This window comes from Equus caballus, chromosome 19 (genome assembly GCF_041296265.1).
Source record: "Equus caballus isolate H_3958 breed thoroughbred chromosome 19, TB-T2T, whole genome shotgun sequence".
Taxonomy (NCBI): domain Eukaryota; kingdom Metazoa; phylum Chordata; class Mammalia; order Perissodactyla; family Equidae; genus Equus; species Equus caballus.
In genome coordinates this window covers 5,560,675-5,621,622 of record NC_091702.1, presented here as the reverse complement: position 1 = coordinate 5,621,622, position 60,948 = coordinate 5,560,675, and the positions used below count along the sequence as shown (strand labels likewise).

The 60,948-nt window shown below is 44.8% G+C and overlaps 1 protein-coding gene and 1 long non-coding RNA gene across 6 annotated transcripts in view; both read left to right on the top strand.

Moving 5' to 3' along the window:
- Nucleotides 1-7,650: 7,650 nt before the first annotated feature.
- Nucleotides 7,651-23,089, top strand: LOC138918946 (uncharacterized). The gene is made up of 3 exons (XR_011428721.1): nucleotides 7,651-7,974; nucleotides 17,981-18,204; nucleotides 22,723-23,089. It is a non-coding gene; the product is annotated as an uncharacterized lncRNA (long non-coding RNA).
- Nucleotides 23,090-49,644: 26,555 nt separating this feature from the next.
- Nucleotides 49,645-60,948, top strand: part of MFSD1 (major facilitator superfamily domain containing 1) — a 22,950-nt gene continuing 11,646 nt past the window's right edge. Inside the window, exons 1-7 of one of the 5 annotated variants that reach the window (XM_023623228.2) lie at nucleotides 49,645-49,982; nucleotides 51,776-51,828; nucleotides 52,748-52,860; nucleotides 54,598-54,640; nucleotides 54,979-55,046; nucleotides 56,613-56,721; nucleotides 60,718-60,820. In XM_023623228.2, the coding sequence (XP_023478996.1) occupies nucleotides 49,844-49,982; nucleotides 51,776-51,828; nucleotides 52,748-52,860; nucleotides 54,598-54,640; nucleotides 54,979-55,046; nucleotides 56,613-56,721; nucleotides 60,718-60,820 (628 nt within the window). In that variant the 5' untranslated portion in view covers nucleotides 49,645-49,843. The remainder of the gene's footprint in view (nucleotides 49,983-51,775; nucleotides 51,829-52,747; nucleotides 52,861-54,597; nucleotides 54,641-54,978; nucleotides 55,047-56,612; nucleotides 56,722-60,717; nucleotides 60,821-60,948) is intronic. The other 4 variants (XM_023623229.2, XM_023623231.2, XM_023623232.2 and 1 more) reach the window with 4 other exon arrangements.

Genomic DNA, 60,948 nt, shown 5'->3' with positions numbered 1-60,948 from the left:
AGAAGCAGGGCCCCAACTTGACTGCCACCTTGTGAGACCCTGACCAGAAAACGAAATTCTGACGTACAGAACTGTGAGATAATAAATATATGCTGTTTGAAGCTGCTATATCAGTGGTGATTTTTCACCCAGCAATAGAATACAAACGCATCCGTAAACAATTATATTGTTTGCAATTAATGGCAAGATTGTTTCCTCCTTTCTAACACGTACACATTTTATATTCATCTCTGGTCTTCTTGTGCTGGCTAAAACCTTAGGTCAAACAGAACAGATAATATTGAAAATCCTTGAATTTTTCTTGATTGTGAGGAAACTTCTAATGTTTCATCATTAAGTATAATGTTTGCTGTAATTTTTTGGAGGACATTTTTTATGAGGCCAAGAGTTTTCCCTTCTATTCCTACTTTGCTAAGAGTTTATTTTCTAAATATGAATGGGCTTTAAAATGGTTAAATGAGTTTTCTAGATCTATTGAAATAATTATGTATTTTTTCTTTTTTAACATGTTAAGCTGGCTCCTACATTGATAGACTTTCTGAAGTTACACCATGATTCATTCTGGCAATAAACCTCACATGTTTATTATTTTTTCTAAGTTTCAATACATTGCTGGATTTAGATTGCTAATGTTTTACTTAAGACTTTTGTTGATTTTCTTCAAATGTTTGTTAAAACATTTGTAAAACCATCAGGGATTGTCACTTTTTTTTCCCTTTTAAATAGACTTTTGCTTTTTAAGAGCAGTTTTAGGTTCATAGCAAAATTGAGCAGAAAACACAGAGAGTTCTTACGTACCCCTGTCTCTCTCCACCCCCACGCCTCCAGGCGCCTCCATGATCAACAGCCTCCTTAGAGAGGCATATTTGTTACAACTGATGAAGCTACAATTACCACGAAAAATTCATAGTTTACACTAGGTCTCACTCTGGTGTTGTACATTCTGTGGGTTTTGACAAATGTATAAAGCTGTGCATCCACCGGTGTAGTATCATACAGAATAGTCTCACTGCTCTAAAGATCCTCTGCGGTCTGCCAGTTCATGCCTCCCTCCCTCCAGCCCTGGCACTCACTGATCTTTTCACTGTCTCCATGGTTTTGCCTTTTCTGGAATGTCACAGAGTTGGAATCATACAGTATGTACCGTTTCAGACTGGTTTCTTTCACTTAGTAATATGTTTCTAAGTGTCCTCCATGTCTTTTCTTGGCTTGATAGCTCATTTCTTTTTAGCACTGAATACTATTCCATTGTCTGGATGGACCGCAGTTCGTTTATCCGTTCACTTACTGGAGGACAGCTTGGTTGCTTTCAGGTTTTGGTAATTATGACTAAAACTGCTGTAAACATCCATGTACAGGTTTTTGTGGACATAATTTTTAACTCCCTTGGGTAAATACCAAAGAGCATAATTGCTGGACTGTATGGTAAAAATATGTTTAGTTTTGTGAGAAACTGCCAAACTGTCTCCCAAAGCTACTGTACCATTTTGAAGGGTTGTTCCCTCTTTCAGTGGCTGAATTTTTTTTATTATTATTATTGATACAACTTGTTTTTAAATGCTTGTAGTTCTTTTTAGGTTTCTTTATTCTTCTTGAGTCAAGTTTGGTTTTTTATATTTTTCTAGAAACTTGTCTACTGCATCTAATTATTTATTGTCCTATTATTCATAGTATTCTTTCACGAAATTAAAAAAAATTTCCTATACCGGTGTGTATATTTAATTTTCATATTTAGTATCATTGATCTGTGCCTTTTCTCATTCATTTGACCAGTTTTGGGAGAGTTTTATCCATTTTACAAGTACGTAAAGAGTCAGCTTTTGATTTTATTAAACCTAGTTTATCTTTTCATTTCATTCATTTCTGTTCTTACATTTATTAGTTCCTTCCTTCTACTTTATTTTGTTTATTACTATTTTTATAACTTCTTGAAGTGAATGCTTAGTTCATTAGTTTTTAATTTCTCTTCTTTTCTCCTATATTTTTTTTCTCTAAGTCCTGAGTTGGTTGCATTCTACATACAAGATTTCCTTTGGCATCCATTTCTAAGTATTTTGTAATTTTTAAAATGACATTCTTTAACTCATGAAATATTTAGAAAACCATTTCTTATTGTCTAAGTACATTGATTCATATTTAACATTTGTTTTTATTTTTGATTGTTTCTTGATGGTGGAGAACTTCATCTTCACGGCACTGAGTTTTTCTAGTACTGAGATTCCTTCTGCTGTCGGTCAGTGGTCAACTTTTATAAATGTTTCAAATGTGACAGAAAAAAACATATTCCTAATGTTGGGGACAGGGTTCGATTATCTCAGATTGTTGAAACTCTAATTCCTTTTTGTATCCTTACAGGGTGGTTTGTCTTTTCTTGGGTCACAGGGCTTTTTGGGTCCCAGACTAGCTCTTAGCTTTGATTTTCGGATCAGGATTCCTGTGCTCTGAGGATAAGGTAAATGTGCTACACCACCCCTGCAGAGGAAAGGCCGTGGAAGACTTTAGGAGACCCCAATTTGGGAACATAATCACTCTGAATGAAGAAACTAAAGGAAATAAAGTGTGGTATATTTGGAGGAAGTAGGATTGGGATGAGGTAAAGTCTTTTATGTGCTAAAAACAAGATTGCCCTTTGACTTCTTGATGAAGGCAAGTCATCATAAATGCTTAAACCATTTGACTTAATATTTTTGTGTGTGTGTGTGAGGAAGATTGGCCGTGAGCTAACATCTGTTGCCAATCCTCTTTTTGCTGAGGAAGACTGGCCCTGAGCTAACATCTGTGCCCATCTTTCTCTGTTGTGTATGTGAGGCATGATCACAGCATGGCTTGACGAGCGGCGACTCCATCCACGCCTGGGATCTGAACCTGTGAACCCTGGGCTGCTAAAGCGGAGTGCATGAGCTTAACCACTACACCACTGGGCTGGCCCTGACTTAATATTTGATAAGGATGTACCTTTAACTTATATCAATCCACCCTAGTTCTGAGCTCAATTTCTTTTCGACTCATTTATTTTTCTCACGTCCTGAAAGAGGAAGGGTGGAAGCTCTCTATGAAAGCAGGCCAAGTGTATCCTTGATATTCGTACTTCCAAAGGCAGGCGGGAACCTCTCTAGAACAACTCCTACGTCCTTTCAGCACAGCTCCAGAGTCCTGGAAATCATTCTTGTTTTACTCCAGATCAACCCTGAGGTTCTCTCCACCCAAGACATGGAGTCAGCTACTCTCCCAGGAGTCCTGTTTCATTATAGAGACCAATTTTGGGTGGAGGGGGTGCACCAGAGAGTGAGTGTTGGAGCAGTGCTCCCCTACTGTTCTCCATCTTCAGCAGTGCTAGAGTGAAGCATCTATAAGGACTTACATCCACAGTAATGCTCCAATTTAACATAGCACATTATTGTAACCTATTTTTCTTGTAGTATGAGATTTCATTCACACCAAAACTTTTTTGTTTGCTACTCTTTCTTTCCTCAAGGCACCTGAGAGAGCTTATGTAACGTGTCCAAGACGACGTCACCTGTAAGCAGCAGATGCTATTTCAGTCCTGGTCTAATCCCAAAGCTCACAGTCTCTCCGTTACACAGCAGTTTGTGAAACAAAAGCTGCAGTTCTGGTCATTTGTTCATTTATTCCGCGAATCAGTCTTCCCTTATAGCTTAGGACTTGTCTTCTCTCTCCATCCTCTGTCACACAGCTTTAAGGTGATCTAAGTATGTCTTGCACATTCTGGACACACTACCAATGATGAAGAGGAAGAAAGTTCCTGTGATTGCCTCAAAATGAGAAAGAGTTCTTTTTAAAATTATTCTTATACCTGCAAGAATGGTTCTTTCAGGGCAATCAAATTACCTTACATTTCAAGGTCAAGGTCAGGATAAAAAGTGGAGTATAAGTGAATAATAAAAGAAATAATCTGGATGTACAAGCCAGCAGAGCAACAGTTAATGAGGATTCAAATCTTGCCAAGCTCTAAATTTCAGAATAAATGACCTGCTCCCTCCTCATAGAATTGGCCTGATAATCAAATAAGAACCCATTTAAAGCTCTTATCCCAGCACCTGGCACAGAGCGAATGCTCAAAAGATGTTGGCGATCATTAGGAGTATTACTTCTTTCTGAACCAGCCAATTTGTGGAGCACCTACGGTACCTACAGTGTTATGATTCAAGCTGGGGGTTAGTAGAAACAAAAAAATCCTACCTGTCAATAATAAAAATAATGATTTCAAAGATTAATTAAAAAAAAATTTTTTTTATTGCTTTTCTCCCCAAATCCCCCCAGTACATAGTTGTATATTTTAGTTGTGGGTTCTTCTAGTTGTGGCATGTGGGACGCTGCCTCAACGTGGCCTGGCGAGCAGTGCCACGTCTGAGTCCAGGATCCGAACCAGTGAAACCCTGGGCCGTGGCAGTGGAGCACCGGAACTTAACCACTCGGCCACAAGGCCAGCCCCTCAAAGATTAATTTTGTTGATAGAAATGTTTATAAAAGTCACGATGCTTCCTTGAGTTAGGGGAAGAAGGTGGGCTGGGGGAAGACGGAGGGGAGCCCGCTCAGAGGAACAGGATACACAAGGAAAATGGTAATTACAGTTGGAAGAGGTGAATTTGTAAAAAGCTAGTAATATTTAAACGAGAAAAGTTAATATAAAATGAACAGAAAGGAAGTTACAGTAGAAGAACGGGTGTGACGATGCGTGTTAATTTGGTGCTGGTTCTACTGAGTTCGGGGACGGTGACACATGCACTTCTCGTTTCTTCTCTTGGGCCACGTTTACTTACAAGCACTGATATGGATGTGCACACGTTTCTGTCTGTGTGGTGAGAGGAGGTGAAGAGCGCTGACGGGGTGGCTTCTGTGGGTCTGTGGGAGGGGACTTCGGGCTTCCTGCAAGGTAGAGGTGGCAGCGGGGCACTCAGGAGCCTTGGACTCACAGTGGTTGTCCATTCTGGTGACACCACCTTCCCCTTTGCTGTCCAGGCTGGAGGGCAGTGGTGTCTTCCTGCGGCTGCCAATCTCTGGTAAACTCACTTCCCCCTTTTTGTTCCTCCAGCGTCTTAGTAACCGAGTCTCTGTTAACTGCCTGTGTCTGAAATGCCCCACGTGGGTTTGGGTTTCTGGACTGACGCTGGGTGACACTGCCTGCCTTTTCTTTTGGCCTGGGATATCTGTATAATCCTTGGAAGGTATTGAAATAGGTGCTACTGCATTTCATATGACTTAGAGAGGGCATAAGAAGTATAGAAAAAATTAGGAAACGAATTGGATTGATACTTTAGAGTAGTTTTAAGGGTTTTATAGTCTTTGTGTTATAGTGTTTGTGTTTGAAGTGTTCAAATATTAGCTATGCTAAATTTTTAATTGTAGCTTAAATAATTTAAGGTAATTTAAGTATATGATCATTGCTTAAATGTATAAGAAAATTTGATTTTCAAAGTTTTGTTTATTAACTTTCTAAATTTAATAAACTGAGCATTAAACAAAATACAAATAACGATGAGCGTTCTTTACATGGGGAGTTCCTTAAATATAAAGAATGTAATCACCTTTTTTTGTGCATGTGTTGGAGCTATGTGTAGTACTAAATGAATCATGGTCTGAAAAGCAGGATTCAAACTTTCTCCTTAAACAAATACTCACTCAGCTTTTATAGTCTTGTTCTTTCTGGATGGTGAGGAGCTGTTTGGTCCATTCTGGGTGTGAGGGCAACTTTCTCCAGGGCCGAGAGGCAACATCTCTCTTTTTCCTTGGAGTGAAGATTAGACCTTGGGGTTTGATGGAGAATGAGCACTACTTGCCCTTGAGGGCTGACGTGGTGATGTCAGTGGCTAACGATTGGGGCTCACCGCTGCAAGGGTACCACAGATAGCTGAGAAAAGAGAAAAAACCAAGGGTTTGGTTTAGAGGATAAAAGGGGTAGCAGCCAGAAGAGGAGAGAGGCCAGGAAAGCCAGGAGAAGCCAAGCACGCTGGAGCTGGGAGAGTGATTCTTGAAGGGGGCCTTTGGCCTGGAGGCAGCCTCAAGCAGGCCAAGTGGAAGACTCCTTCCCAGGAGCTGGTGGGCTCAGACCTGGCCAGGCGCCGTCCGGGATTTGCATTATGGAGATCTCACTTTCTTCCTTCAGTTACTCTGGAGCCCCAGGGACCATGGCTACCGAAACGGCTGTCGTGGCACTAGAGGATCAGTTACCATAGCCTTCAAATGCATTTAATATTTGGCAGAGCAAGTTTATTCTTACTATCCTTATCAAACAAACTTGTCTTTTCCATGACAGCTGCACAGAAGTTGAGAGGAAAACCCACCTTGCATAAAGGAATTAAGCCAGAAAAGGGGTCGTTTGTTTCAGAGACAGGGGCAGAGCGCGCACCAGCTACTCGCAGAGCTCTGCGAGCCAGGGAAGCCCCGCAGCCACGCCCGGTCATCTTCATCCCCCAGACGATCAGTCGGAGGACCGGACAGGGGAAGCGGGGAGTGGATTTAAATGGAACTTGACTGCATTTCTGGGGCAGGGAAGGACCTCTAGTGGTAGAAGCGTTGCGGGAGCTCGGTCATCTTGACGGGATTGCTGAGCGCTCACCGACGTTTAAACTGTGCAGTCGAGATAACCTGGGTCCCTTCGGCACTATGAATCTACGACGGTTTTCTTTCTTTTTTTCTGAAGGATGGAGATACATGAATTGAGGCAATCAAAATACTGTTAAATTCTAGAGAATAAAAATAACCTTTTACTGTATTTGGGATAGAAATGTGCATGCTGATTACACCCTGTGCTGGAGTGGTGGGGAGAGACCTAAATATTACATTTATTAAGGATGGGACAGCGCTCCACTGTTATTCATGCATCAAGCATTTCTTGAGAGCCTAGGATGTACCTGTGCCAGACGTTAGGAAATAACACGGGGAGCAAAACAGACATGGGCCTTGCCCTTATGGAGGTCACAGCTGAAGCAGAGGAGGAAGACTGATCAAATCATCATGCACATAACTGCATATTGTGATAGATTCTTGAGGAAAAGATACTTGGTGCTGGGAGAGGTAAACTAGTCTGGGGCAGGAGGTTTATCACGGGACAGACTTCGAAGCCGGGCGCGGGGCGAGGCGAAGGGGCGGGGGAGGAGCGCGCGGGCGCGGGGGAGCGGCCCGTCGGTCTCCGGGGCGGGGGAGGAGCGCGCCGGTGCGGGGGAGCGGCCCGTCGGTCTCCGGGGCGGGGGAGGAGCGCGCGGGTGCGGGGGAGCGGCCCGTCGGTCTCCGGGCGGGGGAGGAGCGCGGGGGAGCGGCCCGTCGGTCTCCGGGCGGGGGAGGAGCGCGCCGGTGCGGGGGAGCGGCCCGTCGGTCTCCGGGCGGGGGAGGAGCGCGCCGGTGCCGGGGAGAGGCCCGTGGGTGTCCGGGGCGGGGGAAGAGCGCGCGGGCGCGGGGGAGCGGCCCGTCGGTCTCCGGGCGGGGGAGGAGCGCGGGGGAGCGGCCCGTCGGTCTCCGGGCGGGGGAGGAGCGCGCCGGTGCGGGGGAGCGGCCCGTCGGTCTCCGGGCGGGGGAGGAGCGCGGGGGAGCGGCCCGTCGGTCTCCGGGGCGGGGGAGGAGCGCGCGGGCGCGGGGGAGCGGCCCGTCGGTCTCCGGGCGGGGGAGGAGCGCGCCGGTGCGGGGGAGCGGCCCGTGCTGTTCCGGGACGAGGGTGCCCTCCCGGAGCGCTGGCGGAGCCGGCAGAGGACGCGCGGGCGGGGCACGGCGGCGGAGCAGGGGGCAGGGGCGCGCACCGCGTCCTGAAGACGCGGTCAGGGCTGGTCTTTGTTCTAAGATGGAGGCGAGGCCTGACCAGACCGCGTCTGGAAGGGCTCCCTCTGTGCCCTGCTGCGAACGGACGGGAACAGGACAGGCGGCCGCTGGAGCTCAGGGAGGAGGGCGCGTGTCCCGGAGCCCCGCGCGTCGGGATCGGTTCCTCCCTGCCCCGGGGCTGTCCGCCAGCACCCAGGATATCAGGTTACGTGACTTCTGTAGCAGGGACCTTGCTCAGCACCTCGGTGCCTTGGGCCCAGGGTGGGGCTTTGAAGGGCTCCTAAAGTTTCAAAAGCACCCCAGGAGTGCTAAATACTGTTATTATTACTGACTCTGGGGCCTTGAGGCCTCCTGAATCACGTCTCCCGCGTCCGCCGGGCCCCAGGCCGTGCGAGTTCTCTCCCGCTGACTCTCCTGGGCCTGCGAACGCCCTCACACGGCTCCAGGGGGTATGGCTTTGGGCCATAGGTTGAGCAATCTTAACACTTCATGGAGCTGCTTTCTACTTTCCTCTTTCCTGGTCTGCGGAACTTTTACTTGCATCATTTGGGGATTAATTCTGAATTTTGAGGCGATGTCCGTGTGAACTGATATGCTGTCTTTCAAACCTCAATATTGAGACATGACGTTATTTTTCTCTGGTGGAATGATTAGTGGAACTATTACCTTTTTTTTTTCAAGATTTTATTTTTCCTTTTTCTCCCCAAGCCCCCCCACCCCCCCGACATAGTTGTGTATTTTTAATTGTGGGTCCTTCTAGTTGTGGCATGTGGGATGCCGCCTCAGTGTGGTTTGATGAGCAGTGCCATGTCCCCACAATCCAGCAAAACCATGGGCTGCCGCAGTGGAGCTCGCGAACTTAACCACTGGGCCACCGGGCTGGCCCCAAACTGTTACTCTTTTGTAGTGTTAATTTTTCATCGCAAAATAATAAACAGTACCAACAAAATAATATGGTATCAATCTTCTGGAAATTAAAGCTGATTTTAAGGAATCTGAGTAAGATTCAGGACTACTTGTATCACTACATCTTAGACTCAGCAAACAGTTTATTTTGGGACAAATTGAATAAAAAAGTACTTTGTTCTTCTCTAATTAGAGGGAGATTCTTATGCTATCAAAAGAGATCAAATTCATTCTTTCCACCATCTTGGAGCCTGTGGAAGCCGCTGGGAATAGGACTTCCAGAACAGTAACTATGTCGGGAGGCTGTGGTCCAGGGCCATTTTTGCTGGCTATAAACCAGGTCTCTGGAACCAGAGGGAGCGCACAGCTCTTTTTAAAATTGAACGTGTTTATGCCTGACTTGAAACTGAATTCTGTTTGGGCAAGAGATGTGCTTATGAGCATAAAGCACAACACAGTGACTCCTGGTGGCAAACCGAACAAAACCAGAGGAATCTGGGGAAAGGTAACTCATGCCCATGGAAAGAGTGGCGTGGTTCCTGCCAAACTCAGAAGCAGCCTTCCTGCTGATGCCATTGCACAGAGAATGCATGCGATGCCGTCCCCCTCAAGGATTTAAACTTATTGAAAAGTAAATAAATAAAAACTGTGGGTTTGTTCTCTTGAAAGCACAAAGGATATGAAATTCTGATGTGTTGGAAGGGCCCAGCAATGGAATGTGGAGCTTCGAGGTGAGGGCAGCACGTTAGGGTCCTTCCTCATGACCTGCCCTGTGTGTCTTGTAGGCTGCCTGTCCGGAAGGTCTGTCCACTTGCCCCTTGCTCCACTTCCCCCGTGGGTTACTGATGGCCTGCTCTGCTCTCCACAAGGGGCCTTTCGTGGAAGCCCCTGGGATCCTTTCTAAGGTGATGATCCTGGCAGAGGTCAGAGCCATTCTTGGATAGAAAACTAATCAGACGAAAATGTGAAGCAGCTTGAGATCAGACAATGAGAGGAGGCGTGATTTTTAGGAAGAATCGTTAAAAGAGCTGCCATGTGCAAGCTGGAGGCCCAAGAGAGCTGGCAGTGTAGTTCCAGTCGGAGTGCCGGTGAAGGCTGGTGTCCCAGCTGGAAAAGCGGCAGGCGTGGAGAGAGCAACCTGTCCCTCATGTCCCCTTTTGTTCTGCACTGGCCTCAGTGGACCGGATGTCCTCTCACATTGAGGAGACCAACCTGCTTTACCAGTGTAGGGATTCAAATGCTAATCTCACTCAGAAACGCCCTCACAGACACACCCAGAATAACGTTTAGCCGAACATCTGAGCCCCTGTGGCCCAGGCAAGTTGGCACATAAAATTAACCCATCACACTGTGCTGTATTTTTAAGGTTAAAAAAATAAGTAAGTTAGAGAAAGTGTACAAGGCAAGCTTTTGTTTGTGTAAAATATATACATAGGCTCCTATAAGACACAGCCCACAGCTTAGGTCAGAGCCATGACCTGGTGGGTATCGTGACAGAGGAGTGCATGGTGTATACGCACACACACACACACACATATTTTAAAAGACAAAATTTATGAGATCAATAGTGTCATCCTGATCACTTATGCCGGGTGTGTGTGGAAATGAATACAAATTTCCATGAGGACAACAACAAGAAGCTGTCAACTGTGGTTCTCTCTGGGTGGCAGAATGCTGGAGGTCAGGGAGCAGCGGGAAGAGATTTTACTTTTCACTTTGTACTCGTCTATGCTGTTTGAACATTTCTGTTCTTGTTTTTGAGGAAGATGGACCCTGAGCTCACATCCGTGCCCATCTTCCTCTACTTTGTATGTGGGACGCCTGCCACAGTGTGGCTTGATGAGCAGCACATAGATCCACGCCCAGGATCCGAAGCAGCGAACCCCAGGCCGCCGAAGCGGAGGGCGTGAACTTAACCACTATACCACCAGGCTAGCCCCTTTTGAACTTTCTAACTATGATCACATTTCTTAAAAAAAACGACAGCTTTCAAGTTTGTGTGTGTGTAGTTTTGCTGGCCCCGAGGGTAATGGGCCCCTTTAGTGGGATGGGCTGCAGCAAACCCTACTGGCAGCTTGAGCTGAGGCGTCAGAGCCTGGCCAGGGGGGCTCTGCGGTCAGTTTTGGGTGGACACCTTTAACCTAGAGTACTCAAAAAAGTGCCAGTAGAACCCCCTCACACCCATTAGGAAGGCTACTATCAAAATATAGAAAACAGTAAGTGTTGGTGAGGATGTGGAGAAATTGGAACCCTTGTGCATTATCGGCGGGAATGTAAAATGGTACAACCGCTATGGAAAACAGTATGGAGGCACCTCAAAAAATTAAAAAATTACTGTATGAGCCAGCAACCCCACTTCAGGGTCTGCACCTCAAAGAATTAAAGGCAGGGTCTCAAAGAGATGTTTGTACACCCATGTTCACAGCAGCAGTATTCACAACAGCTGAAACGTGGAAGCAACCCAAGTGCCCATCACGGATGAATGGATAAGCAAAAGGTGGTATATACATACAATGGAATATTATTGAGTCTTAAAAAGGAAAGAAATTCTGCAATGTTACAACGCGGGTGAACCTTGAGGACGTTATGCTAAATTAAGTAATCCAGTCACAAAAAGGCAAACACTGTATGATCCCACTTATATGATGTACTTGGAGGAGTCAAAATCATAGAGACAGAAAACAGAGTGACGATCCCCAGGGGCTGGGGGGAGGCGAACATGGGAAGTTATTGTTTAATAGCTACAGAGTTTCAGTTTTACAAGATGAAAAGCCTTATGGGGATGGGTGGTGGTGATGGCTGCACGGCAGCATGAATGAGTTTAATACACTGAACCGTACACTTAAAAATGGTTCAGATGGGGCCGGCCCTGGTGGCTGAGTGGTTGAGTTCACGCACTCCGCTTAGGCAGCCCAGGGTTTCGGAGGTTTGGATCCTGGGCGCGGACATGACACTGCTCATCAAGCCACGCTGAGGTGGCGTCCCACATGCCACAACTAGAAGGACCTACAACTAGAATATACAACTATGTACCGGGGGATTTGGGGAGAAAAAGGAAAAATAAAATCTTTAAAAAAAAAAAAGGTTCAGATGGTAAATTTTATGTTATATATATCTTAACAATAAAAAAAGAAAAAAATACAGAGTCAGATATGGCTTTGTCTTAAAAAATGAAAAGGAACAAGTACATTGATTTTAACAACAACAACAAAATGCCAGTAGAATGGTTACAGAAAAGGAAATCATTTCATCCTTTCTGGTACCAGAGACAGTGCCTGGAAATGCCTGGGAGGCCAATCCTTGTCTAACATAAAGAGAGACTTATTCAGGAGATCCAAGTAGAATTGTCCCCTGGATGACCCTAATCTCTTTGGCTTACTAGCAATAAGCCACTGGGTACAGGGGTCCCTCCCAGAGACTTCCATGGCTCAGCTTCCCTCCTGGCCCCCGGGAGAGGGACCCCTGGTCAGCTGGCAGAAGATTCGTCTCCAGCACCAGGCTTCCATCGTACCCTGAGTCAGTTTCTCCCGCTTGCTCTCAAATCTCCAAGTCCACAGCAAAAGGGAGAGCCACAGGCTGCTCTTTCTCCCGGAGCACCAGCCAGGCTGTGTCTGCTGTGCCTGACCTAAGCACATCTTTCTCGAATGACCAGTGGCTTGGGAACCACCACATTCTCTTGCTCACCCTCCGCTATTCATTGAAGCCCCACTTCGTGAGGCTGTGGAGTTTGCATCAGCCCTTCACTTGACAACAATATAAATAAGTCCAGGGCACCATTATCTAATTGACCTTTCTGTGATGATGGAAATGTTCTGTGATATCTATGCTGCCTAACATGGTAGCCACTAGTCACGTGTTGCCATTAAGCACCTGAAATGAGTCAAGTGTGACTGAGGAACTGAATTAAAAAAAATTTTTTTTTTGAGGAAGATTAGCCCTGAGCTAACATCTGCCGCCAATCCTCCTCTTTTTGCTGAGGAAGACTGTCCCCGAGCTAACATCTGTGCCCATCTTCCTCTTTCTATGTGGGATGCCTACCAGAGCATGGTGTGCTAAGCGGTGCCATGTCTGCACCTCGCATCCGAACCGGCGAACCCTGGGCTGCCGAAGCGGAACGTGCGCACTTAACTGCTGCGCCACCACAGGCAGGCCCCTGAATTTTAAATTTTATTCAATTGTAGTTGATTTAAATGTCAATAAGTCCCGAAGCCAGTGGCTGCGGTATTGGAGAGTGCCGCTCTAGGGCCCTGAGTAGCAGGAGTGTCTTAGCTTGGTCTTGCTTAAATTCTAGCCTCGGAATGTTAAACTAGCCTTCTTGAAATGTGCTCTGATTCTTCAGTTGGAGAACTATTAACAACTAGCTCTTTCACTTTTAAACCAACTAACTAATCCAGCAACTAGTCAGTTCCCCTCCACCGACTTCACAGCCTCCTCCAGGTGCTCCAGTGTCCTCTCTTCCACTTCACAGGCAGGGTTTGGCAATCGTCTTCTCTGTCATTGAACGTTTCCTCATTGCTCACTCCTCCGTCCCCGCCACCTGGGTTCCCGTCAAGCTGCCCTCGAATTACCCCCTCGTCACAGTCCCCGTTATCGCTGTGTAGGTTTGCGAGGGCTGCCACCGCGAAGTACCACAGACCGGGGGGTGGCTGGCTAACGCGACAGAAGTTTATTTCCTCACAGTTCTGGAGGTTGGAAGGCCGAGATCAAGGTGTCTGAGGAGCGCTGGTTTCTTCTTGGCCTGCGGACCGGAGGGCTGCCTTCTCCCTGTGTCTTCACGTGGGCTTCCTTCTGTGTGTCTCTGGGTCCTAGTCTCCTCCTCTGGTGAGGACACCTGTCACGCCTGACCAGGGCCCGCCCATGTGATGTCATTTTGCCTTAACTACCTCTTTAAAGATCCTGTTTCCAACCGCGGTCACGTGCTCGGGTACTGGAGGTTAAGTCTTCGACATACGGATTTTGGGGGACACAACTCAACTCAAAGCAACTACTTTGCTTCAAAATCCAACACATGCTTTTCCGCCCTTATCTTCATCTCTCAGCATCACTGGACAATGGCGTCCACCCACCTGCAACTCTCTCCTCTCGTGCGTCTGTAACCCCCCTCCTGGGTTTCCTCCCACCTCTCTGGTTGCGTCCTCTCAGTGCTGCAGACTCTTCCGTTGTCCTGCCTTTAAACAGTGGTGCTCCTCAGGGATCTGTCCTTGTTTTCTCTTCTCCTTATGCACACGCTCAGCCACTTCCATGGCTTTCGCTACCGTCTTTGTGCTGATGCTGTCCAGATCCCTGCCTTCAGCCTGGGTTCTCTCCTGAGCTCTAGACCCAAATACATAACTACTTAATGGATATCTGTGATCTGTCCCCTGCTTCCCTCACCGTCCATCATCGGCAGCTGCTTCCCTCCGTTGCACTCTCTGTTCCAGGTTTACCCCAAAGACATCACAGTCTCTCTCACCTAGGGGCCTTGACCAAGGCTGTTCCCCTGCTGGGAACCCTCTCCTTGCCCACCTGCTTTGGCCTGACCATTCCTACTCACCTTTCAGTGTCAAGTCTTGGAGGTCACCCTCGGTGGCTGTCTGGGCCATGTGTCCCTGTATGTGCCCCTACAGGACTGTAACTTCCAGTTCCCCCAAAAGACTGCAAGCTGCTTGAAAGCAGATTGTGTCTGTCTTGTTGAGCACGGACACATACTAGGTGCCCAGCCCCCACGACAGAATCCTTGAGTGGAACATGGCTGGATTCATTAAATTCACTAACACACATTTACTCAAGGGCTTATCGGGACCTTCTTCCCAAGGTGTCTAGAGTCAGACCCCCAGCTGTCCTCTGCCCTACACTGTCATCACACAAGAGAGCCTGGAGCCCCGTCCTCCTGGTGCTGGCCTCTCAAGGACAGTGTTTGGAAAGAGGAGGGAGGGAGGCCTTCTCACTTACGCTTGAGACACAGCCCTGGATTAATCAGCATAAGTTCGTTCCCAGGGCAGCCTCGGACCAAGTACGCTGAGTCTGTGTAAGCTCACAGGAGGGAAGAGTGGATTTGAAGAGAACACAAAATAAAACTCTCCAACACTCCCTCAGATCATGAGAGGATAAGCTTATGGCCATCAGATGCAAGGTTTTTGTTTTTCATTCATGTAAAATATTTCTGGAGGGGCCACTCTGTGCCAGCCTGTGTTCTGAATGCACACAGTTAGAACTGAGCACCCCAACACACACACACAACCAGATCCCCAGAAGTGACAGCTCCACAGAGTGTAAGAGCCTTGTAAGGATTGTACTCCTCTTGTAAGTTATCTTACTTCGCAAAATCAGGGATAGTTAAATGCCAAGGGCATGCATTTTGCTAAAAAGGAATATTTGCAAAACTGTAAGAGTATTGCACCTCCGGATATTTTTACAAGAGTAAATCAAAGCGAAGTAGTCAGATCTAAAGAAATGCATTAGTGAAGATCCTATATTTTGAAGTCTGATCAAGTGCTGAATGAGACTAAGAACTCTCCTCCATTAGGATGTTCCTCCCCCTGGCATGAGGAAGGGGCTGCTCTGTCGTGAGTTTGTGGGGCCTGCACCGGACATGGTGGATTCCTGAGGACACGGGGGTGGAGACACAGAATCCCACAATTAGTAAACACCAAAAGATGGGCCCAGGGGCCGGCCCGGTGGCGCAGCGGTTAAGTTCGCACGTTCCGCTTCTCGGCGGCCCAGGGTTCGCTGGTTCGGATCCCGGGTGCGGACATGGCACTGCTTGGCAGCCATGCTGTGGTAGGCGTCCCACGTATAAACTAGAGGAAGATGGGCACGGATGTTAGCTCAGAGCCAGGCTTCCTCAGCAAAAAGAGGAGGACTGGCAGTAGTTAGCTGAGGGCTAATCTTCCTCCAAAAACAAACAAACAAACAAACAAACAAACAAACAAAAAAAACAAAAAAAAAAAGACGGGCCCAGACCAGGTTCTCTTGGCTATTCTTGGATAAAGGTTCGATCGTTGTTCCAGTGGGAAGAAATGTCCGAACGGCGGAGGTCAATTGACACCTGCAGTCCTGGAATGAGCAGAGCAGGCATCTGGCAAGTGCCCCTGCATTGCCCTCCTGGCCAGGAGGAAAGGCCGGCAGATTTGATCACCCGAGGAACGGTGATTTCTCTACCTTAGCGTGAAAGCACAAAGGTAAACAGGAGAATGCTTGTGGGAAGGCAACCAAATTCATGCTCTGTTGACTTGTGTCAACAAGGGTGTTACTCTCTCCCTCCATCTTCCCAGCCTCAGTGTGAACAAAACACTTGGAAAAGACTCTAGGGGCTTTGCAGCCAGTGTCAGGAAAGTCACTCCTCCTACGGTTATGGGTTCAAGTCCCACAGTAACTTCTTCCTGCGCACCCACACCTCGACTGTCTGTGGCCATGAGTTTGAGTTTTCCTTATTTGTATTTTGCCTTCCCAAACAGATTGTAATATCTTTGAAGGCAGGAGTAAACCTGACACGTGAGAGGTGCCCACTTCACATTTGACAAATACCTAAGAGGCATTAAGTCTCCGAGTGAATCAGAAGGAAGCGCTGGAGGCAGACAGTGTCGGTCGGTCCTGCGTGGGTGAAGCGTTTACAGTGCGTGAAAACGAATGGCTTCGTTTGTTGTTCACTCACTGATTCTTTCATTCGTTCGAACACGTACCTGGTGCCTGGCACTTGGGTACAGGGTGACTAGCGAGGCCACTCACAGCTCTTCCTGTTGGTAAGAAACAGAGATGCCAGAGGCCCGGGGAACAGCCTTCTGTACAAACGCCCCCACAGGCCCGCAGGGGCCCTGGCTTCTTCCCCGCCTGTCATGACACTTCTGGCTTAGGAAAAAAGGATGAAACTGAGTCCAATGAAGTTCACTGTGTGCGTTTGTGTGTTTCCTCAGAACTCACACTCGGCAATCCTCAAGGGACGACTTTGGCTGAACCCCGTGAGCTGGAGGGAAAGGATTACAAAAGTCTGGGTTTTTTTGACCAGAAAAATTCCCCGTGGTCTGACAGACTACCATTTCCCACACGGCCCTCCCCATCAGAAAAACAGAAGTCTCCCTTTCAACTGACTCAGAGGCTTCTTCTAGATGTTTCCCCCATGTGTGTAAATAATATGCTTCCGTATTGATTTTTCAGATTTAGATATAAACTCTTGACTTCCTCCTATGAAAGATGAAGATTTAGCACTCTTGTTCTCCCATTCTTCCAAAGTAATTATATTATAATTTTTGGTTAAATCAATATTCAAAGTTAACACTGTTGTGATTGTTGTAACTATTCTTCCCAGATAAGGCATGCGGTGTACACTGAGAATGATTTCCTTTGTTATATGCCTTTTTCCCCCCGCTGGAGTTCAAAATTATCTTATGTTTTGATCTATACCTCTCCCCACCTCCAACTCTTTCCGGACTGTTAATCTCCCCCTAATAGTCCATGCGCTCAGCTAATCTGTTGGTTTTGACTTTTACGACACCCTCCCTGGGGCCCGCTGGCTTCCTGTCTCATGTGTCACCAGCCCTCCTTTGTTGGATCCCTGTTTCTTGAATCTTCTGTCTTCTTTTTTCCTGGTTTACCCCCTCATTTTGGTGGAGTACATCCTGCAGCAGCTTCCCAATAAAGCATGCTTGGATTCTATTGAATCTTTTCTTCCTGTTTTTATATTTTTTAAAACTGAGAATGTGTTTTGGTTCTATGAATAGTCTGGTCTTTTTTCATTGGTGCAATTATCTTCTATTGCCTCTGTTAAGATATTAATTATGGTTTTCCTGAAAGTTTATTCTGCTCTTTGTGCTGTCCTGGTTTCCTCTGGATTTCTACGTTGGGTTAGGATTCCCAGTATTATTGTCTCTGTCTTTTCTTTGAGGATCTCGGTTTCCCTGGAGAAACTGAGGTGTCTAAGCTGGGCTGCCGGCATTCTCAGATGTGCTGGTGAAACGTTGCTGGTGGATCTCAGCATTTGCTCAGCACGCTGACTTGCCCTTAATCCCTTCTCCAGCATGTTTTCTGTTTGATGATGGAGATACCTGGCTGGTAGGGTGGTGAAGAAATCTAGGGGTCCCCCAGCATTTGGTGCAAACTTTTAACTCACAGCCCGCCTCCTGAGAGGTCTCCTGGGGCTTCTGGTCCTGTGTGTTCAGGGGCTCTATGGGACCAGTCTGTCAGCTTCCTGCCTCCTCTCTGCAGCCCTGGTCTCCAAGTCACTCATCACTATCTGCTTTCCAGTTTCCGACATTTTGTTCACATCTCTCTGCATTCTGCTTGCGTTTTCTTTTAGCTTTGTCTTTGAGGATTTTGTTGCTTTTAACAGAATCTTTATGTTGTCATGAGAGTTCGAGAGGAAATGAAGGCAGAAGAGGGCACTCGACTCCGCATGCTTACTCGGGCCGTTACTCCAGCTCTCTCCAGCGGGAAAGGAAGGACTTCAAATTGACTCTGTGGACATTCCACTCGGTCTGAGAATGTTGCTGAATCTCCATGTCTCCTGGCACAGTTCACACCCCTCAGTGAACTTGCGTTGGCCACGTAAAAAAGGTGAGCAATTACTGCTTGTTGACCACGTGAATCAATAAGTGAATCAGGAGTTCACCGGCGGTGCTGTTGACTCCTCTGGAAGCTAAAGGACTCAAAACCCAGAAGAGGGGAGAGCACAGTAGGTTTAGTGAACTTGGGAGCAGTGGCTCCCACGGCAGGTTGCCAATTAGGATCACCTGGGAAGCTTCAGGAATTATAGATCCCTGGAGATCATTCCAGAACTAACTGAATCCTAATCTCAGGGACTGGGTCCTGGGGAATCTGCCTTTTTACAAAGCAACTGCTCACCTCTAGCCTTCTTGTTACATGAAAAATGTAAGCCGCTGGTGTTTAAGGCACTGCTCATTATATTTTTTGTCACTTGCAGCTGAAAGCATTCCTGACAGATACCCGGGGCTCATAAGAGTCCTGAAGCACCGAGTGGGGGCGGGCATTCATTCAGGGGAGTGTGGATGGGGCTCAGCAAACATCTCTGGGGAAATGCAGCAGCTGAGGGCCTTGAGGGGAGCGGTGGGGATGGGGAAGCCTCTTAGGTGCTCCCCAGGCTTCCAATGCTGACCTGCTCCTCCCTGCTCCTGCCCTCGCCCAGCCCAGCAGACCTACTCTGGTCTCCCTGGGAGGCACTGGGGTGTGGTTGTCCAGCAATTCCTCTCTAGTCTTTCTCCTTGTTCCATGTTTATCCATGTGCTTCATGCTCCTAGCCTCACTTTTTGATTCTCAAAAGCTCTTTTGGAGTCACAAAGCTCAACCTTGACTATTTTTGGCTCTTTTCAACCCCTCTCTCTCAACCTTCCTTTTCCATGAGGCCACTTGGTTATTGTACCAGGAAGTGGGGAAAGAAAAACCCACAGATAAATATCTTAAGGTAATATCTTGCCATGTTTGTTAAAAACAACCTGGCCATTGTTGCCTCATGTCAGGGAGGCATCTGGAGAGGAGAGAGCCTGAACAGATGGTGCACATGGATGGGGGGAGGGGAGGGCATAGGTGAGCAGTTCTAAGTAGTTCTTTTCATTAAAGAAGTTACAAAGGCCAAATTTCAAAAGGAAGAGGAAAAGACTCCACTTCTTAATGGGGGAGCAGCAAGGCTCTGGATGAGCATGTGGAATCAGAAATATTTTGCAGCCGTTTCTGGAAAATACAGTCTACCACAGCAAGCATCCTCCTTTACCAGGCCAGTGCCTTGGGAACAATAGGACAACCAGAGCTTCACATGGCAGTGAGTTAGTTCCAATTCTGATGGGTAGCTAAGGGGAAAGGGTGATTTTTGCTTTGGGTTAGGAGATGCTGGATTGGGAGCACTCTGGGGGTGGGGAAGGCCAGGGTGGAGACACCCCAGTTTAAGGCTTAGGGTCTGGGGTGCAGGAAAGATTAAAGAGGAGGAGATGGTTCTGGTGCCCTGATATGAAGACTGTTCATCCCTTGTGATCAGCATTTCCCAGCTGCCCCTGGTGGTTTCTGGACAGTGAGTCTCACACCCTCTTATAAAATCTCTTCTTCAAGACTCATGCTTCTCTGCGCGTGTTCATGTCTGTCATCTGCAGCTCCTCATTCATTCTCATCCTCTACCTTCTGAAAAGGTGTTCCCTTCTGGGGTCCCACAATGTCCTTATGCACCTCTCTCATTGTGTTTCTCATTCTGTGTGATAGTATTTGGCTCCTGGGCCATCTCTAGTTCCGGACTGTGGGCTTCTTGACAGCAGGATCTGCAGTTTTGATTTCTGTATTCCAAGTGTCCAAGAAAGTCAGAGGCCTTGATAATGTGCGTTCAATGAGTGAATGAATGAATGAATTGTCCAGCATTCATTAGGCTCTGGGCCATGTCTAACTGTCTCCCGCAGCAAAGGCCAGCAGTGGCCATGCTGTTTCCACCATCACCCAGCTTCCCAGGGAAGAAACCCTTGATGTTTCTGAGGCCAAGGACACTCTCCTCTACTCTCCTCCGGCACTCAGCTTCCTTGGCCTCACCATGAATGGTGTCGACACCTGGAACTGCTCCACTTGTGATATACGTAACTTGAATAGTTAGCTGTCTTATTACAACCTCCCAGTCCTCTGCCTTTTCTTCCACCATATCCTTGCTCTTCAACCTCAGCTTGACAATGTCTCTCAGCCAGAAAGCAGGAAGACCAAGGTTTGCACCCAGATCCCAGAGCCCTGTGTCCCTGCTTGTTCCTCGACAATTCAGCCTAGGGGCAGACTCTCCCCAGCCTGCCTTCTAGACACGGATCCCCACCCACATCACTTCTTTCCCTTCCTAGAACTTTTTCTCTGTTGGCTCCTTCCCCTGAGAATATAATTATACGCAAACAGCTCTCATTTTAACTCACTTCCATTCATTGTTCCTTTCTAAACAATGCTCTGCTTTCCTTTCATACTAAAGTTTCTTAAAAGGCATCCCCAGTATCTATCTCTTGGACGTTGTTCTCAATTGTCTGCCCTCTACTTTTCTATGTTTCTGTGGCTGGCCAACTAGTCCTCTGGTTGACACATTCTTTCTAGAGATTTTAATGCGTCTGTGGGGGTCTGGAATTGGCCACCCCAAGATATGTCTCTTTGGCATGATGATTATTTGAGGCTGGTTACTTTGCAGACAGGAAAGCAACTGAAAAGTAGAATTTACTTACCCTTTGTTAGGAGACATTTACATTGTAAAGGAACTCTCCATCTGTAAAGACATCTCCCTCTCTGTACCAGGAAGAAGAAAGGGGATGACCTTATCTCTAGAAACTCTTAATCAATGCTAAAGGCAAGGACTTAAATCTGTGTAATAATCTTATTCCTGTTTCTGGTAACCTCCTGTAACTGACCCCTTCCACCCCCAACATCCTCCTTTGTCGTTAGCTGGATATGATATTTAAGGTGGGGGCTTCAGCCATTTTGGCGAGTTGCTCAGCTTGCCTGAGCCTCTCCCATGTATATATGTTATAAAGCGTTGTTTAATTTTCTCCTGCTGTTCTGTCTCATGTGAATTTAATTCGTTCTCTGGCCAGATGAACCCAGAGAGGGTAGAGGAAATGTCTTCCTCCCCTACATGTTAAATCAGATTCCAGTCAAGTTTACTTGGCTTGAGAGCCTTTGGTCTTTTCAGGGTGATTTTGTAGCATTCTGTCCTGATCTGGTAGGTGTTGCTTTCATGGACTGGGGGTGGAGGAGATTTTATTCACATAGATGCAGATTTTTGGCCTCTCATACTCATACACTCTGATACTCATATACTACCTAAACAGAGTCGACCCACCCAAAGTAAGAATGTAAAGCTGAGTTACCCGGGAGCTCGAAAACGGGGCATTTGGAAAGAATGCTTGCTTTCCACTTTGCCAGTAATATCTTTTCTCTTTTCCACTTCCCTGAGCAGCAGTGCTGTAGGCTTGAACACTGCATCATGCTCTTTGCATTGATGTTTGGTGAAGTTGATGCGGGATCGGTGAGCCGAGGAGTCGAAAGAAAGATTTCTTAGACTCTCAAGATCTGGCAGTAGTGCTCTTTTATTTAGAGAATAGTGTGGAATAGCATGGGGACAGGACCCATGGGCAGTCAGAGCTCCTGCTGCTGCCCTGAGTTGAGGGTTAGGGCTAATTTTATAAGGCATGGGTACGTGACTCATTTTTACTGGAGAAATGATGTAAAAAGTCATTAAATGATTTCAGTGCAGATGGGGTCTGGTTATTGTGCGGTCATATAACTTTAGATACGAATCTGGCCATATAGATCGGCATGTAGGTGAGGATGCCCTGGGCTTCTCTCCCTGGGGCGGTCCTAATTCATACCATAAAAAAAGTCCACTGGGTCCTATAGTTTGGCATGTAGGCCAGGTCACCTTGGGCTTCTCTAGCTGGGGCAGCCTTAATCCACATTAAAGTCAACTTACATTCCCATAAGCAATAGAATTATGGGAAGGTAAAATGGTTTCTTTCCACAGGGTAAAGGAGCGTCTGAAGGCCAGCTTTACTGGAAACGATGCTTAGTTACTCAGTACTGATATTTGCAAGCATTGGGGATATTTGCATCTTTGTTTGTATTCTATTATCCATTATCATGCTCTTCCTTAAAAGAAGGAGTGGCATCAACTTGTTGGATTCAGGTAGAGCATGATTTATCACACACGTTCTTGCTCTTAAACCACGAGAGGCGTGTGAGTCACAAGCAAACAGCATGAAGTCTTGCTGTCCTCCAGGCGCTGAAAATTTGAATGAGCTGCCGGCCCAGCCTCTTTGAAGAGAATATTCATATTCATAAAATGTTATTTCCTGTATTTAACAAATTGCTTATTTTCACTTCACAGGAAAAATTTCTCCTTTATTCAGTCAAAAAAAATTCCATGGTATTTATTACCCAGTTATTTGTTTTGGTTAAAAGTTTTCCTAATTAACTGTGAAGCAAAGATGTGATACTCTTTTCCCCCTTTTCTGGTATATTTGCTCTTCCTTTTCATTTTCTAGGTCACACATGAAATCCTTAAGTTAAATGTACAAATTATTTTTTTAAAATTATTATTATTATTTTTTTTTGAGGAAGATTAGCCCTGAGCTAACATCTGCTGCCAATCCTCTTCTTTTTGCTGAGGAAGACTGGCCCTGAGCTAACATTCATACCCATCTTCCTCTACTTTATACGTGGGATGCCTACCACAGCATGGTTTGCCAAGCGGTGCCGTGTCTGCACCCGTGATCTGAACCAGCGAACCCTGGGCTGCTGAAGCGGAACCTGTGAACTTAACTGCTGGACCACCGGGCCAGCCCCCGAATTATTTTTTTTAAATGCTCAAAACCCTTTAATTTTTATTGTCTGAGTTGAGACATCATGCATATGCCAAGGAATATTCTTGTTTCTAATAAAATCTCCTCCTGTAGTCATCAAGAAATAAACCAGATTCCAAATCCCAGTATCAGTGTGTTCCTTTCTCGCAGATACTCTGTGTTCACAAACAGATGACAGCGTTGCTGTTTCAGTGAGTCTCTCATGTGGCTCTGGGGTTGTCTGAAGAGGAGCGCTCAGTGCCCCTCAGACACAGAGCTGGTCAGTGTGAGCGACGTCAGTTCAGTAGCACAACAGTGTGACAAGCACCAGATGACACGAGTTTCCAGGAGGAAGTGTTTACTTCCTGATGCACTGACTGGAGGATAAAGGTCCTATTTAAAATCAAAATTACTGATTTGTCTTCTAGGAGATGAGTATAATTTGTCCAGGAGTATGTAATGTAGCTCTTTTTCCTCTTAAATTGTGGGAGTATCTTCAGGGGCCTGAGTGGGCTTTGTTCTTGCTGTTTTTGGAGAAAGCTAAGGGTGATTGGGAGAGGGAAGACCCAGATTGCCCCATAAAATAAAATGAGATGAATCTGGAGTTTCAGGGTAGCTCTGGAGGAAGGTTAAGAGCTTGAGAAAAGAAAAGAAGTGAGATGTGAGGAGAGAGATGGGGGGAACCCAGTGATGTGGTGGGAAGATGAGCCTGAGGAGTCCAGACTGCCAGCAGGGGGTCTCTTTGGGAAGGATGGCCCAGGAACTTCTAAGAAAAATGAGCACCAGTTTTCAGTCTCAGGCTATGCTCTGTTCGGGGTTTTGCTCTCCTCCTTCTCTGTTGCCCCAAAGTCTTCATGCAGGATCTACTATATTTGGCTAATTTGTAGAGGTACATTTGGGCCTGAAGGAAAAGGGGCCATGTTCAACATGTAGAAAAGTGATGTGAGGAGAAGAGCAGAGAGGCACAACTGGGACCAGAGAGTATGCAAGCTCGTGGTGGCATTAGGAAGAGTCTTGGGGATCCTCCCACACAGCGTGGAGCTGGGCCTATGTCCACATCAGAGAGAAGCAGTGCAGGAGGAACCCCGAAAACTGAAGGAGGCCAGATGGGCTGAGGAAGAGCGTCCTGCCGGAGAGCAGGGAGCTGCCGGGAGGCTCGGGAGGCTGGGCGGGAGCTGTGACCATCCGGAGCGAGTTGTGGACCTCTAACGACCCCAGGGCTCCCCTGAAGTATCTGGGGAGGGGGGTCTGGTAAAAGACTAAATTCTTCTGGCCAATCAAGATGCGGCATTATGGCCTGATGCTGTTTTACAGACTGGAAGTCTGATTTGGGGCTCAAGAGCTTCTGGAGGCCACGTGTCCGAGGCTTACTGCAGATAGCCAGCAAGAACATGGTTTCCTTTTGACCTTGGTCCCAACACAGACACAGATGAATGTTATCAGCTTGCTGGTTTCTTGTTTAACTTGAAGGGTGACTCAGGGGGCTCAAGAATTTGTGCGCTTGTTTTGCAGAAGAAAGAGAATGCCTTTTGTGAGGCTGTGATCACCAGCTGGCCTGAGGGCATCTCTGGAGGACTCTGAAACTCCTCCTGCTAAGCCCCTTAGCTCTGTGAAATTCCCTGCTTTCTGCTCTTGTTAAGGAGGATTTGAGAGAACCCATGCTCCTACCTTCTCATCTTGGCCAATGTGAACAAGACCTTTCTCCATCTCTAAGCACCGGTATCTCAGTGTTCGGCTTGCTGTGCATCGGGCACACGAACGTCAAAGTAAGAGGTTCTGTATCATTCTGAGGTCTAGGATAGTTGGGTTGCACATGCTACTCAATCCATCTAAGGCTTCAATCTATGAGAGAAAGGAGCTGGATTAAATGACAGCTAAATTTCTTAATTTCTGACATTCAAGAACTTTAGGATATAAGATTTCAATGTCCACTGTCCCTCTCAATTTGGCCAACACTGTTAACTCCTTTTAATTTGTCTTCTGGTCTTGATCCATATAACCAGTTGTTACTGGAATTTTCCACCGGATTACCCATGAGTATCTCAAATTCAATGTAGCCTCCCTTTCTCAGTGCCCCAGCTTCCTTCTCTGTACTCTCTCTCAGGCGATAGCCCAAACAGCTGCCAAGCCAAGAGCCTGGGCATCATCTCTGACTTCTCTATCTTTCTCACCTGCTTTCATCACCCAGCCTGATTACCTCTATATCCTAAAGGTCTCTCACATCCATCCACAGCTCTCTGTCCTCATGTCCTCACAGCCTCTACTCTGTCTTGTCCGTTGTTGAACCATAGAAGAGTGCTTAAAGTGGAGCAGTAACTCAATTTGCTGAATGAATGAGTGTCCACTACCCACAGACACTACCATTTTAAAACAATGACTAGCCGCTTCCATATCAGTTTGCCTCTTTTCAGGTGCTAAAGGGGCCACAAGGGGCTGTGGGGGCAGATGCAGCGGGATGGATTAGTAACAGAAGAGCATTATACAGGATATGATGCTTTAAGTCTCTGTGGGTCCTACCCCAGCTGTGCTTCTCTCCTCATCTTAGGAAACAAAGGATGCTCTCCCTGGAGGTCATAACAGCCGAAGTGAGTAAAACCCTGAAAGCCAATTTTCAATTCCCAAGTGTATTGGCTATCTGGGATTTTCAGTGGACTTGATGGATCAGAGTAATGCAAAAAAGCAGCACCTACAGCCCCAGGGTTTTATAGCACCTATAAAACATGTTTTACAGTTTCTGCTCAATTTTATGCTGTTAAGCTAAACATTTGCTATCATATGGCACTTTAAGCACATTGATTTATGGTAAGTCAGCAACTGCATCTGTAATAAAAAGTCCAAAGTATGGGTTTTAAAAGTAATCTACTGTATTTATTATTGACATAAACAGTTACCTGCAGTCCATTTGAACATCATCTTAGATTTAACTCATGTATTAAAGATATTATGTTTCCCACTCAGCAAGGTCATCACCAAGGTGAAAACTGTCTAGGGTTGGAAATGAAAAAGATCAAATGTGTAATGATAAATACTTTTCAAATAAATGATGTATAGGTTTCATCTTCCTACATTCCCGATTAATAATCATGCTCTGTTTACTTTATTTTTTCTGCCCACGTCCTTCCCCCAGTCCCCAGCTCCGGCAAGCACTAATCTGTTCTTCATCTCCATAGTTTTGTCACTTCAAGAATGCGGTGTAAATGGAATCGCAGTCTGCAGCCTTTTGAGATGGGCCTTCTGCATCCACGTGATTCCTTGAGGCCTGCTTAGTTCATGCGGACGGTCTCAGGCTTATTTTGTCAGCATGGTTACAACTGGGGTGGCATAATTCAATGAATTTAAGAACTACTTCAATACAAACCGAAGTAAGAGAGTCTAAATTCAAGTAGTTTCGTAACAGGGGAACATTATTTATAACTGAATCCATGTTATTGAGCGGGGAATGTTTGTTTTTTAGACAGTGTTAGACCAAGTGTGGACAAAAATGCATCTAGTTAATCTAAGAGGTGGTTGGCAGCACAATTAAGAAAACACCCAATTTCCCTAACGCTAATTTAAGAGATGTTTTAGTTAAACATTTGGAAAAGTTATGAAAAATTTGGAAAAGTTTACATTTTCACTTTGCATTTGCAGAATGTATATTTTTCAGTATTTAAGCATTTATTGAGTTCATCCTGTGTGTGTGCCCAATGAGCCCCAAAGTGATAAAAAAGTAAGATGCACATGGGCTGAAGGCACAGATTTGTGTTGCCCCGCTTTGACTAGCTAGAGTGTTCCTTGCTATTGTTCTTAAGATATTGTATGTGGGTTTATTTTTGCTTTCATAAGTAAATTGAAAGTTTGACAAAGGCTCTTTCTTGTCAAACACCTCAACAAAGGAAGGTCTGAGTTTGAGGTGATTTTCCTTCAGGGAGTGTTAGCAGGCCATGCCATGAGGTCCCCAAGACCACCCCCAGGCTCAGTGATTCTCCAGGAGGGCTCACAGTGATGTGGATTAAGGCTGCCCCAGGTAGAGAAGCCCAAGGTGACCTGGCCTACATGCCGGACTATATGACCCGGTGGATTTTTTATGGTATGAATTAGGGCTGCCCCAGGGAGAGAAGCCCAGGGCATCCTCACATGGATCATATACATGCCGATCTATATGGCCAGATTCGTATCTAAAGTTATATGACCGCACCATAACCAGACCCCATCTGCACTGAAATCATTTAATGACTTTTTACATCATCTTTTCTTTTTCCAGTAAAAATGAGTCATGTACCCATGCCTTATAAAATTAGCCCTAACCCTCAACTCAGGGCAGCAGCAGGAGCTCTGACTGCCCATGGGTCCTGTCCCCATGAGGCAGCAGCAGGAGCTCTGACTGCCCATGGGTCCTGTCTCCATGCAGCAGCAACAACAGCTCTTCACTGCCCATGGGTTCTGTCCCCATGCCTGCAGCAGCAGGAGCTCTGACTGCCCATGGGTCCTGTCCCCATGAGGCAGCAGCAGGAGCTCTGACTGCCCATGGGTCCTGTCTCCATGCAGCAGCAACAACAGCTCTTCACTGCCCATGGGTTCTGTCCCCATGCCTGCAGCAGCAGGAGCTCTGACTGCCCATGGGTCCTGTCCCCATGCTATTCCACACTATTCTCTAAATAAAAGAGCACTACTGCCAGATCTTGAGAGTCCAAGAAATCTTTCTTTCGACTCCTCGGCTCACGGACCCCGCATCAACAGGATTCAGCACAAATCGTACTCAGGGCTACAATCTATTACACAGAAAGGACACGCAGCAGAATCAGCAAAAGGAAAGGCGCACGGGGTGAAGTCTGCAGCGCCTGGGCATGAGCTTCCGGGAGTCCTCTCCTGCAGGAGCCACACAGGATGCTCCCAAGTCCCCCAGCACTGAGTTGTGATGACACATGTGAAACGCTGCCAACCAGGGAATCAAGTCCATTAGAGAATTGATGCCCAGAGTGTCCCTTGGGGGCTGGTGTCAACGAAAATAATCCATAACTAATCTATAAATGAAAATTTGGGTGAGTTTATTCTGAGCTGAAATCTGAGGACCATGGCCTGGGGCCTTTCTTCCCGAAGGAAGAAAGGGCACCAAAGAAGTGGGGTGCACAGAGTGGTTATATAGCCCCAGAGAGGATGTTTCACATAGGATTGAAATGTCCCTTTTACAATAGTCACGAGACTCCTCTGTCGGCACAGCGATTGATGGAAATAGCAGGTAGGTCTTCTGTCTCAGTGAACACAGCAGGGTGGCAGTCTGCTGTCTCCAGCTGAGTGGTCACAGGTGAGCTAGGTGGTCAAAGGTGAGTGCAGAAATCAGTTCCTAGCCTAAGGAAAGATGCTTATCCCTAAGGAAATGCCAATGCTGGGGGAAGTTGCACCTTTATCTCAAGGGCCTTTGTTCTGGCCATAGGAAATGTCTAAGCAGATATACAATGCGTGCTCAACAGCCACAGTCAGGCCCTTTTGGAAAAAACAAAGTCAGGCCGAATTAAGTTTATAGCAAATGTCTTCCTCATATACTCCAATATATCCTATTGCTTGCCATTTTTATTTGTCACTGGTCACATAGTGCTTTTTATCTAGCACATATCAAAATTCCAGGCCCCCAGAAGGAAAGCAGATATTCAGCATAAACCACATTATTTGTACAGTTTGGCACAGTGAGCCACATTTATCAATCAACAGGTAGGTACCGTCCTGAAATCTAAGTTCCCAGATGCCAGCCAAGGGCCAACCTCGCAAGCAGGCCTTTGCAAGGAGAACGGCTTAGGCCTGCTGTTAACTCTCTTCTGTGCAGGGGCCCATTTAGTGTTATATCTATCAATATGACCTCCATCTGGAGCCAGCTCGGTGGCGCAGTGGTTAAGTGCGCACGTTCTGCTTCTCAGCAGCCCACCGTTCGCCAGTCCGGACATGGCACTGCTTGGCACGCCATGCTGTGGTAGGCGTCCCTCATATAAAGTAGAGGAAGATGGGCACGGATGTTAGCTCAGGGCCACTCTTCCTCAGCAAAAAGAGAAGGATTGGCAGCAGTTAGCTCCCGGCTAAACTTCCTTAAAAAAAAAATTACCTCCATCTGTCTAACTACTGTGTCTTAAAGCACTCTTACTGGGTAAGAGATGAGTGTTACCTGTTGACTTTCAGCTAAGTAACATGCAGGGACAAATGAACAAGAAAGCAGTTAGGCAGACAAGCCTCTTTTCTCCTAGCGTGAGAAAAAAACCCAACAACAAACCCAACAGCAAAAATCAGCACACAAAACTTTAAGATTAAGAATGCTATCTGAAAAAATGGATTCACATTCACTATCCTTATTAACAAAATCTATATTGTGGCTTGAGATATTGATAATGATAGATGGAGCATCCCAATTAACAAGAAATTTAAAATGTTGTTTATTTCATTCCAAAATCTCATCCTTTAAAATTTTCACGTGTGTGTGTGTTCCTTACTATAAGGTACTAGTACTGTGGTACATGTCTACTTGTTTTTCTTTTTGGTGAGGAAGACTGGCCCTGAGCTAACATCTGTTGCCAAGATCCCTCCTTTTCGTTTGAAGAAGATTGTCGCTAAGCTAACATCTGTGACAATCTTCTTCTATTTTTTGTATGTGGGATGCTGCCATAGCATGGCTTGATGAGCAGTTTGTAGGTCTGCGCCCGGGATCCAAACCCGCGAACCCCAGGCCACTGAAGTGGAACACGTGAACTTAACCACCACGCCACCAGGCTGGCACCCATGAGTACATTTTGAAACTAAATAATTATAATTATAATATAAATAATTATGGTTGTATGCTCAAACTGTTTTACTAACAGGGGTTTAGCAACCACTGCCTTTGGGTCATAAAATTTTAAAACTAGAAGGAATCACACAGACCTAGTTAAATGTCCTCATTTTATATTGCAGCATTATTCACAGTAGCCAAGATATGGAAACAACCTAAGTGTCTGTCAATAGAAGAATGGATAAGAAAACCTGGTGTACACACACACACACACACACACACACACACACACACAGGAATATGATGCAGCCTTAAAAAAGGAAGGAAATCCTACCATTTGCAACAATATGGATGAACGTGGAGGACGCTATGCTCAGTGAAATAAGCCAGACACAGAAAGACAAACATGATCTCACTTACATGTGCAATTAAAAAAAGTGAAACTCATAGTACAAGAGAGCAGAAAGGTGGATACCAGACAGGGAGGTGGGGGTGGGAGAAAATGGGAGCTGTTGACCAAAGGGTACAAACTTTCAGTCCTAAGATGAATCAGTTCTAAAGACCTTATGTAGAGCATGGTGACTGTAGTTAATAATACTGTATTGTACACTTGAACTTTGCAGAAAGACTAGGTCTCAGTGTTCCCACCGCGCACATTCAAGCGGTAACTGCATGAGGGGATGGGTATATTGATTAGCTTTACTGTAGTAATAATTTCACATGTGTATTATCAAATACAATATCAAAATACAAATACATATATCAAATTACACACTGTATAGCTTAAATATACACAATTTTCATTTGTCAATCATTCCACATTTAAGCTGGGGAAACAATAAGGAAATTGAAGGTCAGGGAGGTGAAGCTGACCCGTCCGAGGTGACAGAGCAGTTAGCAGTGGGGCGGGGCTGGCCTGGGTCCCGCCTGGGCCCGGCAGCCGTGTGCGACAGGATCTGGGAGGCGTGGGAGCCACAGCTCTTTTGGGAGGAGGAATGAATGAGTTCCCTTTCTCCTTGTCTCCGTTTCCCCTGTGTCATCTTGCCCTGACGTCTTCCTTTTCATATTCTTCTTTCCGCCACAGCTGCCTCATTTGGAGAGAAGCGAGGGAGATTTACGCCCAGTTCCTCCTCTGGTGGGCGACTTCACCTTATAGTGTACGTGCGACATTGCTGGGTGGACGTTGACTGGGAATACAGCTGCTCAGAACTGCGCCGTCAGTGTATTATTAGATGTTATTTTACTCCTTTCCAAACTGGTAGGCTGGCTTTGGAGAGAACTTAAATTAGCTGGAGCATCAGTCGTGATAATTCCTTATGTTTTCACAACGCTTCCCCAGTTTTAAAGTATTTTTGTCTACATAGTATCAGTTGATTAGTGCTTAAACCACTACATTTGGGGATAGTTTATATAACCAGAAGAGAGTGAATAAAATCATTAATTCCGTCTCCGAGAAATCAAGACCCAGGGACGTTGAATGATGAAATGTGGCAGAGCTGAGTCCCTAGAGGGCTTCAGAGTTTCTCCCCATTCCACCACAACGCTTGTATGATTCCGCAGTCTTATTCAGTCCTCACACAGAACCTTGCAGAAAGGGTGAAAGATTGACTCCAGGTTAATGATTTTATATCCCTTCTATCTCTAATTTCGGTTTGAATTTAATGGTATTCTTACACTATAGGCCTCCTTTGTATAATTTAATGAGCTGATTCTAAAATGCATATGGAATATCAGAGGATATAGAATGGCCAAAACAGTTGTAAAAAAGGAGAACAAAGTTGTAAAATTTCTATTCCCAATTTTACAATGTACAACAAAGCTTCATTAGTCAAGAGAGTGTGGCATTGGCATAAGGGTAGACATATAGATCAATGCAATACAATAGAGAGTCCAGAAGTAGACCCATTCTGGAGGTTCTAGCCAGGGAATTAGGCATAAAAAAGAAATCAAAGGCTTTCAGATTAGGAAGGAAGAAGTAGAGCTATCTCTATTTGCAGATGACATGATCTTGTGTACAGAAAATTCTAAGGAATTCAATAAAACACTATTAGAACCGGCAAATGAGTTCAGCAAAGTTGCAGGATACAAGAGCAATATATAAAAATCAATTATATTTCTATACACTAGAAATGAACAATCTGAAAATGAAATTAAGAAAACAATTTTATTTACAATATCATCAAAAAGAATACAATTCTTAGAAATACATTAACAAAAGTACAAGATCTAGGGCCAGCCCTGGTGGCCTAGTGGTTAAGTTTGTCACACTCCACTTTGGTGGCCCAGGTTTGGTTCCCAGGCACGGACCTACAGCACTCATCAGTGGCCATGCTGTGGCAGTGGCTCATATACAAAATAGAGGAAGATTGACAACAGATGTTAACTCAGGGAGAATCTTCCTCAGAAAAAAAAAAAAGTACAAGATTTGTATACTGAAAAGTCTAAAACTGTTGAAAAAAATTAAATACAATCTAAATAAATAGAAAGACATCCCATATTCACGGATCAGAAGACTTAATATTGTTAAGATGGCAATACTCCCCAAACTGATCTACAGATTCAATGCAACCACTATAAAAACAGTCCCAGCTGGCTATTGTTTTGTTTTACAGAAATTGACAAGTTGATACTAAAACTCATATAGAAACGCAAGGGATCCAGAATAGCTAAAACAATCTTGAAAAAGAGCGAAACTGGAAGACTTGCACTTCCTGATTTCAAAATTTACTACAAAGACAATGTAGCATTGCCATAAGGATAGAAATATATATCAGTGGAATAGAATTTAGAGTCCAAAAATAAACCCTTACATTTATGATCAATTGATTTTTGACAAGAGTGCCAAGACAATTCAGTGGGGGAAAAATAGTCTTTCCAATGAATGGTGCTAGATCAACCACATAAACACATGCAAAAAAAATAATCTGGACTCCTTCCTTATATCACACACAAAAATTGACTCAAAATAGATCAAACCACCTAAATGCGAGAAGTAAAATTATAAAACTCATAGAAGAAAACAGGAGTAAATCTTAGTGACTTTGGGTTAGGTAATGGGTTCTTAGATTTGACACCAAAAGTATATGAAAAAAAAAAGTTGATAGATTGGACTTCATCAAAATTAAAAACTTTTGTGCTACAAGTAATATGATAAAAACCTCCAGAATGGGAGAAAATATTTGCAGATCATATACCTGATAAGGGATTTATATCCAGAATATATAAAGAACTTTTACAACTCAATAATAAAAAGAGAAACCAATTAAAAAGGGGCAGAAGATCTGAACAGACATTTCTCCAAAGAAGATATGTGAAGTCTAATCAGCACATGGAAAGGTGCTCAGTAGTATTAGTCATCAGGAGATACAGAGCAAAGAAGCACGATGGCACATGCACTGGGATGGCCGCTATAACAAAGACAGGACAGTAACAAGCATTGGCAAGGATGTGGAGAAATTGGAACTCTCATACATTACTGGTGAGCACGGAAAATGTATGTCCATAAAAGCTCATATAAGAATGTTCATAGCAGCCTTAGTCATAGTAGCCAAAAAGCGGAAGTCCAAACGTCCATCAACTGATGAATGGATAGAGAACATGTTGTGCACTCACACAATGGACCATTATTTGGCGATTAAAAGGAATGAAGTACTGATACATGCTACAACATGGATGAAACTTGAAAACATTTTACAAACTAAAAGGAGCTAATCACAATGTACTACTTATTGCATGATTCCATTTGTATGAAATGTTCCAAATAGGCAAATCTACAGAGATGGAAACAGGTAAGTGGTGCCCTAGTGCTGGGGGGGTGGGGCAGTAAGGGGAAATACAGAGGGAATATTAGTGGATATGGGGTTTCCTTTTGGAGTGTTTAAATGTTCTAAAATCAGATTGTGGTAATGGTTGCACAACTCTGTGAATATACTAAAATCCATTGAATTGTATACTTTAAATGGTTGAATTGTATGGTATGTGAGTTATATCTCAATAAAGCTATTTAAAATGGCTTCATTGAGTAAATAAAAATGCAAGTCAGAGACCTGGAAACATTATATGCAAAATATAATCTGATGAAAGGACTTATATCCCCAATATATAAAGAACTCTTTTAACTAAATATTGAGAACAAAAACAACCCAATTTAAAAAATAGGAAGAAGATTTGAACAGACATTTCACCAAAGAAGATATATAAATGTCAAATAGACACATGACTAGTTGTTCAATCAACACCACGAGTCATCAGGGAAATATGAGCTATTAGCACACACCCATTAGAATGGCTAAAACTAAAAGAAAATAACCTGAAAATATACAGTGTCCATGAGGATAGGAACAATAGAATCTTGCATGCATTTCTGCTGTGAGGGCAAAAAGGCTCGGCCAGTTTGCATAGTAGTTGGCAGTTTCGAAAAAAGTTAACTACGCACTTACCACACAACGCGGAAGTCCTACTGACGGGTATTCACTCAAGAAAAACAAAACATATGTTTTTACAAAAACTTGTACATGAATGTCGCTAGAAATTTTATTCATAATAGCCCAAACTGGAAGGAACTCAGGTGTCCATCAACAGGTGGACAGACAAACAAATTGTTCTATATCCATCCAGTGGAAGACTGCTGGGCAATAACAAGGAATTAACTACCGGTGTACACAACGATGTGGACAGATCTCAGTGGCAGAAGTGAAAGAAGACAGATAAAAAAGACTACATACTGTGTGATTTCATTTACAGGAAAACCTAGAAAAGGCAAACTGGAATGAAGCAGCCAGATCAGAGGATGTGAAGGGCTGGGGGCAGAGGAAAGGACTGACTGTAATGGGCCGTGGAGGACCTTTTTGGGGTGATGCCAATTTTGTGTCTTGATTGGGTTGGTGGTTACATAATGGTATAAATTCGTCACGAGTCATTGATTTGTACAATGACAAGGAATAAACTTTACTGAATGTCAATTATACCTCAATTAAAAGTGATTAAAATTTTAGAAAAAATCAAAGAAAGGTGGGGTTTATGGAGGTAGGGAATTGCTATAGACTGAATGTTTATTTTCCCCCTAAAATTCTTATGTTGAAACCTAATCCCCAGTGTGATGGCATTAGGAGGTGGGCCTTTGGAAGGTGCTTATTGCCCTTATGAAAGAGAACCTAGGGGGCTCCCTCACCCCCTCTGCCACATAAGGACATGGAGAAAAGAACCAGGAAGCGAACTCTCACCAGACACCGAACCTGCCAGCACCTTAGTCTTGGACTTGCCTGTCTCGAGAACCGTGAGAAATAAAGTTCTGTCATTATGACTACTCAGTCCACAGCATTCTGTTATAGCAGCCCAAATGAACTGAAACAGGGATTAACAAGGGGTTACTGCCGGGGACACATTGAAATCCACCAGCGTGAGCCAGTCCTAACATTGAGGCACACAAGGCCTAGAAATCAAGATCCCTAATTCCTGGAACGGGGACCCAGCCACTATTTCACATTCTCACTCTCATTCTCTTCTGAGTTTGTATAATATTATTGTACATGAATCCAAGCATTGTGAAAAAGCGTGAAATATTAGGAAGTTTCAAAATCAAACATGTCGGGGTTATGACATGATTCCTGGCCAGTAATCTCAGAGGAGGGGCAGGCTCCAGGATTAGTTTGGGTTAAGAGAACCCTGAGACAAGGATCTGAGGACAAGAAGTTTATCGGGGAGGGCTGGAGAAGAGTACTAACATGGCAGGCCTGAGACCGCTGTCCTGAGGCCTGCTTGCGAGGTTGGCCCTTGGTGGGCATCTGAGAACCTGGATTTTGAGAAGGTTCCCAAAACACTTCTAAGAGTGGCTCGCTGTGCCTAAACCGTGTGTGAACACTGGGTTTGTGCTAAATGCCCGCTTTCATTTTGGGAGTCTGGGATACGGGCACACGCCAGGCGGAGGGTCTCTATTGAGCAACTCTCGTTAAAGGCTTGGGGCCCTGAGCCGCTAACGAGCTTCCTCGGTAGACGGCGTTTCACACGCGCTGTCACAGCTTGGTGCAGGGGGAGTTAAGTGCATCCTGTGTGAGTCCACTGGGAGAGGACTGCTGGAAGCTCGCCCCCGGGCCCTGCAGCCTTCAACCCGCGCACCTTTCCCTTTGCTGATTCTGCTGTGTGTCCGTTCTCTGTAATATAGCGTAGTCATGAGTGCAACTTGTGCTGAGGCCGGTGAGTCCTCCTGGACAATCATGGAACCTGGGGGTGGCCTTGGAGACGCCCAACGCAGGAGGTGGTCCCAGGAAACACTAAGAAGGGAAGGGATGATGGCCCTGAAAAGGTATGTTATCAAATAAGCTACAAGAGTAGGCAATTGGGGCAAAATTCATCAGGGAATTTGGATTATGAGAGCTGAACATGCACTTCAGAGTTATCCACTCAAGTGGCAAGGGGGATGTGACATTTATGCACCAACTCCCGAGTTGGTATAATTGTCTGGGACTTCCAGCGTACCCTGTGCACAGGCCAAGCGGACTCCGGGGGCCACAGCCAGCCCTGAAATGAGAGCTGCAGCTGGAAGTTGGACTTGTACGTGTGGAAATGCTATATGCCTGCAGAGGACATGGTGGGACAGTTCTGCCACAGCCCCGAAAAGGCATGAAAGCAAACACGAACATGGGACTACTGCCCAGGCCTCGCCCTTGCTGCCCACTGCCTTCCCTAGGAACACAGGGGATAACTCAGTGTGCCTTATTCCCACCAGGGAGCCCTTGCCTCCCTCACTTGCACCAGTCAGAGGCTGTAGCCTGGCCCCGTGCAGCGGGAGCAGCAGGGGGTTTGCCTTAGCTATGCAAGATGGAGATAAGGTCTTTCTCCTCCCTCTCTGCACACAAGTCCTGGTCACAGGAAGCCCTGCCTTGGTTTAGTTTCTTTGGTTTTACCTCTTTACTAGCTCAGTCTAATTAGTAGGGTCAATGGGAGGCTTGCTTCCTCTCCCATGGAAGGGGCACCTAGTCTGAGCCTCTGCTCTCCTTTCAGGACACATGGCTCCTCTATCAGGCTCCGCACTGCGGGATGCTCTCTCTATCTGGGCAGCGTGTAGGTCCACTGGGCTGATCCTCACTGCCTGCTCCTAGTAGAGCTCCCACACTCTCCAGAACTCTCCAGCTGCTTACACTTCCTCCTTCTACCCTTCCTGTTTACATAGCCAGAAATCCACGCAGCAAGATTGAGAGTACCTTCCTCATGGGGACGCCCTGAGGATTGTGTCAGATAATACCAGTAGTGTGCTCAAAATGGTGCCTGGCACACAGTAAGCGCTAGAGAGTGTTAACTATTATTATCATGTGTGTATAAGTAGTTGGCGGATATTTATTTATTAGAAAAAATGAAATGTCCAGATTGCCTCAACCTGCGCATTGCAAAGCATCAGCAGACTAGAATGGCAATAGATTCTTCAGGAACTCTTAGCTGATTTTCAGTTTCAGCTTTTGAAAAACTTTCAGAAGTTCTAAGTAAAATATTATTCCTCTCAAACAGGTGCGAGTGATTTACCTGTTCTACTTCTAAATTCATGGTAGCTAGGCAGAATTAGTGAAATCCTTGCTCAAGAATGGAAGGTAATAAAGTGGTAACTCTGGGGGCCTGCCCCATGGCCGAGTGGTTAAGTTTGTGCGCTCCACTGTGGCGGCCCAGGGTTTCGCCGGTTCAAATCCTGGGTGCAGACATGGCACCACTCATCAAGCCATGCTGAGGTGCCATCCTACATGCCACAACTAGAAGGACCCACAACTAAAAATAGACAACTATGTACCAGGGGGCTTTGGGAGAAAAAGGAGAAATAAAATCTTTAAAAAAAAAAATGTGGTAACTCTTCTAAGCTCATTGTCATCCTCTATCTGTACAGTTTAATCTTCCCTTTGAAAAATAGCCCAATATTTACAGAACAGATCTGAAAACCCCTCCCTCTATGACTTGCTGCTGGGGAGAAGAGAGGCCACGGCTAATCGGAATGCTCAAATTAGAAATACAAAGAAGCCACAGGGCCTCTCACACACAGTGAGACAAGTCCCATGGTGACACGTGATCAGCAACAAACGTCTAGCAAGCAAAGTGGAAGGAAGAGGACACTCCTGGGAAGTCCTTTGTGAAGACTGCCCTTCAGGTGACCTTGAAACAAGAGCATAAGCAAGAACTCAGGACTGTCTGGCAACTGCGACAAAGGCCGTAAGACCCAATGTGACAGAGCTAGCAGGTGACAATGTGTGGCAGAACTTCCACAGTACAGAGATAAACTCAGAATGGAGATGATTTCCCGGGCACACCTGCCTAAGGGATATCATAAGGAGAGATTAACCACTGATATCAGAACTCAATGTGCAACATTTCTTGTCAGTTTTGTTTTGTTTTTGAGGACGATTAGCCCTGAGCTAACATCTGCTGCCAATCCTCCTCTTTTTGCTGAGGAAGACTGGCCCTGAGCTAACATCCGTGCCCATCTTCCTCCACTTTATATGTGGGATGCCTACCACAGCATGGCTTGCCAAGCGGTGCCATGTCTGCACCCAGGATCCAGGCTGGTGAACCCCTGGCCACCGAAGCGGAACGTGCGAACTTAACCGCTGTGCCCCCATGCTGTGATTCTTAAAGAGAGCTATTGTCCTAAAGTCTGTGAACTGAGAGGGCTGCACTAGACTCTCTCTCTTAAAGCGGTACTAGAGAGACATCCACTGGCCAAACAGCTGTAGTGGCCATGTGAGAAAGCTGACCTCTGGTGAGCAACTGAGAGGGACACGGGGTACACACGACACATCTACCCAAAGACCAATCATTTCCACCTTTAAAACTTATAGCCATTCTCGCATACATTTCTTCATGTTATTTTTATCAATCTACGCCACATATGCTGAGCCAGATTGGCAAAAATTCAAAAGCTGCCAATACACTCTTTCAGTGAGGCTGTGGGAAAACAGGTATTTTCATGACGCAAAACGTTACAATCCCTCTGAAAGGAGGTTTGGCAACACCTAAAAAATCGCATATGCATTGATTCTTTGGCCCAGCAATAGCACTTTAGCCTGAAGACAAACTTCCAACACATAAAAATGCTTTTGCACAAGATTATGTATTGCAATGTGATTTACAATTGCAAAAACTGAAAACTTAATAAATGCCCAAATGTAGGAGAGTAGTTGAATAAACTGTGGTACCAACACACAATGCAGTACTATGCAGGTATAAAAAATGAACAAGTAAGATCTATGTGAGCGGAGGGGGGTGCTTTCAGGATATATCATTAGGCGGAGAGAAACAACTTTGAACAACTGGCATCTATATTGATGCTGTTTTTTGACCTAACCCAGGAGGAAATTTAAGTTTTTAGTGCTAGGAATTTGTGGTGAGTCAGGAATGGTAGCTATGGACGAGGAGGGCATTTCAAGCCAGGCTCCTTCCCTGGGCCAGCCCTCCTGACATACTCATAAAGCAATCTATTTGGGGCAGGTCACTTTTCTAGATAGACAGATGGATAGATACATAGATAGATAGATAGAGATCTGAAGCAGATAAAAATACGTGTCTGGGTTTAGGTGTCTGAACTGAATCACGCAGAGACTCTGCCACGTTGCAGTACTCACAGACAAATCACGCGTGAATAGACGACAGCAGGTGGACCAGAGCCTGGTCAGTTTGTCCACTCCAAGGTTTTACCCTGATCTGTCTGACACGAGTGTGTGTTGATTTAGATTGCAGGCTCAGCATAGGGAAGGCCGTACTCCTTCCCGAATTGTGGGCCCCGCCGGGTCCTGTGGACGTGTGCTCACGTCTCCCTTCCTCCTGCTGTTCTTCCAACAGGCTGGTTATTTTAATTTAATTTTTTCTCATCTTTCCTTTGCTGACTTTGAATTTCAGAGGTAACTTTGTTGTATAGTTTTTTTTATAGTACTAACTTTATAGATTTGTTTATTCTATTAAGCCGTGGGCTGCTTAATATTTTTCTTAAAAAAAAAAAGAAAAAGCCGCCTGTGCTGCAGGAACGGGGCGCTGCAGGGCCATGCTGCAGGCAGGGGTGGGAGCCCTGGAGCGAGCCCGGGAGAGCTGGAGGCTGTCTCTCCTGCGCCATCTACTGGCAAAGCTGAACATTGCGCCCGTTAGCAAAGGAAATCGATTCAAGTTTTCATAGACTAGGTGAGAAGGACGAACTTGGAGCTGAGACAGTAAATGCATGACCTGCATAAGAAGTGTCTGTATGTACTTCCTATGGCTGTTCCCCCAACTGCTTAACTTTTTCTTGGAATATTTTCTCATCTTTGTCTTTCTCTTCCTCAATATGTAATTCATAAGTATGTGCACAGTTTTTTCATTGCTTAACATGTACATATAAATCTATTTTTTCTTTCGCCAAGCTGGAGTGTTCCTTTAAACTTTTCCAGTTAGAAAATATAATAGTATCTGTTTTTTCCTGACCCCCTTCACCTGACATGAGAGAGAAAAAAATATAATTTTATTTTGAATTTAGTCTATAAAATAGACTCCCATATCCGTGGTAGATAAATAGGCAGATATACAGGTAGAGGTAGGCATATGGATAAATGCATAGCTGGACACATACAGAAAGAGGAAAATAGAAATAGACTGAAAGATGGGTGCTTACGTAGGTAAAAATATTCATAGTAGAGAGACATATCTTTATTAAAAATTGAAGACTGTAGGCCATAAATTTAACTATTGGTGTTAGCAATTTGGGGCAATCAGGGATGGCATTCCATCCCGGGCACGGCACCTATCTTCGCTCCCAGCCTTCCTCCTCTCCATCCTGACGTCCTCGCCAGTTTAGTGTCTTTGGGGGCAGTATCTTCTCCTTACTTAGTGTCTTCTCCTTATTCAACTGGTTTTCAAAACAGACACGGAGAATGTGCCAGTCAGGGGGTCATCCTTCCTCGTACACCTCACAGCCGTGCACACAGCTCCCACAGTCACCCTGGAATCCAAGGGCTGAGAGCTCTCCCTTCCCATTTTATACTCTTCCCAGCGGGGATCTCACGTGCTTCTGTGGGACACGCTCATGTTTACTTTCTAATGCTGTTTTCCCAAGGGGCTGATTATGCCATTGGTAATTTTTTCCTATCTTTTCCTCCTTATTTTGTAATTCTGTATTGCTTCTCTCTTTATTATTGTTTTGCCATATTGCCTCATACATTTCTAATATTTCTATAGAATTTTGCACTTTCAGTGAATTTTTTATTCAGTGGACTAGTCATATATATTAATAATGTCACACTTTCACAATCTCTTTTCTCCTTGTAACCAGTTGTTTAAAATAGGGTGTCCCGTAATTGCCTGTCTGCTCTTTGTTCTCTCGCTAAGTTGTACTGTAACCCAGTGAGTTATTTATTCTGCTCCTTCAGGACTCAAGCTTGCCATAAACAGATGAGGAAAACAACAGAATTATTCCGTTGGAAGTGAATAAAACAAATCTAAATGGCTCTTAGTTGTTTTGCTAGACAACAGAAGCACTATTAAGTATTGAGCAGGCAAACAGTCTTTCAGATCTTCAAAAAGAGCCTGGCCTCAGAGGGTCGGACCTGTAGAGGCTGCTCTGTGGCTGTAGTCACTTTAGATGTGGCACTTTGCATCCAAAAAGCATTAAGACTAGTATTTACTGCTCACTGTAATTCATGTATTTAAAAAGTTATTTTATTGAGGTCATAATAGTTTATAACATGGTGAAATCCAAGTTGTACATTATTGTCAGTCACCATATGTATGTGCCCCTTCACCCCTTATGCCCACTCCCAACCCTCTGCACCACTGGTAACCACTGAACTGCTCTCTTTGTCCGTGTGTTTGTTTATCTTCCACATATGCGTGAAATCTTATACAGTGTTAGTCTTTCTCTGTCTGGCTTATTTCACTTAACATAACATCCTCAAGGTCCATCCATGTCGCTGCAAATGGGATGATTTTGTCTTTTTTATGGCTGAGTAGTATTCCATTGTATATATATACACCACATCTTCTTTACCAGTTATCAGTTGATGGGCACTTGGGTTGCTTCCACCTCTTGGCTATTGTGGATAATGCTGCAGTGAAAATAGGGGTGCATAAGTCTCTTTGTATTGTTGATTTCAAGTTCTTTGAATAAACACTAGTAGTGGGATAGCTGGGTCATATCGTATTTCTATTTTTAATTTTTTCAGAAATCTCCATACTCTTTTCCATAGTGGCTGCACCAGTTTGCATTTCCACCAGCAGTGTAGGAGGGTTCCCTTTTCTCCACACCCTCTCCAACATTTGCTATTTTTCGTCTTGGTAATTATAGCCATTCTAACATGTGTAAAGGGATATTTCACTGTAGTTTTGATTTGCATTTCCCTGATGATTAGTGATGTTGAACATCTTTCCCTGTGCCTGTTGGCCATCTGTATATCTTCTTTGAAAAAATGTCTGTTCTTATCCTCTGCCCATTGTTTTGATTTGTTTGTTTGTTTTTTTGTTGTTGAGTTGTGTGAGTTCTTTATATATTTTGGAGACTAATACCTTGTCAGATATATGATTTGCAAATATTTTCTCCAAGTTGGTGGGTTGTCTTTTCATTTGTTCCTGGTTTCCTCTGCCTTGCAGAAGCTCTTTAGTCTGATGTAGTCCCATTTGTTTACTTTTTCTTTTGTTTCCCTTGCCTGAGTAGACAGGATATTTGAAAAGATGCTTCTAACACCGATGTCAAAGAGTATACTGCCTATATTTTCTCCTAGGAGTTTTATGGTTTCACATCTTACCCACAAGTCTGTAATCCATTTTGAATTAATTTTTGTGTGTGGCAAAAGATATTGGCCTACTTTCATTCTGTTGCATGTGACTGTCCAGTTTTCCTAACACCATTTATTGAAGAGACTTTCCTTTCTCCATTGTATGTTCTTGGCTCCTTTGTCGAAGATTAGCTCTCTGTAGATGTGCAGTTTTATTCCTGGGCTTTCAATTCTGTTTATTGATCTGTGTGTCTGTTTTTCTACCAGTACCATGCTGTTTTGATTACTATGGTTTTGTAGTATATTTTGAAGTCAAGGATTGTGATGCTTCCAGCTTTGTTCCTTTTTCTCGGGATTCCTTTAGCTTTTCAGGGTCTTTTGTTGTCCCATATGAATTTTAGGATTCTTTGTTCTATTTCCGTGAAGAATGTCACTGGGCTTCTAATTGGGATTGCATTGAATCTGCAGATTGCTTTAGGTAGTATGGACATTTTAACTACATTTATTCTTCCAATCCATGTGCATGGAATATCATTCCATTTCTTCATGTTATCATTGACTTCCTTCAATAATGTCTTATTGTTTTCATTGTATAGATCTTTCACTTCCTTGGTTAAATTTATTCCTTGATATTTTATTCTTTTTGTGGCAATTGTAAATGGGATTGTATTCTTGAGTTCTGTTTCTGTTAGTTCGTTATGAGAGTATAGAAATACAACTGATATTTTTAAGTTGATTTTATACCCTGCAATTTTGCTGTTCTTATTATTTCTAATAGGAGGGAGAGGAGATCGACCTGTCTCCTTCCACGGCCTCCCAGGGGGGTCCAGCACCCTCACCTTCAGAGGTATGACTATATGCATCTCTCAGATGTCTATTGTGTTGTGTGAATGTCCTCTGTTGGTTTATCAGTGTCCTTTTCGTTGTTTCTTGGTGGGGTGGGGGGAGACTAAGGGAAGAGCTCACTCTGCCATGATGCTGATGTCATGCCTCCATATTTTTTTACATGAGGACATTAACACACTTAACATCCCATAACCACCCTGGCATCCCAATGAAGGATGCAGGTCACAAATACGATTATTACTGATGGGAAAATACAGGTACAGAAATGTGAAATGAGCCAAAATCACATAGTAAGTATCTTTTCTTATTGAAAAGCACTTTTATTTGAAGCAAATTTTTAAATCATGCTTTATGAAGACATCACTTCAGTTTTATGTAATGCTATAGTTCTTTATAAATGAGTGAATTTTATATTCTGAGCAAAGGAGGTAGACATTCAGAGTGGACATCCTTGCAAACATATTGCTGAGAGAGAATGTTAATGAATGAGCATTATCTGAGCCCCACAGCTGAGAGGGGAAGGAAGAGCTTTCTCAACACCGGGGAGAGTTAAAGGCAAGGTATTAGGCCAAATGTGTGGGAGACACAGATTCTCAGGTCATGACAGTAATGCCAAAAATAGAGAAAAAGGAAAAAGTAAAGAAAGCCATTACAGAATGATTAGTAGATGAATGAGCCAAGGCTCCCCACACCTCCTACTGGATGCCTTCCCATTATCTGGGCCACGAGTTTGGTCAACTCAACACTAAAATATAAGAGCAATCTTATATTACTAAGGCATATATTTTTCTTTTAAAATTAATACCTCATTCAAATAAGAATATACAAAATTTTCATTCCTGTGATTATATAAACTTGACCAGAGACTGTATTTTTCATGAGTTGATACATGGAAAAACTAGACAAATTATAGTCCCATAATTTAAATCAGTCTAGTTATTTTTTTATCAGATCTCCAAAGCCTTCCTTTGCTCATCTTCCACTGAGAGTCAATGAAGCTGACATGGCAGTTGATGTGATTTTGTACCCCTTTCTGTCTTTGCAAATGAAGCTGCTTTTGCCTGATATACCGCCAATCCTCCCCCACCCCCAATCTCCTCCATTCTTTCAGAGCAGACTCACTTATCCCTTCTTCTGGGCTCTCAAGCAGAAGCAGGCACTCCTCCCTCTTGCCGCACTGCTGGTGGGGAGAGGCGGGGGTCAGGACGGGCCAGGGAGGGGAAGAAGGTGTTGAAGAGGACTACGGGGTTTCCACCTTGGCTTCTGCATAGGATGGAGATAAGGAGAATGTTTTGACCCACAAGGCCCTCGGGAGGAGTGGTAGGAAGTAAAGGCTGACTCTAGAACTTAGATTTTTGAGAAAACTCTATCCCCTTTTCTGTCTATAGGGCTAACTTTGCTGCAGAGGCTGTAGCCATCCCTACACCAGTGAAATTGGCTCGTCGATCCAATGGCCTTCTGTCCCAGATGATACAAACTATTCCTATACCCTCACTCATTCTCATTTTTCCATCACTCAGTAGTTATAAAATAAGTGCAATTTGCTTGACTAATAATAGGACAATGCACTTAGACTGAGGAAGTTTACTGTGTAGGCAGGAATGGGTTTTTCCATGGCAGTAAGCTTTCCTTGTTACACCACTCGCTAGTACAACTCTTTCCTGGTTTAAGGGACTCAGCCATTCACTGAAGCGGTTTTCAAGCTGGGCCCTGAACTAGTGTTTGAGATACAAAGATGTGCAAGGCTCTCAGTGGTCAAAGTCTGGTGGACATAATTTCGGACTTACAGAAAGGCTGTAAAACTGGTACAAAGAATTCCCATATGTCCTGTACTCAGATCCCCCACATGTTAACATTTTACATTTGTTCCTTTTCTCTCTGTCTGTACACATACACATGTGTATACACACATTTTTTGAACCATTTGAGAGTAAGGTACATGCAAGTATGTTGTCTCTTGGCTTCTGAATTTCTCAGTCAGTGTCTGTTTTCTAAAATGAAGTATTTTCTCTTTCATAACCACAGCATAATAGTCAAAATCAAAAAATTATTATTGATAGAGTACAAATTAATCATAAACCGTATTCAGATTGTGTCAACTGCGCCAACAGTGTTCCTTAGAGCTCAAGTGCTGCATTCAGTTGTCATGTGTCTTTAGCCTGCAGTCATCAGGATCAGTGCCTTAGTCTTTTATGACATTGACTTTTTTGAGGAATTTTGTAGAATGTCCCTCAACTTGGATTTGTCTGATGTTTCCTCACAATTAGATTTAGGCATGAACTTTGGGTGGGTATACCACAGAGGGGTGAGTTCATCTCAGAGCATAATATCAAGAGGCGCATGACGTCAGTTTGTCTCAATACCGGTTAATGTTGATTTGATCACTTGGTTAAGGTGGTGTGTGCCAGGTTTCTGCACTATGTTTCTCTTTATAATTAACAAATGCCTTGTGAAGAGATATTTTGAGACTATGTATATATCTTATCCCTCCTCAAACTTTCACCACTGATTTTAGCAACCACTGATGATTCTTGCTTGAATCAATTACCATCATGGTCGCCACATGGCGACATTCTACTTCATCAGGCCTTCTACATTTATGAGTTGGCTTTCCACTGTGAGGAAGAGTGTTCCCTTCTCTCCCAAGTGTGTGTTTGTTTAGTACTCATCCCAGGTCCAAGGCAAGAATGTACCCTATCTCCACTGCTATCCAACATGGCACTGGCGGTGTCAGCTAGTGCAATTAGATAGATGATGTCCAGCCCTCTGCCTCCCAAATGCACCTACCCCTGAACTCCATATTTCCCAAAGCCCTAGAGATGCTCAACAGCCTGCTCTGCTTGGTGAGACTGTGCCTACCCACACAGCCCCCGCTTAGTGGAGTACACAGTAAATCCAATTTGTCTTTGCCAGTTCAGATATTGGCTGGTTGTCTCATCATCCTTTGAGAAAACTAACTAAAAAGATCCCAAACTGAAAGGATCATTCTGACAGCTGTGTGGGCAACACATCATAGAAATGCGACAGTGGAAGTAGGGAACCCAGGTAAGGCTGTTGAAAATCTTGTGGGGGAAGCAAACCCTTGATTTATGAAAAAAGGGATACATTTACACTAAAAAAACTATACGGAAAAACATAGCACAAAGATAGTCGAAAGAAATATTTGCAACCCACACACCACTGACAAAGAGCCAACTTCATCAACAAGAGACAGACACTGACTCATCTGAAAAACATGAGCAAGATCATGAAGAGAATTCCCAGAAAATATAAGTGGCTATTAATTGTATAAAGAGAGTCAACCTCACTCTGTATAATAGAAATGAAAACTGAGACTGCACTATGATGGCCATTTTTCACTTATTAGATTCGCAAAGACCAAAAATCTGATAACAAGTTGGATCGGGGATGGTGTGGGGAACAGGTTCTTCCCAGCGCTGTTGGTGGGGCTGTAGATTCGTGCAATTTTTAACGGGAACAATTTGACACTACCTAACAAAATTTTAAAAGCATACCTATTTGACCTAGCAATGTTACTTTTAGGAATTTATCATAAAGGTAAAGGCAACGTGTGAAATGACCATTGTCCAGACCATCCAGTGCAGTGCTCAGTATAGTAGTTTGGAAACAACTTAAATGTCCATCAGTAGGGGGACTTGCTAAATAATGTATAATACACCCACACAAAAGAATCCTTTGCATCTGTCAAAAAAAAAATGAAGACAATCTCTAGGTATATTGTTGGGTTGAAAGGAAAAAAAGCTGTGTGTGATAGCTCTGGAAGGATGCAGAAGAATCTAGAAAGGTGATTACTTCCCTAGAGTACTGGCCATAGGGAGGCAGAAAAGACTTGCTTTGAGCTCTATTCTCTTTGGTACTGTTTGAATGTCATATCAGGTATATGTATTTCTCATTAAAAACAAGCAAAATAGAAAAATGTAAAGGGGTGTTGCAGCTGTCCAGCTGATCCCAATCTGTTAAGAACAGTAGTGGTGGAGAGCATGCACGGATTCAGCAGATGTTTGGGAGGAAAGTTGATGAGACAACTCCAAAGGCAGAGCAGACGTGGGAGATGAGGTGAGTAAGCCATCCAGGACGACTGCTGTAGCTGGTGGAGAGCTGTGCCGTCTGCTTCGCCGCAGAGACTTAGCGAGGAACAGCTCCAGCACGTGAGACAGTGCAAGGATTCCGTTTTGGCTATGTGCAGTCTGAGATGCCTGATAGTCATTCATGTGGAGATGTCAAATAGGCAGTTGGAATAGGAGTCTTATTGCTCAAAAAAGGAGTCTGGAATGGAGGTATTTTGGAGGCATTGGCACATAAATCAGCACTGATAAATAGAAATATAATGTTAGCCACATACGTAATTTAAAATTTTCTAGGAGCCACATTACAAAGTAAAAGCAGGTGAAATTAATTATGATATATTCCATTGACCCAATATATGTAAATATTATCATTTTAACATGTAATCAGTGTAAAAATTAGCAAGATATTTTTTTCATACGAAGTCTCTGAAATATGGTGTGAATTTTATACTTACAGCACATCTCAATTAGGACTAGCCACATTTAAAGTGCTCAATAGCCGCACACAGCGATGGCACAGAGATAGGGATGATGTTTAAAGCTACGGGACCAGATAAGTGGAAGGGCCTTGGGCGCTTAAACATTTAGAGTTCAGGCAAAAGGGGAGGAGCTGACAAAAGAGACAGCAAATGAGCCCAGTAAAGTAGGAGGAAATCAAGGCGAGCGCAGTATCAAGGGGCCATGAGGAAGGGGCTGTCAACTCTATCAACTGATGCTGAGAAGTCAAGTCAGATGAGGACAAGGAAGTGAACACTGTGATTGGGAAGATGGAGTTAGTCATCTTGGTAAGACAGTTCCACGAGACTGGGGGCTCCTCCTGTGGAGGAGAAGAGAGAATGGGAGGTGGACAGTGGAGACGGCACAGACATCTCAAACGCAACGCATTCCAAATGATCTGCCTCGCCTGGCCCTCTCCCCTAGTCTTCCAATATTCTCATCTCTATGGGGGCTCACACTAGAAACTGATACTGAACCTGAAGTGAGTGCGCTCACCCGTTGCCCAGCAAGCCAATCTCTGACACCAGGTGTGGCAGAAGAATGTAGGAATTTTATTTTTGCACAGCGCTGAGCAAGGAGAGAGGGCAGCTAACACTGAAATCCCAGACTCCCCGAAAAGCTAAAGGGAAGGGCTTTTATTTGGGGTTTTAAGTAGGGGAGGGGGAGCATATGGCCTTGCTGGTTGGAGCCTTCCCGGTGCCTGTCTTTGGCCTTGAGACACCTGCAGAGAGGAGGGAGCCCAGGACCTTGCTGGTCAGCAGGTTTCCCACCAGCCTGTATCTCTTTGCCGGGAGGAGATAATGAATCCAGGGGCTTGTCCTTGGCAGTGACTGTCTCCATGGAGCAGAGTGGGTTCTGGAGCCAGGAAGCCAGAGAGTAAGCAGGGAATGAGTGTTTTGGTTTTAACCCCATATATGCTGGGTTTAATGTGGGTAAACTAATATCAGGGTAGGTAACAAAACCTGGGGCACATTTTCAAGTCCTTCCTTTCTTTCAGACCTCATCTACTATTATTCAGAAAGTCATCTCCATCTCACTTCCTATAATCTTGTGCCGCCTTTGCTCCATCCCTATTTCCTCAGCACAGGCCCTTGCCACCTCTTATCTTCCTAATTGCTAATAATCCTTACGGTTATTCAACCTCCAGCCTTGTCACTCTCAAAATGATGTTGGCAAAGCCTGGGTGCACCCAGAAAGCGGAAGATCGGCTTGCGTGGCCAGACTGAATTTTTAAAAACACCAATCTTGCATTTTTGCTACCCTGCTGGAAATCCGTGCATGGCTCCTCACGGACCAGGTTTAGTGTTTCAACTCTCTCTTTAGTTTTCTGTTTGGAGTTTCTGCTCTCTCCTTCCCAGATCAATACAAACACGCGCACATCCAGCTCTGTTTCAGGCCTGCATCTCTATTATCCCTCCTACCATCCCCTCTGAAGGGCCCTCCCTCTTAACGAGGCACCGTGACTGGCTCATTTTAACTAACCTGGTTTAGCTATCAAATTCAGGGAGCTCCAGCACCCCCACCCCCTCCCCCAAGGCTGGCTAAACTTAGCACTTGTTCCCCCTTTCCCAGCCATTTCTATAGAATTTGGCGCTTATTTCAGCCGCTGTTCTTGCCACATTCATCCATTCATCAAACTGTTTTTAAAGGATCAGTTCCTGTCGACGTCTCCATCTAAACCGTGAACCCTCCGAGGTCCGAGCACCCGGCACGCGTAAGTACGGCGCTTAACCCAGCGCGACCCAGGACCCCAAGGGGCTGCGCAGGAGCAGGCGGCGCGCGTGCCCGCGTCCTGACGCCCCGCACCGCGCGGGGGCGGGACCCGAGCCCGCTCCGCTCCCGGCGGAACCCCGCCCCGCAGCCCGCCCCGGCCAGCTGCGCGCCGGCCCGGCCCCGCCCACCACGTGCCCACGGCCACCCACGTGAGCGTAGCCCCGCGTGACCCCCGTGGCGTCACGTGCGCCGCGCCGCCATGTGACCGCACTCCGCCCTGGGCCGGCCGCTGTCGCTCGTCGGTGCCCGGCCGGCTCGATGGAGGAGGAGGAGGAGGAGGCGCGGGCGCTGCTGGCGGGCGGCCCCGGCGCGCCCAGCGCGCTGCCGGCCCTCTGCGACCCCGGCCGCCTGGCGCACCGGCTGCTGGTGCTGCTGCTGATGTGCTTCCTGGGCTTCGGTGAGCCGGCGGCCGGGCCGGGGGCTGGGAGCCGAGCCTTCGCGGCTCCCCGGGAGCGCGAGGGCCGCGCCGAGCGCCCGCGGCTATGCGGCCTTCGTGCAGCTTCTGGCTGCGGCTCCTGGGCTCCCTTCCTTTCCCTTCGCGACCCCACCCGACCCTTGGACGTGCTAGCTAGCGGCGTCCCGAAGGTGGGGGCAGGGGACCGAGCCGGGCGCGTTTGTCCCGCGCCTTTGCTCTCCAGGAAGTCCTAGAGGCTAGCAACTCGGGCCCGGGGCCGTAGACGTGAAGGAGCCCCTGAATGGGCAAGGTTCCTCTCTCAGGACACTTTGTTCCGAAGGAATTCAGGAAAGTTTAACTGTCTCCTCCTCTTTTTTGAATGAATAATTTGGTAGTCCTTCATAGGTGTGTCACCCTCCTTGGGGAAATGTAGGAGTCTGTCTGTCTGATGGCTTCAGTGGGTAGATGTGTCCTCTGCCTTTCCTCCACTGTGAAGCAATCTTTCTGGATTGGACTTGTGGTAGGCTTGGCGGTGTTTGGTTTCGGTTACGAAGTCTGATGACTATGAAGGCAGTTTCCTGAGATAATTTTTAAAACATCTGCCTGTGTTTCAGCGACATGCTAATGTCAGTATTTGGTGTCAAAATAACGAGTTTTTCAGGGGGCTCACTGGAACCAGTGTAATCAGTAGGTTTAGAAATACTATGGTGATAACTTTATGCTGGTGATGGAATATATAAGTAGGGATGAAGGATGCTTTGAGCTTTAGTTTCTTGGCGGCTCTCTCTGTCCCCCTGCCCCCTTTGTGGAAAGATCATGCTCATCCATTAACCTTAAAATATGACATTGGTATCTCTTATGACGATTAAAACAGGAATCACAAATTTCTAGGTTTAGGAACGAAAAACAAGAACAACACAAAACACTTAAGATTGCCGCTACGGCAGCAGGCAGATTATTTTTGGTAAATTATAGTTATCTGCCTGGGTTTCAGACACCAGATTCATACTTTTCTAGTGACAGTTTTCCTTGTTTTGAACCAGTAGCTTCTGATATGTACTCTAGAGAGAGTTAATGGAGAAATGGAGGCGGTATTATCTTGTGGCCTGCAAAAATCTGTCAGTTATATTGCTTTAGAAATAAATCTGAGCGCGTGAATGTCATACCTCTCTCCACTTCTTTCTTACTCCCCAGCAGACATTATTATTATGTTTCAATTTAATCCTTTACACCTCTTTTTTGTCTTCATTTCTTCATTCTTGGTGGTGTCTTCGCTAAATTATTTGGTCTTGAGTGTTCTATTTGTAGAGTTACAACTCTTGTTTCAAATATTGGTTTAGTCACAGTAGTTAAACTCCATTTTTCTGCTGTCAAAATAAGTGATGACTTCAGGTACCTTTGCTAGGAGAGTGTCCGTGAAATGTTTAGCGTTTGTGTTTTGCTAGCTTTAAATAAGGGGGAAGTATAGCTGCTTCGTGAGGATGCTAATAATAGACGTTATGCAGCATGATGCAAGTCAGGTGGAAGAACAGTTAGTTGTTGGTTAGCTTCGTCCAGGTTCCCAGGATTTCCTCACTAATGATTTGTAAACCATCGGGCATGTTTTCTCTCCTTGTGTTTGGCTACAACCTGGAAAATATTAGCGGACGAGGAAGTGGTCCAAAATGTTTCCCTGGTGTCAGGCCCCGAGAGCCTAATGTAAACATTTAAAATCACCATTTGAGTAGTAATTGCAACTTGAGACTTGTGTATGGGTAGTATTATTACTGTAAACGATTTGCTCTTCCTTTTTCTAGGCAGCTATTTTTGCTATGATAATCCTGCTGCGCTTCAGAGTCAGTTTAAGCGGGTAAGTTGCTTTTTCACCTTTGTTCCTTTCGTTGACTCTGGAGCAGGTTTAGCTGTGGAGGCGTCGTCCCGTCACACGTTGCCTAGTCTGAAACAGTCTGATGAATCTGTGTTGACATCTCTGGCCACCAGATCTGTGCAGCAAGGAGTGTTCTTGAGTTGGAATGACTGGCCACAAGGAATTCATTTACGGCACTGATGACTTGATGTTGTTTCACACCTTAGATAAATAAAGTGCTGTTTCTACAATATTGCCAAAAAATATTAGCAGATTTTTGCTGCATTTCACTCTTGCATTGTGTAATTATCTGAATGACAGATGATTTGGTAAGATAGCCTTTTGCTCTCTTAAATAAGTTTTTGTTGTTATTTCATTTATTAAATGTGGGTACTGATTGCAGAGTATTGTTTATATCAGTATTTTAGTCTGGTTTTAAAAAATTATGTTTGATGTTTAAAGTTTCTCCTGTATTTAGATAGTTTTTTTCTTTCTAAGTTTTTTGCTTTTGGGCAGGGAGAAATGCATGGATTGGTCCTTCACATTCTAGAATGAAAGGGAAAAAAGAAGTTGGGAGTGGGTAGGAATAGGCTAGGATTCCCCTTTTCCATGTGGGGGGAGCCCCAGTACAGGTAGTCTATGGGGAGTAAGAATAGAGAAGACACAGGCAGATGCAGATGGAGGTGCTCCTGTAGTGGGGGATCTGATCGATCCTGGACTCCACGAAGCCTCTGAAATGGCATGTGGACTCAGGGGCTTCCCAGGGTTCCCAGGTGGGGCCATGGCCCTCAGGAGATTCTCAGAGCACTTAGTGAGCACAAATGATGAAGAAACTCCTACCCTACACAGGAAGAATGTTGTCATTGTTAGTTGCTAAACTTAACTGTTTGGAAAAAAATAGTTTTATTTTCTTTCCATATAGGATATGCAGGTGAATACCACGAAATTCATGCTGCTCTATGCCTGGTATTCTTGGCCCAATGTAGTTTTGTGTTTCTTTGGTGGCTTTTTGATAGACCGAGTGTTTGGAATACGGTAAGCTTGAAAAAAATCTCACCTATGGGTAAAATCTGATTATTAGGAAAACGCAGAACTAGATTAAGGTATTTCTAAAAAGAACTGAATAAACGCTGTATTGATTATGATAATCTGCTTTATTATTTTTTTATGATTTTTTTTGTCTCTGGAATTGGTTTTTGAAACTTGGTGTTTCAGTTAAGGTTGGGATGAGTAAATGCTGCTCCCGGAATAAGGTAACTCAGTTCTCTAAAGGTAAATTATGCCCTCACTTGGAAGCAGGCATGCCAGGGTCTGAATCCCATTGCTCCCACTTGCTCAACTTCCCAGCTCCTCGGAGCTGTTGTAGCTTCCTGAGCTTCAGTTTCCTTATCGGTGAATATGGACGGTAATTCCTCCCTGACGAGGTGGTCGTGAGGACTGAGAGAGGTGGAGGTTCAGGGTTTGCACGTGCCTAGTATCGGCCTCTTCCAGCCCCAGAGAAATTTTCTCTTTCTGCCCTTCTTTGGACATGGAACTTTTTGTGACCGGTTCTGTTAGATGCTGAGGAAGGAGTAGCACTGTGAGCTCTGCCACTTTTCGTCCTTGTGATCGTGTGTGGTGTTAGTGTGTCGTTAAGAGGAATGTAGACTGGGAATGTTTTCAGAAGGCAGAGGGCAAAATGACGAGTTTTCCAGTCATGTCTGGTGGAAAAGAATTGAAGAAACTGTAAGTGTTTAGATTTGGGGACTAACTTTTAAACATTTTGAAGAGTTAAAGGAGGAATTAAATTTATTTCACTTGGTGTATAGGGATAGAATTAACCTGAAACTTCACGGGGACAGATTCCACTTAGTACGATGAAGACTTTGCTTGGTCGGGTTGAGAGCAGGGGCCGTGAATTGCCTTGGGACCACGGTGAGTTTCTAGTGCTGGAGAGCATTCAGTGAAATGTGGTATGGCCATTTCACCAGGATCTTGAGAGGGGTTTGAGTTTCTGAAGACGGTTTACTCCCCACATCTCTAAGGACTCTTCTAATGCCGGATGCTGTCACTCTGGGGAAACATTAATCAGATACTCAAAGTGTGCAACATTAGAGGCAGATTTCTGGTTGTGTTAACGTGGTTGGTATTTGTCCTTTTAAAAATAGTTTTTAGTTATCAAGAATTGTAACCACTTGGGGCTGGCTCCGTGGCCCAGCGGTTAAGTTCGCGCGCTCCGCTACAGGCGGCCCAGTGTTTCGTTGGTTCGAATCCTGGGCGCGGACATGACACTGCTCATCAAACCACGCTGAGGCAGCGTCCCACATGCCACAACTAGAAGGACCCACAACAAAGAATATACAACTATGTACCGGGGGGCTTTGGGGAGAAAAAGGAAAAAATAAAATCTTTAAAAAAAAAAAAAAAAAAAAGAATTGTAACCACTTAATTTAGAATTCCTTAGAATCAATCCTAAACTTAATAGAAATTTTATAATGTCTCTTTTTAAATGGGAACCCTGGAAATTTCTTAAAAATTATTTAGTAGGTTTTTTTAAGAGGTGATAGTAGCTTAAATCAGCATATGCCATTACTGAAGGCTCTAGAATCCCCTTAGAAGTCAAGACTTGTATAGATTAGCATTCAGCCTAGGAAAGCTGCTCACTTTAGGGGCAGACCAGCACCTCATTTTCTTTCCTTGGAGGGAATGCGGAGGGGTCAAAGAAAAGCAAAGTGAATTTTTACTGAAGGACTTGGTAACATCCTTTTAATTTACTCTCTCTCTCTCTCTCAGATGGGGCACCATTATTTTTAGCTGCTTTGTTTGCATTGGGCAGGTAAGAAAGGCCTAAACATTCACTGTCATTCGTTGACATTATGTGGCAGTGATTTTTGAGTTCTTGTCTAACTCCGCCAGCAAAGATATGTTTAATGAATGCCTACTTAAGTAAGCAGGGTCTGTGCGCGCCCGTACAGCATACCACAAGGCCGTGTTAAGCACGGTCCGTGCGTGCCCGTGCAGCATACCACAAGGCCGTGTTAAGCCTCGAGACAGACGAGCAGTGACATTCACTGAGAAGGAACATTACCACTGTTGTGGAAGTTGTGACGCATTGTAAGTTGCTATTTCTCTTGCATACCTTGAGTTTATTTTTGCACTGATTCTGCATTCTAGGTGGTGTTTGCCCTGGGTGGAATCTTTAATGCCTTTTGGCTGATGGAATTTGGAAGATTTGTGTTTGGGTACGTTATGCATAATTTAATTTATTCTAATATATTATTGTTTTAGTGTTCATCTATCAGTTTATTAAACATTTACAAAAACTTGTCTCTTTTGGAGAATTACTTCATATCCTTGAAATCTAGCTACATATAAATAAGGCTGTTCATTAGTTGTCTTAATTTTCCTTTAAAGTAAGCAGCGATGTTGAGTGGGCATGGTTGACTGTGTGTGGGACTTGAATATTAAATGCTTCCCCAGGAATGACAGTCTCCTGCGTGTTTGCTGTTGTGTTGAAGACTCTGGTTTAAACCTCGTTTAGAAAACTACAGACCATCGATTTCTAGGCTGGTGACTCAGGAAGATTTTGCTCTGTCTTAGTGGGTGAGGCACAGGTCCTTTTGGACGCTGTCAAGCATCTTGAATGAGCAACCAGTAGACCGATTGCCTCTCATGAATTTCGTGTTGTTCAGTGAGCCCATTCTGAGTCCAGCCTTGGGCTTCCTGCCCTGAGGGACACAGATGACGTAACTTATTCAAGCTTTGCACAGGTACCAGAGACATGTAGCCATATGTGAGATACCCCAAAAAGTGCTCTAAGTGAGAGAGAAAAAATAAAATGTACATAAAAATATGAAAGGGATTCAGAGATGGAAGTGTCGTTGGAAGTGGCCTCATGGACCAAGTGGGCCTGACGTCAGTGTAAGATTTGGGTTAGTAGAGGAGACAGGAGATGTCTTTGGACCAGGACAGAGAGGTGAGGAGGGCTCAGTGTTAGGATACGGAGGAGAGGAAACGCCTAGCTCAAGGCCTGGAGCAGGGGATGATCAATGTGTAGAACTTACAGAAGGAAAGTTAAAACCCGGGCGGTAGGAGAATGTTGAACATGGAGGGTATCGGCCTGAAAAGACGGAATATCTGTGCTTCCATAAAGTATGGACCACTCTCCCCACGTGAACTTTTTATATGGCATAGATGGTGATGTGGAACTCAGACTCCTTTTATTGCCTGTCGTGGGTATCACTGCGGCATGTCAAATTCCCCAACACTTAGCAGTTTAGAACCACCGTTACCTTGTGTGTGCGGGCTTTGTGGGTCAGGAATTTGGATTCCTGGGTTCAGGGTACAGCAGGGGCTGCTTATCTGTGCAGCTGATGTCTGGAGCCCCAGCTGGAGAGATTTGTGGAAGGCTAGGGGCTGGAATCATCTGAAAGCTCGTTGACTGTCATGTTTGGTGCCTGGGCTGGGATGACATGAAGACCAGCACTGCGGGCTGCAGCACCTAAACGTGGACTCTTTCTGTGGCTCGGCTTTCTCTTAGCGTGGCAGGCTCAGGGTGGACTTCTTACGAGGTGGCTCAGGGCTCCAAGTGTGAATGTTGGAGTGAAAAGGCAGATGTCACCTTTTATGACCCGGCCTTGGTGTCACACAGTGCTGCCCCGCCATGTTCTGTTCGTTGAAGCCATCACAAGCCCAGCTGGATGCAGGGGAGGGGCATAGACCTTTGATTAGAGGGGTGTCAAAATTTTAAACCTGCTGCATTGCTGACCGTGAAAAGCTGTGACTTTTCTTCCTTTCTTCATTTTTAGGATTGGTGGGGAGTCCTTAGCAGTTGCCCAGAATACATATGCTGTGAGTTGGTTTAAAGGCAAAGAATTAAACTTGGTATTTGGACTCCAGCTTAGCATGGCTAGAATTGTAAGTATGATAAACCTAATGAAGCCCAACAGCAAGCAAAAGATTGAATGTTGTGATTATCTCTTAAAAATTTCAGGATGAAGTGTGTTTGCATATGATACATTAGGTACTGATTTTTAATATTTTTCTCTAGACCATAGTATAGCATTTACCTTACTGTAATTAAGGCGTTTCTAACTGTATTTAACTTGGGGTACAGACTAAAATGGCTAATTGCGCATTCATTAGTTCAGAGAACCGGCGCAGTGGGAGGGATCTTACAGGTTTTGTCGTCTGATTTCTTCCCCCATTTCGGCATTGCTGCTGTGAAAGTCTTCACGTACGCTCCCCCAGGCTCTGCGTGCCGTTCGCAGTGATTGGAAGCTCGCTGTGATGGGCGGCCCATCTTCTCCGGCTAACTTCGTAGAGCTCAGCCTCACACAGCGGTGAAGGGCGCCTGCGCGAGTAGCGTGACGGATGGCTCTGACTTTGTCCTCTGGTTAATGTTCATTTCCTCTGCTGTGCGCCAGCGCTTTGCTTACTAAGGCAGCTCTTAAATTCTTGGTCATACATGCTCATTTTCTGTGTTTGTCTAAGCCGCATGATGTTGGTTTCGGGTGCCTGACCGTGGTGCTCACACCTCTCTGGACTGAGCACGGGTGGCCACTGCTCCTGGCATTTGCACCGTGGAAAGGATCATGGTGTTTTAGGTTTTGTCTGAAAGACCGCACCCAGGAGAACAACATTATGCTTTTATTAATGCAACCTGTAGGGTGTTCTGACCGTCCCAAACCCCTTTAGGTTTTCTCCTCATAAACTCCTATGAATAGAGGTTTTTAAAAAAATCCTTACCATTAAAAATCAAGCTTTCCAAGACTAAGAAATGGCATGAAGATGCTTTTAACATATTTTAGGGAAGAAGAAATCCAGTACAAGAAGTTTTTAACGTAATATTTTATTGTTCGAAATATTTAACACCTATGTATGTTGAATAGATTACATTCCTATATTTTTGTACCTGTGGGTTCTTTTTAATTTTTCGCTGTTATAAATGGCACTGTTGTGTAACACTCTATAAAACTTGTCTGCGTCTCTGCTTGTTTCCTGAGGGCTAGCTTGCTAGGCATGGAATTATTTTTGAGTCAGAGGGTTTATGAGGGTTTCTTAGGACTGTTGACACATATTTCCACATTATCCTCTCAGAGACATTCAAATCCCCATCCATGGGATATGAGAGAATCCTTTTTATTATAGCTTTGACAGTGCAGGCTATTATTACTTTAAAAAAAGTCATTTTATCAATTTGATAGGAAACACCTAAATATTATTTTAACTTGTAATTCTTTGATAACTAGTGTGGTTTCCCATATTTTCTAAGTTTTATCCACAATTTCTAAATGTTATTCCCATATTATCTAAATAATATTCTGAGTACTTCATTAATGCATCTTGTGCAAGTCAAGATATGCCTGGCAATTTGTTGATCTTGTTGTCTAGTAACTCCTTAGAGAAGGAGCTAGGATCAGTTGAGCAAGACTCATTCTCAGTGACATCATCGTGGCTACTAGAGATCTTCAGGTTCTTTTCTGTGTGACCACAAATCAGTTGTTGTCCATTCAGCTGTGTCCTGAGGCGCCCTCAGTTTTTAGAAAGGAATCTCGAGCTTCTAGGAGGCGGGTGGGGCTGTTGGAGTGGTGGGGAGACCTGAGGAGGCGGTGGGGTGAGCCGAGCCCGGGCAGCCAGGGTGGCTCTGCTTACTCTGCCTTGTGTGTTTAGGGTCCTTGTGAGATGCGGGGACCAGAGGATCCCATCACAGAGCTGCGGGGTAGACGCAGTCATGTTTCTGCACTTCTCCTGTCCCTGCGCATCCTCAGGACGGTCACAGAGGCTCTGGCGTTCCTTCTCTGTGACTGTTCTCTTTGCCTGAGCTGTCAGTTTGTTGGAGTTTAGATGCGTGAACTGTGTTCATAACACCTTCAGGTCGTGTACTTCTCATTTTTCTTATTATTCAAGTCTTAGTTGGGGCTTGAAAGTTCAGCACCCTTTGATTTTCCTTTGTAATTTGTTACTTTAAATTAATTATTTTGACAAATATTTACTGCATACTTGCTAAGCCAGGTCATGTTAGGCATTTTAGAATTAAAGGATTATTTAAGGTGACATCCCTGCCTTTGAGGAGCTTGTGTTTTTGATGACATTGGGGAAGGTTTCCTGGAGGACTCTGTTTACCTTCTTGCTCATCTGAGTAGTGCCTCTGGCTAAGTGTGTTGTAGGAAATAGGCGTGTGAAATTAGCTGCTGTGTTTGCTGTGAGAAGACTGTTGAGGATTGTTCCATCCTCAGTCTTGAGAGTCTGGCCCGTCAGCAGCATTGGGCACGGTTGACATTCCCCCTCCTGGCTTTCTCCTCTTGGGTCCAGGACACTGCAGTCCCAGGGTTCTCCTCTTGCCTTTCTGTCTGCTCCTCCTCTCCCTCTTTTGCTGGTTCCATCTCAGTCTTCTCACCCTTTAGATGTGGGAGTGCCCCAAAGCTTGGTTCTTGGATGTCTTCTCTTCCACACTCACTTTCGTGGTGATCTTATCTACCTTTGAGGTTTTAAATAGCATGTTTTTGCTCCTGAATGTGTGTCACTTGTCCAGATCTTCCCCTGAATCCCACACCCATACATGCAGCTTCCTACTTGACGTCTCTCCTTGGATGCCTAGTAGGTGGATCACACCTGACATGACAGCACCTAGCTCTCGATATCTACCTGCCATCCGCCACCCAGCACAGGCGCTGGTTTGCTCATGCTCAGTTATAGGCAACCCTTTTCTTCCAGTTACTCAGACGAAAACTTTGGTGTCATCCTGAAATGTTCCTCTTCTTTTTTCCTCCCATACTCCACGTATTTTCTCTTGGCAAATCTAACTGTTAGCTTTACCATCAGAATATATCCATATTCCGACCACTTCCCACCATGCCCACTGCTAACCACGCTAGTCTGAGAGCCCTCGTCTCTGTTGCGGATTCTTGCAGTAGAGCCTAACCCATAGCGTTGCTTCTGCCTTCCTCCCCACTTGTAGCCCGTTTTGAATATAGCAGCCAGAGCGAGTCTGTTAAAACATACGGGATCATGCTGCTCCTCGGCTCAAAACCTCAGTGTCTTCCCATCTCACACAGAATAAAAACCAAAGTCCTTGTTATTACCTATAGCTCACCTCCCCACTATTTCCTCCCTGGGACCTCATCTCAACCCCTCCCCTCTTCATTTGTGCTCTTCCAGCCTCTGCCCTCCTTGCCGTTCCTCTTGGGGCCTGTGCACTGGCGGTTTCTTTTGCCAGGATGCTTTTCCCCCAGGTCTCACAGCTAACTTCCTTCAGGTTTTACTCGAAAGTCATGTTCTCATTGATGCCTCCACCCATTTATATTCTCCTTCCCTGTTTTATTTTTTCCTTACTTTTTAAAGCACTTACTGTGATTAATATACTACATATTTTACCTCTTCCATCTCCCGAAAATATAAGCTCTATGAGAGCTGGAAGTTCTTCTGTTTTATTCTTTATCACATCCCCAATACCTAGAACAGTGACTGGCATGGAATCAGGCCTCAGTAAGTGCTAAATGAGTGAAGATATTATCCGCTATACCTTTTACTGTCTTACAGACATTCAGAGTATGACTTTTTTTTTCAGTTGTCAATACTAGGAAAAGCTGTGCATTTTCTGAGCTAAGGTTTATTTTTGTCGTAGTACCCTGTGAGTTTTGTAACTCAGCATATTTCATTTTTGCTTTGGTTACTGGGAAGTTATTAGTGTACTGTGCTATTTTGAATTCTAGCATTTTCTATAAATTGGTATTTTTTTGTGTAGTAATCTTATCTGCGGCTTTTGTTTTTTCCCTTGTGTTTTTAAGAAAATTTATCTCTTGTTTAATCTGGATCCTACTTGTACCTATTTCTTCAAGCCATCTCATATCCTTTTTTCAAACGAGGCAGAGATATAAATGAAAATTTTGTTGATTTTCCCTTCTTTTTCAGGGCAGTACCGTGAACATGAACCTTATGGGATGGCTGTACTCTCAAGTTGAAGCTTTGCTGGGTTCTGCTGGTCCCACAACCCTTGGGGTCACACTTATAATCGGTTAGTGAATCTTGATGTCTCACGTTTTCTCTTCTGAATGCATGTCATGGGAAGTATTGTGGCAGTGGAAGGAACGCTGGAATTGGGGTTAGACCACTTCAGTTAGAGTTTGGCCTGCACAGTTCACT